Source organism: Lepisosteus oculatus, chromosome 14 (assembly GCF_040954835.1).
Source record: "Lepisosteus oculatus isolate fLepOcu1 chromosome 14, fLepOcu1.hap2, whole genome shotgun sequence".
NCBI classification, from domain to species: domain Eukaryota; kingdom Metazoa; phylum Chordata; class Actinopteri; order Semionotiformes; family Lepisosteidae; genus Lepisosteus; species Lepisosteus oculatus.
Window position 1 is genome coordinate 57,024,800 of NC_090709.1, and position 72,089 is coordinate 57,096,888.

Consider the following 72,089-nt stretch of genomic DNA (forward strand, 5'->3'; position numbering starts at 1 on the left):
GTGAATTGCACCAAAAAAAAGAAATTGTTGCTATGTAACTGGTACCGTGTCAAAATGTAATGAGATGTGATCAAATATACTGTTTTAAGTATGTATATTAATGTAAAGCTTTCTAATTTGTGATGTCCTGTATTTTTTTGTGAAAAGAAAATAAAGTTCTTAAAAATCGAATCGGTTCACAGCAAACACAGTATTTGTGGTTGTTATCTATGTTTTTGGTTGGTATTATGTTTATTTGGTTGTTTTTGTTGGTTGGTTGTTATTATGGTTATTAATAATACGATCTATAGTTGAAATCTGAGCCTAAATAAAAAGAAAAAGCAAGTGATTAGGTTTATGAGCAATCTAATTACTTATTCGTTTAAAACGCTATATAAAATAAAGTTTATTATTAATTTGCTGGACAGAGCGGTGAACATTATTATGCATAAGACAAAGATAACGATCCTGATCAGTTTAGAAATCTGTGTACGCTGTAAGTTTTTGACTTCTTAAACTTTTAAAATACACGTTTCGAATAGAAAGAAATCCTCTTCCTGGTACAGTCGCATGAAGAGAGAGGTGAAACAGCCCTACACAGCCCTGTCGCAGTACACGAATATAATCATATCGTTATTAAATTCTTTAGATACGCGATTCCATATTATATTAGCAGAAAAGCGTAAAACTACCACTTTTTCACACTCTATTTCACATGTTAGTTAAATACTTCGATGCTTAAAATGTTTAGGGAGAAATAGAATACCAGTGTGTATTTTTCCTTTAAAGTACCGATTCCTGGAATCTGACTGGCTGACACCCTTCTGAAGTGGTTCCATAAAATCTGGTATACGGAAAAGAAAGTGTTGATAAAAAAGCCTGGATTCCCATGTATCTCAGAGAGCGAGTGAACAGAAAAAGGAACAGCTGTTACACCCAGGTTTTGCGCTCTCTCTGTTGAATGAATGAAAGCATTTTATTAAAAACGCGTTTGCGTTTGTCTGGGTATTTACCTTGTAATCTGTGGTTTACATCTACTGTATTGTTTTGAGATGCCACTTTTAAAGGTGATACGTAAAATAAAGTTTTTTATTATTGTTATAGAGAAACATGATCAGATTTTCCCTGCTTCAGAAAAAAAGACGATTAAAATCTGTAATCTTTGCACTTGTACGGTATGTCATCGGAAAATACAATCAGTTTCTGCTTTGTGTAAGGTGTCAAAAAGTAATCTAAGTGGTGAGAAAGCTGTGCTCCTCAAAGGGCTTTACAGGATAAAAACAATAAGAACAATAGTGGCTGGGCAAACAATTTTTTTTATAGAAATACAAAATGAGATACTGTATAATGATGTGCATGAACAACGTTATACTGCTATTTTCCTTAGATACGCGACTAAAAAAAATTAATTTTTTGAATCCCCAGCCGAACACATTCCATAAGAATCAGCGCTTTTATATTTCGCCTTTAAACACATATATTTAAACACGCGTTTACGATTTAAATCAAAACGCGATTTAAATCAATATAAATGTTTATTTTGTAACGCATAGGTGACTATTCATTGTTATTAAAAAGACTTAAATTCGATCATGTTGTGATATTTAGAAATATAAATTTGTTTGGTGCGAGTGAGGTTTTATTTAATCTCTGACAAAGGGAAACGTTTCATTTTTTCAAAGAAATGTTTGTTAAAAAATAAAGTCATAGTTACATGGGATTCAATCACAGACCGTGTGACATGGGAGTCAGGAAACTAACCCACAGCACCACCAGTGCAGTCACATGCTGAGGGCTTAAAAAGCACTACAGAAACATTATCGACAGACAATGTACAGATTTGATAAAGTTATAAAATAATGTAATTAGGCACAGAACAAGTTTACAGCACAGTACAATAATAAATGCTGACCATGACTTTAGAAGCATAAATTACCTTACACTCAATTTAAACACAAGCTGTCTTTAGCCCTCTAAGCTGGTTCATACAGAAGTGTAGAGAACCAGGCTCAGAACACACGGCTTCATTAGCGAATACATATGCAGGACAACTAGAGAAGACGTTTTACAGAGGATGGATTTTTAGAAACATCCCATCAGTGACATCACTGAAGTCAACTTCTAGGTACTGTAACTGTCGTGTGGATAGTTTCACAAGAATCAGACAAAGGTTTAAGCATCGCTTGTTCTAGATAAAACTGCAAAAAAAAACAACAACCCATAATGTACTTCTTTGCGGCTCTCTTTGCCCAAATCATATATTCACAACGTGAAATTAGAAAATAATATTACGTAACCAAAATCTGCAATATGGAAACAGAACCTATGTAATTGTTGACAGATGATGTACTCTTAACATTTTTACAAGACGAACTACAACATTTAAAAAATGACTTGTATGTACTTGATATCTCTAATCAATCCACTGCACTGCATTAAAACAAAACGAAAACTAGAACGCCCTGGGCATACCGTTTCGCGCTTCTTATCAGTTGCTCAAAAGTAATTGGACCGTATGAAATGCATAATATAAACCTAGAAACATATACATGAGCAGTATTTACATAGTATCGGTGTCAAGACATACCTCTCAAATACTGTAAATCAAGTTAAAAATATCTCAAGACCGATTCTGGTCATAATGAAACCATGTTTCGTGTATGTTTTCTTTAAAGTACCGAGACCAGCCATATACTGTATGTTTATGTTCCAAAATTAATATCGTTTATGGCCTTCACACGCATTGCAGTATGCTCCTATTCTTTTTATGCTCAGGCACTAAGATTTCCCTTCAGTGGTAAAATTCCATATAAATATTCAATACTTAAACGGGCACAGTTAAGACATTAAATATACATATACATACTGTATACAGTACAGTTTGCATACGGTAATATGTTTATGTTCCTAAATCAATCTCTTTTATGAGCATGTGAAAGGCATGGTGAATCGATTCTCAAAAATTACTGTACTTTGCATGATTGGAAACAAATGCGTGATTGCGAAATGCTGTGGTGTTACTTTTACAAAGATGGTCAATGAAAAAAATAATGTGGACCAGGACAATACTTTGAGTTTACACTTACAGCTTGTCCAAGGTCATTCATTATTAATACTATTAGTAAAATCTTCGTTAAAGACTTTGATGGCTACAGCTCAAACATGAGAGGTTGAGCTTTATTAGCTCCACCTTGCGGAAATTCCGGATACTATTATTTTGCTAGCGGTATTTACCGGTAACTCGCGGTAGACTGCGTACAGCGTACCGGAAAATAATGCGGTATCGCCTGCACATTTTGAATGGCTGCATCTGTACTAACCAAGCCCATCCCTACTTAGCTTCCAAGATCAGACGAGATCAGGCGTGCTCAAGGACGTGTGGCTGTAAGCGAGAGCAAGGCTCACTGGCTCCCTTCTTATAGAGAGGACAGCTCCGTCACCTCTTTTACGACGCTGCTTTTTTTCCCTTGCGTTTTTCTCTTCTTCCCACGTTCTCTCTCTTCACTGCCTTCGTCCCCGCTCTATTTCACTTTAGCCTTTCACTCTTGCTTCCTTCCAATGAGGACGGAGCTGTGGGAGAAAGGGCGCTATAGAGGATCGCTATGGAGAGCTGCTGCTGTGTTTTGACATCTGAGCTCTGTGGAAAACGATCTCAATACAATTCTGAAAAACGCGACTCCCAGAACGCCAGCCGTACAAGTCTCCACAGCGGAAGCGCTGTGTCTCTTTTCAGCTGGCGATAAACCTAAAACTGTTCATGATCAGAATAAAAAACGCTCACGCTAATACACAAGCACTCCTGTCTCGCCAAAGCTGACAAATAAACAGACGGAAAAGCCGCACTGCACGTGTGAACAGGGGAATGAGCGAGCGAGCGGGGATAGGGCGCCTCCTGCGCTTAAAAGCTTACAGTACCTGGTCTTTCACTTGTATCGGCAATGCTTGTTAATAAGACAGAATTAAGTGTTGCCGTGCTTTTCCAAATGAGGCCCCATCTCTCTGTTCATCTCTGTGGTGCAGCTACAGAGAAACTACTCATGCAGGCTGATTTAAAGATGTTTTCTTTTGTTAAGGGACAGCTCCCAAATGGGGATGCACTTAGCTAAGCCTGACTATCATGATCAATGGTCATCCATTGGCGCCTATCTGTGTAGGGTGTGCCAGATGGAAATCTGGACTGCATTCCTAAGTGTCAGGAGTAAGTGACTCATATCTCACCTTGATCAACCAATCAGGGACTGGTAGGGCTGAGTAACCCACGTGGGACTCTGATGCCCATGGAACTTTCAGCCAATGAACGAGCTGAAGTTCCTCCAGGTAAAAACAGGCAACACAGAGGGCCTGAGAGACTATTCCGTGGACTTTTCTAAAGGGAATTCAAAGGAGAATTCCAGGGCAGGACAGCCCAGGAGCAAAAGGCTCCCAAGGGCAGGACATTCGCGCAGTGCGCCATCCTGAGACTCAGCCCGGACAACCACGGAACGGCCAGTGTGTCCGAGTGCCAGAACTTTCCTTTGTTCTAAGAGTCTAGAGCGGAGGTTGCCAGAGAGTAACCAGAGGATCCACCTGAGGTTAGCACCAGCAGCAAGCCTCGTGAACAGGTCGGAACTGTGGACAGCTGAATCAGCTGAATGAACCGGTCCTCTTCCTGACTTGCTGGGACCCACAGTCAATTTTTCTCCTGTGCACAAACTTTGCTTGTTAAAGCCAACACTAACTAGCCGGTCAGTGAGCATCTGCAGCACAGCACAGCCTGGCACCGAGCCAAAGAGCCCGCAGGAGATCTGAATCCCCAGAGATTGGATGAGTATTCAACTTCAATGCATTACAGCTTGAGAATTCAAATGTTATCCCAACCTGTTGATATCAACTTAATTCCTAAGAGTTATGTACTTGTTTTCAGTATCTAATGTAGAAGTTGTAACCAAGTTCACTTTATGAAATGGTCTAAATGACTGATATACTGAACTTATGTCCTCTTGATATATGTACAGATGCAGCCATTCAAAATGGGTGAGGTATTTCGCGGCATACCGCGACACGCCCACCGGGGTATCACGCAGTTCACGTGTGTCACGTGACTAACTATCCGGCGTCGCCTTGTAAAACCGCCAGGGGGAGCTTAACCTCTCATGTACAGCATTTGAGCCTTTAATTTTGAACTGTGTATTACAGCATGTTAATCATCAGTCATTAAAATGTTGGTATATTTTATGAAAGCAAGATTGCTCAGTTGGACAAAAGTACACAACCTACCTTTATCAGAAATATTTATGCATCAAAACCTTTACTGAAGATATTACTAATAGTATTAATAATGGATGACTTTGGACAAGCTGTATACTCAAAATATAATTTCTTTAGCACATTTGTACAAGCACTTGGAATCTGTCCAAGCCATACTTTGTCAGGCATTTTGTTTTACTTCAACAGGCATAAAAACTTCCTTGCTTTTAACAGGGCGTTTCATAATTTCTAACTACGAAAATGATTTAAAATGCGACACCTATCATTCAACTAGAGCTTAAAATATCACAAGGATCCTCAAGAGCACAGCAAAGAGTGTATTAAAAGACACTTGTATTTATCAATGCTTTCTTTTCCGTATACCAGATTTTATGGAACCACTTCAGAGGGGTGTTCCAGGAATCGGCACTTTAAAGAAAAAAATACACACCAGTATTCCATTTCTCCCTAAACATTGTAAGCTTCGAAGTCTTTAACTAACGTGATACCGGAGTCAACAAGCATACTTTTAGAATTTGATTAAAAGGGAATATAATATGGAATCGCGTATCTCAAGAAATTAATAACGATATAACTATATTCATGTTGCAAAAGAATTGCAACGGACAATGAGTTATTTCAAGATGAAAAAGAAAACATACACGAAACATGGTTTCATTATGACCAGAATCGGTCTTGAGATATTTTTAACTTGATTTACAGTATTTGAGAGGTATGTCTTAACACCGATACTACAGTGCTTAAGTACTGCTCACCTATATGTTTCTAGGTTTATATTATGCATTTCATACGGTCAAATTACTTTAGAGCAACTAATAAGAAGCGCGAAACGGTATGCGTTTTAGTTTCGTTTTGTGCTGGGACCCGTGGATTGATTAGAGATATCAAGTACATACAAGTCATTTTTTAAATGTTGTAGTTCGTCTTGTAAAAATGTTAAGAGTACATCATCTATCAACAATTACACAGGTTCTGTTTCCATATTGCGGATTTTGGTTGTGTGTTACTGTAGTTTCCTGACTCCCATGTCACATGGTCTGTGATTGAAACCTGTAAAACCGGTTTAATTCGTCACAGCCAGCACTCTTCAGGTGTGAGGGTCTTCTGCTCAGAATGAAACGCTAAAATGTTTGTGTATATTCTAATGGTAGTGGGGGCAGGGTGTTTGGGAACAGGTTTGGTTGAAATTGCATTGGAGATCTATGTTCTTCACACCTGAAACATTTTCTCTGAAAGCATTTTCTTTGCAGTTTAACCGATCTTGTTACAGCATGTTACAGTTTACTATTATTAACCATATTAATTTTAAGTGCTTAATGTAAAATCTTGTAAAAATATATTTTCATTGTTCAAATATACATTAAGTCTGACTATCATATAATAAGTTAAATACAAAACTAAAGAAAAAATAGGGTTAAATATAATTCATAATATTTTGCTAACAATGTTAACTGTTTATGAATAATAAAATGTATTAACTAAGGAGTAGGATGGCACAGTTGTTAGTATGTTTTTTGTTTTGTTTCTTTTTCATAAATACAACAGTAGTACCTGATGTCTCAGTGGCTTTCAAAATTAAATTATGCATGCAAACCTGTGAACTAGAAAGATAACTAAGATATCCATCCATTATATTCCATAATATCCATGAAATATATGGCGCTGAAATATGTGTGACGCAGTGGTGGCCTGACACGGTGAGGTGCCCTGGCAGCTGTATGATGCAGTGGTGGCCTGGCACGGTGAGGTGCGCTTGCAGCTATGTGACGCAGTGGTGGCCTGGCACGGTGAGGTGCGCTGGCAGCTGTGTGATGCAGTGGTGGTCGGGTATGTAGAGATGCACTGACAGCTGTGTGTTGTGACGCAGTGGTGGCCTGGCACGGTGAGGTGCGCTGGCAGCTGTGTGATGCAGTGGTGGCCTGGCACGGTGAGGTGCGCTGACAGCTGTGTGGTGTGACGCAGTGGTGGCCTGGCACGGTGAAGTGCGCTGGCAGCTGTGTGGTGTGACGCAGTGGTGGCCTGGTACGGTGAGGTGCGCTGGCAGCTGTGTGGTGTGACGCTGTGGTGGCCTGGCACGGTGAGGTGCGCTGGCAGCTGTGTGATGCAGTGGTGGCCTAGCACGGTGAGTTGCGCTGGCAGCTGTGTGGTTTGACGCAGCTGGTGGCATGGCACGGTGAGGTGCGCTGGCATCTGTGCGATGCAGTGGTGGCCTGGCACGGTGAGGTGCGCTGGCAGCTGTGTGGTGTGACGCAGTTGTGGCCTGGCACGGTGAAGTGCGCTGGCAGCTGTGTGGTGTGACGCAGTGGTGGCCTGGCACGGTGAGGTGCGCTGGCAGCTGTTTAATGCAGTGGTGGCCTGGCACGGTGAGGTACGCTGGCAGCTGTGTGGTGTGATGCAGTGGTGGCCTGGCACGGTGAAGTGCGCTGGCAGCTGTGTGGTGTGACGCAGTGGTGGCCTGGTACGGTGAAGTACGCTGGCAGCTGTGTGGTGTGACGCAGTGGTGGCCTGGTACGGTGAGGTGTGCTGGCAGCTGTGTGGCGTGATGCAGTGGTGGCCTGGCACGGCCCACAGGCACTTAAACTTAATATGGTCAGTAACAGTAAACAGTAACATGGTCAGAAGGAGCACGTACAAACGTTTCCGAAATAACCACATGTAAGACTCTGATGCTTAAAATGTTTAGGGAGAAAGTGGAATACTGGTGTGTATTTTTTCTTTAAACTACCAATACCAGCCATATTCTGTTATAGTCTGTAACGTAGGGATTTCTATATGTCTTTATTTAGTGGTTACATTAGTGACAAAGGCTAATCTTTTAGCTTCAGTAACGTGTACATATCTCCCCTTTGTATAAAACGACATGGTTGAAAACTGTTCCAGAGCCACTGTTCTTTCATCAGTGAAAAGTACATCATGAAATGCCTCTCCCTGTTCAATCCACTGGAAAAAAGAAAAGGAGCATAAAGCTTCTGATGGTCATAAACGATATTCATTTAGGAGCAGCATCAGAGGTATGTTTTTAACTGCACTGCATTGGAGAGAATACCATAGTGTGTTTGTTTTTTACTCCCTGGCGGAAACTGGCTTCCAGAAGAATCAGTATGGCTCAGAGATTAAATAAAACTTCACTCGCACCAAACAAATGTATATTTCTAAATATCACAACATGATCGAATTTAAGTCATTTTAATAACAATGAATAGTCACCTATGCGTTACAATATAAACATTTATATTGATTTAAATCGCGTTTAAATCACCTTTAATTAAAACCCATAAATAAAGCTGATACTGTTTAGACTTTTAATTATTTAAAACTGTATTAAACCAGCACGATACACAATGCGACGTAAATCGCTATCTTTGTCTTCTGTGTAATAATGTTCACCTCTCTGTCCAGCAAATTTACAATAGTAATAATAATGAACTTTATTGTATATGGCGCCTTTAAAGGTGGCTCTTCAAAGCGCTTTACAGGTTAAAAACAATACTGTTAGGCTGGGAAAACGATTTTTTTTTTAAGAAATACAAAATGAGATATAATAATATGTTCCGGCTTAGACATTAACGAAGAGCATAACGCGTGTACTGTATACACTGCAAGTACAACCCCCCTCTCTGCAGGAGTGCTGGCTGTGACGAATTGAACCGGTTTCACGGGTATTTTCAAAGTAGGAGGCGAGATTTCCAGCGAAAGACACCTCCCCCCCCTCAAAAACCCAGTAAGTACAGTACTTACTAGTTAAAGGCTAGGCTCCTCAATGAAATCGCTTTAACATGCTAATGCGTTGGTGTAACAGTCTGGGCGTGGCAAGCTTCTAATTTCAACCCGACTACGGCGAAAGGAACCCTTCTTTCATTAGAAGACAATGAACATATTTTAGCCCTGAATGAATTAATAGCAAACATGGTTTACATAAAAGACATTTTTCCAAGAAAGTTTAGCCTTTGTCACTAATGAAACCACTAAATAAAGACATAAATATAAAAATCTTAAGATTTTTAAAATACATGACTTTGCTAAAATTTATTTGAAAATAAAAACAATTACAACCGCCAGGGGAGAGAGAGAACAGGGGAGGGATGTTGGTTTTGCATAAGGGGCGGGGCCATGGAAATTAGGTCTGTTTGGGAATGTGTAGTTACATGTTCTGGCTGTTTGTGAATTATCGTTGTTGAGTATGGAGTGTTGAGGTATTGATTTTGTGTAATGCTTTATGTTGAAAATTGAGGTGGATTTTGTTTATGATAAACAGGATAAACTGGGATGGGAGGGATAAGGGGCGGGATTATGATAATTGGAGGACTTTGCGAGAGTAAAATGGTTTGATATATTTGATTTTGTATTGTGGTTGTTATCTATGTTTTTGGTTGGTATTATGTTTATATGGTTGTTTTTGTTGGTTGGTTGTTATTATGGTTATTAATAATACGATCTATAGTTGAAATCTGAGCCTAAATAAAAAGAAAAAGCAAGTGATTAGGTTTATGAGCAATCTAATTACTTATTCGTTTAAAACGCTATATAAAATAAAGTTTATTATTAATTTGCTGGACAGAGCGGTGAACATTATTATGCATAAGACAAAGATAACGATCCTGATCAGTTTAGAAATCTGTGTACGCTGTAAGGTTTTTACTTCTTAAACTTTTAAAATACACGTTTTGAATAGAAAGAAATCCTCTTCCTGGTACAGTATGTATAGCAAACCAGCACGTCTTTTTTCTCCAATCAGAGGGGTGTCAGATGGTGTCAGCCAATCACCATTCTGAAGCCCTACCATAATCTCTGGTATGGGGAGACCCCAGAATTCTGTCCCATAGTTTACACAGATGATAGATAATTTTATTGATCCCGTGAGGGAAATAAAGTAAATCATTTTCATTTTAGGAAATTATTAAATGCTCGGTTAAAAGCAAAGGAGATTGTCTGTTATGGTGGACATAAAAACAAGAGTTCGCTGGCATTATATCCTGGAAGACACAGACCGGCGCCAGACCGGTAAAATGCCTGATGAACTAGGGATTGGACAGTTTCCAAGTGCTTGTACAATCGATGGAAATGTTCAAATAAATGTGCAAAAGAAATAAACAAAATAATCATTTATTTCTTTATCATATTGGGTAGCTAATGTCCTCTCTTTGCTAGTTAGTGGCTGTGTTTCTGCGTTGGGTAGCAACGGGTGACTGTTCTCAGGCGGAAGATGTAAACAGCTTAATGTTCGTGTTAAATAATTTTTTTAAATTCAATTAAACGGGCACAGTTAAGACATTAAATATACATATACATACTGTATACAGTAGTTTGCATACGGTAATATGTTTATGTTACGCGATTAAAAAATAAATAAATAAAAATGAAATGTCCAGCACCAGCTGGATTCAAACACACAACCTGTCAGTTGGTAGTCACGCACCTAGACCAGTAGGCTACAAGACAGCTCGCATGAACAGGCAGGCGAAACAGCCCTACACAGCCCAGTCGCAGCAAACGGATGTAATCATACCGTTATTAAATTCTTGAGATACGCGATTCCATATTATATTCCCTTTTAATCAAATTCTAAAAGTATGCTTGTTGACTCCGGTATCACGTTAAAGACTTCGAAGCTTACAATGTTTAGGGAGAAATGGAATACTGGTGTGTATTTTTTTCTTTAAAGTACCAAGACCAGCTATATACTGTATGTTTATGTTCCAAAATTAATATCGTTTATGGCCTTCACACGCGTTACAGTATGCTCCTATTCTTTTTATGCTCAGCTACTAAGATTTCCCTTCAGTGGTAACATTCAATATCTACAACGGGCACAGTAAAGACGTTTACAGTAAGTCTTTCTACAACAGACCAACGGACCACGAGTGCCCCTGTCGGTCAACCAATCACGCACCGCGGTATTTTGTGTCATTGCGCGTCACGATGCACGATGCCGTAGCCAATTACCTCCGGTACGTGTCTGTACCGCGCACTTTGAATGGCTGCATCTGTAACTCTTTGTAATTGATTGTATATATACCTTTTGTATTCTGATAACCCTCTCGATAAGATCTGTTAGGTTTATATGCATATTTTATGTATTAATAAATGTATCCTCGTGTATTAGTACCCGTGTGTGTGTGCGTTGTTTGAGTTATATCCCATGGTTGGATTCTAAGGCCATCAAAAGAATCATTTTGTGATTTATGGCTACAATTAATAAATGTCCCCGTAAATGCCCAAACCCTACAAAACTGGTGCCATCAGAGAGCACAGTACATTTATTGGTGTCCCTGGACAGGCTATGGTAAGACTGAAATGAGTCAACCAAGCGGAATAATTCAATATAAAACACCACGGGTTTCATACTCGACAATACAGTGTGCTGAAAGCCGAAAGGAAAAAAGTTCCCCTTGCTCTTTAAGCAGTGCTTCATTGTTTTGTGATCTTTTGCGATCTACTGGGTTGATTGCATACTTGATCTTGTGGTTTTCTGTGGTAGAACTGTGATTTCGTACTTAAAAGTAATACTCTTTAAGTTTAACGATGGTTGCTAAAAGGTCTGAATTCGAGTCGCTATTAAGCACTCTCTCTAGCAGCGACAGGTCTGACCACGATCTCCGTCATATCTCCATCAGCGGAGAAGCTAGGAGAATAAACCTCCATTCTCTGAGAGAGCTAGCGAAGGACATGGAGAGATTCGACCCTGCACTGTCAGAGAATAATATCGAGAGTTATATTCAAGACCTCAGGTATACCCTGCAGTACCTGCCAAACGCCACAGAACAGGAGAAAGTGTTTCTGGTCAGGAAAACTAGCAGCAGAGCTGTACATGAGTGGATGGCTAGGCAGATGAAGAAAGTCTGTGATGACTTTGAAGAGCTGTGTCAAGCACTTATCCGAGAATACAGTGCGTTTATTGACCCGACTGCCGCGATAGCCGCCGCCCTTAACATTAAGCATGAGAGAGCAGAGTCCCCTCGTGAATATTACGAGAGACTTAGATGAACTTATTTTGCAGGGCAAAATGATGAGGGTTGCGAAGAGAACACACATTTCAAGGGTTTATTCATTGCGAATCTCCACCCATCAGTCAGAAAGATGATCTTAATGCATACAGATGCACAGACCATGAAAATGACTGATATTAAGAGATTCGTGCAGAAAGCCTGGGAGTATGATGTCCAAAGTCGCTCTGAGCAAAAAGCTGTTAAAGCAACTGTGTTCGCTGTCAGAGCCAGCAGGGTTAATTCCCCCCTGCTCGAAGGAGCACAGGCTCCTGAGCTGGCTAAGCCCCGTTCCAAAGCAGGCACACAGGACCGCACCCAGCGTCCTTAGTGCCATGAGAACACCGGGGGAGGGAAAGGGCTAGATAAAGCTGAACAAAAGGATTCAGTAGCCGCCCGCCTGGCCAGGCTTGAACAAGCTTTATTAGGACAGGGACAACCGCTCCCCAAGGCTGCCGGAAGCGTGAATGAGCTGATACTCTCCACTGGAGGAGGCGGAGACCCTCCCCCTCTCCCTCCCTCAGTCTATCTGATTGAGCGGAAGGGTTCCTGCCTGGATGAGGTCAGCCACTCCCAAGCAAGTGCTGACTCCACCCCTGAAGTCACAGAGCAGGCAGTAAAACACAGAGGAAAAGCAAGAAGCTTTTACCTCAAGGCTGCAATGGGAGATGTCTTACACAGGAGACATTGATTGACACTGAGGTTGAAAGGTGTTTGATGTCATACAGCAAGCTCAAACGGGTAGAAAAAGAAAAGGGCATGCGACTCAGAGAGGAACCTTTGGTGGATCACCAGAAAGGCAAGGTGTAGAAACAGGTCAAGGTTCCTAAGCCTTCTGTACAGAAGGAAAGGGGGGCCAAGAGGCAGACTGTGCTCACACAGTGCCCACCGAACACAGATGCCTATGTGGAGATTCCTTCTGTTCCCTCTGGAAAAGAAATAAAAATATTTTCTTGTTCCCCGGATATACAGGGAAGTCGTGTCCCGGCTGAGGTCACAACAGCCTCCCTGCCACAGGAGCGGTGCTCCGAGCAGCCGCCTGATCCACCAGGTAAAGCACACACCTTTAACATCCCTAAAGAGGAGCAGATCTCCCCACCTGGTGATGAAAAGGAGCTTTCCCTGTGCACCCTGGCACCCAAGAGGGGTCAGGACCACCACCCTGCAGTGGTGGAAGGGATCCAGATGGCAGGAGAGCAGGTTGGTGATGTAGCCCTCACCCTTAGCCCTGAGAGGTCCTCTATTAGTGAGGATCTGCTTGAGCAGCTGTCGCAGGGCCACCGCCAGGTGCCCCTGGTGCAACATTCACAGGTTAAACAGGAGGTCCAGCTGGACGCTGAGACTACTGCGCTGTGGACACACCTGATCCCAGATACCGATTCCCTCTGCTGTGCCCAGGGAACCTGCAGTCAGGTAACATTATTTCTCATAACTACCAGGTAGTGAGTGAGACTGACCTGATTGTTCCTGCCTCAATGGCAGGGTTACACCCAGTCAACAGGAAGGGACAGGGAATGAAAGCCGAGCCGGTTTTCTTACAGCCACCAGCTCAGTCTGTCAGTCTGAGTCTGACCAACAGTGGTTCAGCCAGACTGGAGCTGGATGGTCAAGTCACCCGCCTGCCAGTGCAGGACATCGCAAAGAGGGATGTCAGAATCCCCGCCTGCACTGACATGGGCCTGGTGGGTGATAGTGAGTTCAAAGACAGTGAACTAGCTATCCCAGTGCTGGGGCAGCTCCCTGAACCCCTAGCGAGGGAAGGGGGGAGCGAGCAGGTGTCCTACACCTACCCCCAGTGAACGACTGTAAACATGCCGATAGAGGGATTCCTCAATCAGGAGGTGTGCAGGGTGGACCTGAACAGTGAGAATGGGATAACAATCCCAGATCATTCAGGTGCTCCAGATGACCACTCAGCCGAGGGTCAGGCATGCTCCACCGCTGCACCACCCCCTACAGGGTTCCTAGAGCACAGGCATGAACAAATAAAAAAAGCAGATGCCCTGGAAACGGAGGAGCAGCATCAGCAGCTGCGTCAGATCTCCCCAGATTTCCAGGATGTTGGTGCCCAAGATGCCACAGGGCATACTGAGAAAGACACCATGTACATGCTGCGCCAGCTTAGGAAGGCAACAGTCACTCAGAAGGAGATGACTGGGATCAGCCACCCGAAAAGACTTTTGGGAGGACTGATTGCTGCCACCACTGTTGCACGTTTGCTTTCTGGTAGGTTTGTGTGCTACTGGCACTCTCACCCTGACTGCCCCAAGCAGGCAGGTGTCAGAGATGCCAGAGGGTAATGACAGACTGTATCAACAGCAGCAAAGGCTGGAAAGCTTAGGGAAAACCCTACAGGCAATTTCCTATGCAACAGGGTTAAACCTTATTCCCCAATCAGTGGACATGATTGTTGGTGTTATACAGTGGGATTATGCTTGTGTGCAACAGGCCAGAATGGTGACACAAGACCTGTTAAAGGGAGCTTAGTGCCACTGTAGCCAGTCCAACCATGGCACAATTCCCAACCCACTTGATTCCACTCTTCTCAGTAGAGGAGTATGTGACATTAACCCCATCGCTCATAGCTCACCCAGAAGGCAATCCAAGATTGAATTTGGTTCCAAATCTTGAGATGGGTATGGCTACCAAAGCTATCCATTGGCTGTGTCTAAACGATTCACCAATGAAGGGTGTAAAGCTACTAACGAGCAGAGGGAGGTTAATGAACCCCATGAAGAGCAGGTGGGAAGTAAATGGCTGGTCAGCACACCACATTTAACTGACACTATGACTTGTGACAGGCATGATACAGCTACGGCAATGCAGCTACCTAATCAAACAGTTTTCCTGCAAGTTCCCGAGGAGGCCATTGTACAGCATGGTAACTTAACACTGTACAGTCTGGAACCAGACAACATAAGACCAAACTTGAAGTCGTGGATGCCTTCAGGTGCCACACTAAGGAATTGGATAGAAATCCAAGAAACAGTAAGCCCTGAAGAGGTACAGGTAGTTGAGTTTGCTTTAATGGAACAACCCTCCAAACCACCCTAGCAGATACCCAACACAGGTGTTGTGGTTTATCGGGGGGCTGGGAACAGGAACTGGTGTTATTGTAACACTGCTGCCGGGTAGCTGGATCATGACTGACAGTGTACTCTGAATGATGTACTCTCACATCAAGATGTACTCTGGGTAGCATGAATGAGTCAAAGGTAGCATGTCAAAAGAAAGGAAGTGACTTCTCCCCAAATATCTACTACAGAGGTATTAGATATTGACAGTGAACTTCCTGATGTGTAATTCCTAGACTGAGATGATGTCTCCTACCGTGTTTATACATACTCCAGATGTTATTCATCATGTTTGTTCCCAATGCTGGTTCCGGTATGAATTCTCGAGGAGTAATGTGGACATTTAAGGTTAATATTCTAATGGCAAGGGACATCACTTAACTCTGTTTTGTTTTGAAGGCAACAACACCTCAGGACCTCGTGACCTTCAAAAAGGGGGGATATGTAGCGGCGAGGCTTATTAATAAGGCAGAATTAAGTGCTTCTGAGCTTTCCCAAATGAGGCCCCATCTCTCTCTTCATCTCTGTGGTGCAGCCACAGAGAAACTATTCATGCAGGCTGATTTAAGGTTTCCTTTGATAAGGTTTCCTAGGACAGCTCCCAAAGGGGGATGCACTTAGCTAAGCCTGGCTATATGATCAATGGTCATCCATTGGCACCTATCTGTCTAGGGTGTGCCAGATGGAAATCTGGACTGCATTCCTAAGTGTCAGGAGTAAGTGACTCATATCTCACCTTGATCAACTAATCAGGGACTGGTAGGGCCGAGTAACCCACGTGGGACTCTGATGCCCATGGAACTTTCAGCCAATCAACGAGCTGAAGTTCCTCCAGGTAAAAACAGGCAACAGGGAGATTCAGAAGGGATTCAGTGTAGAATTCTGTGGACTTTTCTAAAGGGAATTCAAAGGAGAATTCCAGGGCAGGACGGCCCAGGAGCAGAAGGCTCCCAAGGGCAGGACATTCTCGCAGCGCGCCTCCTGACCATCCTGAGACTCAGCCCGGACAACCACGGAACGGCCAGTGTGTCCGAGTGCCAGAACTTTCCTTTGTTCTAAGAGTCTAGAGCGGAGGTTGCCAGAGAGTAACCAGAGGATCCACCCGAGGTTAGCACCAGCAGCAAGCCTCGTGAACAGGTCGGAACTGTGGACAGCTGAATCACTATTCAGAACTAGCTCTTCATCAGGAACGATGAACTTCATCAGTTTTTTTTAAAAGAAACGAATGTCAAAATGTTTCCAAAACGTCCACTTGTGATACTTTAGCTGCTTAGTTACACGATCCCATATTAATATAACTATCAAGTGATGTTAAATCACTACAACATGTATTTTTTTTACAATAACAGCAAGTGGTGTTTTTACTACGTATTCTTAGAAAAGGATAAAACGTTATAACTTTTTATGAATTACAGAATATAAGCTTAATAATGTTAGAACAAGCATGTTAAAACCAGAACCCATGTAAGTTACCAAGTTAAAGACTTTGATGCATAAAATATTTATGCATAATTAAAATATTTATGATGAAGGTGGAAGGTTGTGTCCTTTTGTCCACAAGAGCAATCTTTCTTTTATAAAATATACCTACTTTTTAATGTTTAATGATTGACATTCTGTAATACACAGTTTCAAATTATTAAAAATCTAAAGAGTACGCAATTTAAATTCTTAATTGTAAGAAGACTGTAAGCAGTGACTGGGATTCGAAACCAGGCGTTTTCTGGTGACAGCTCAAATGCTGTATATGAGATGTTAAGCTTTATTAGCTCCACCTGGTGATTTTACAAGGTGCTTCTAGATACTATTATCATATTTCAATTCAAATGTGGTATGATTCGCCATGCCCACCGCGTTTTACCGCCATGTACTCCACACATTTTGAATGGCTGGATCTGTAGGTGCCATTGCTCCAGGTGAGGCGTGAACACACAACATCGCCATGACTCTGCTGTGCACGCTGACTGATTGTGCCACTGGGGCTTCGCAAGTCGCAAATCAGTCCAAAGACTTTGAACAAAGAAATGGTGAAACAGGGTTTCGTCTGTGGATCCATCTCCACATGGGGAGGGGGACAGTGAAACAGTAAGGAAAATACAAGAGAAGAAACTGAAAGAATTATAATCACTGCAAAATAGGAAGAGGTGGCTGGACATGTTAAACAGTTTGGCGGTTAATTTGTGACATTTTTGGTGACAATCAGCACACGGATTTCTCTTCATGTTCCTTAAGATGTGCAGTATATATTTTCATTGTAGATTGGTTACTTCAAAAGTCCAGTAAAGTGACAGTGGAGAGCTATCCGATACACATCTTAAAGAAGACTCCCTGTAACTCGATTAAACATTTCATTTTCAAGTCAAATCCTTTACATGAAATAGACACCAACAATAGAAGGGGATGAGAAATGTCTTTTATCAAAATAAACCTGCTATTCACAGACCTCGGCCACAACATCTCCCAGGTACTTCTGCAGAATAAGGTCAAGGTCAGCTGCAGCCTGGCGGAAGCACTTGTCCACCTCAGATAAGTCACACCTGGCCATTGTATTTTCGAAGTAGGATTTCAGTGCCTCTTTCACCTCCTCATAGTTGTCCTGCTTCATGATTCCTGTGCCCTAGGAGAACAAGAAAGGTGAATATTCATCATCATCCCTCACCGATTCTCCAAATTGCCTGACTGCAGACACCACCATGAGGAGGAGCTGGAGTGACATAACATCATCAGTAGGCAGTGAGTCAAGAGAGGGGGAGTCATCCCACTGTTATCCTTATCCATGATCAAGAGTCTCACCCCCTGCTTTATGCTGTCCCTAGTGGTGATCTGTAGACAGTGTGTCTTCCACCTCACCCACCTCCTGAGGCAATAATCTTGAATAAACAGAGGGCTGGAGGCCCAGCCCGGCTCCTGTCTCTCTCCCCTTGGGGACAGGAGATTTTCTCAGAACCATGTTGAGGTGAAATGGGAGTGGGATGACGCAGGTGTCTTGGAGAGGTGAGTCGGCCCAGCCCCTGCATACCTCAGTGTGATTCAAGCAAGGGGGAGGGGTTTAAGGGACTTACCAATCCCGCGTATGCACCCTCTGATTCAAAGTCAGGCAGGACTTCATTGTACAGCGCCAGGCAGTCCAGCTGGATAGATGATATCATGTTCTGAGCCCAGGTCCGCACCCGTATCTCCTCCTCCTGGAGCAGCCCCTTCAGCTCGACCTGCAGGCCCTCCCTGAGCCGCCACAGGGCCGCTGGGGTCAGGCCCGGGTGAGCGGGTGTACCAGGGGGTGGGTGAGGGGGTGTGTGAAGGGGCGAGCAATGGGGTATGTGGGCTGCCAAGGAGGAGGTCCATGCCCTGTCCTTCTGCAGATCCCTCTGCGGGCCCTTAGGGTAGTTCCACAGCTGGGTCTCGGTCTCCTGCCTGGTGATTGGCTGGCTGGCCTGAGGGGACAGGGGCACAGAGAGGGCATGAGGAGGACAGAGAGAAAACTGAGAGGGTCTTCTCCAGGAGGACCAAGCCTTGCCCCTGGTCTCCCAGCAATCACAGTCACCATCATTGCAGCTGAAACCAAACCTTCGACAGACGTCACAGACATATCTGGCTCACAGACTTGCAGCTCTCGGCTGCCCGGGTTGAGACGCAGGGGGAGTCTGCTCCCTCTTCCTCTGACAGTCCTATCAGATGACAGCGGCAGACCTGATCCAACCCCACCTTCCCTTTCACACACAGCCACACACAGGCATGACTGTGTCACCATCATCAACACCTCCACCATTATAATCTCCACTATCTTCGTCACCATTGTAGTGTGCTCTCTGAAGGCACCAGTTCTGTAGGGTTTGGGCATTTACAGGGACAATTATTAATTGTAGCAGTAAATCACAAAATTGATTCTTTTGATGGCTTTAGAATCCAACCATGCGATATAACTCAAACAACGCACACACACAGGTACTAATACACAAGGATACATTTATTAATACATAGAATATGCATATAAACCTAACAGATCTTATCGAGAGGGTTATCAGAATACAAAAGGTATATATTCAGTCAGTTACGAAGAGTTACATATATCAAGAGGACATACGTTCAGTATATCATTCATTTAGACCGTTTCATAAATGAACTTGGTTATAACTTCTACATTAGATACTCAAAACAAGTTCATAACTCTTAGGAATTAAATTAATATCAACTGGTTGGGATAACAATTGAATTCTTGAGCAGTAATGCAGTGAAGTTGAATACTCATCCAATCTCTGGGGATTCAGATCTCCTGCGGGCACAAAGAAACAGTTGCAGGCTGTTGCTGTCCAATCCGCGCTCTCTGGCTCGGTGCTAGGCTGTGCTGTGCGGCTTGCGACGGTGTGCTGCTGATGCTCACTGACCGGCTAGTTAGTGTTGGCTTTAACTAGCAAAGTTTGCGCACAGGAGAAAAGATGACTGTGGGTCCCAGCAAGTCAGGAAGAGGACCGGTTCGTTCCTGATGAAGAGCTAGTTCTGAATAGTGATTCAGCTGTCCACAGTTCTGTCCTGTTCACGAGGCTTGCTGCTGGTGCTAACCTCGGGTGGATCCTCTAGTTACTCTCTGGCAACCTCCGCTCTAGACTCTAAGAACAAAGGAAAGTTCTGGCACTCGGACACACTGGCCGTTCCGTGGTTGTCCGGGCTGAGTCTCAGGATGGTCAGGAGGCGCGCTGCGAGAATGTCCTGCCCTTGGGAGCCTTCTGCTCCTGGGCCGTCCTGCCCTGGAATTCTCCTTTGAATTCCCTTTAGAAAAGTCCACAGAATTCCACTGAATCTTCCAGGCTCTCTGTGTTGCCTGTTTTTACCTGGAGGAACTTCAGCTCGTTCATTGGCTGAAAGTTCCATGGGCATCAGAGTCCCACGTGGGATACTCGGCCCTACCAGTCCCTGATTGGTTGATCAAGGTGAGATATGAGTCACTTACTACTGACACTTAGGAATGCAGTCCAGATGTCCATCTGGCACTCCCTAGACAGATAGGCGCCAATGGATGACCATGGATCATGATAGCCAGGCTTAGCTAAGTGCATCCCCCTTTGGGAGCTGTCCCTTATCAAAGGAAACCTTAAATCAGCCTGCATGAATAGTTTCTCTGTGGCTGCACCACAGAGATGAACAGAGATGGGGCCTCATTTGGGAAAGCTCAGAACACTTAATTCTTTCCTATTAATAAGCCTCGCTGCTACACCATCATCTTCATCACATTTCTAATAAATGATCTCCACCATCTTCATCACCATATCCTTCTTCATCATGACAATCATCATGTCCACCATCATCATCATCAACACCTTTCCATCAACATCATCATAATAACCACCTTCATTATCTACACTACCATCTGCATCACCATCATCATCCTGAGCAGAACACATTGGTTGTCTTACACTGGAAGAATCTTTGCTCAGTGCCTCAGTATCGGTTGCCCCTCTCCGGCCTTTCAGGGTCACATCCACCTCTGTCAAGACCTGTCAGCAAGTTGACTGCTTTAGTCTCACCAGCAGAAGCCAACCAAGTTTGTGTCTCAGTACAGGTTTATTCTTAGTCTAACAGTATTAATACAGTATTCTTTACATAGAGGAGGGTGGGTGTGTGGGACAAGCTGTCTAGCCATGTTGTTGAAGCCGATAGGGTGGCTTATCTTAAGAGAGAGCTGGATGAGACCCTACAGTCAGGACAGGAGGCACTACTGTATGTAGAGGGTGGTGGGTGTGTGGAACAAGCTATCCAACCATGTTGTTGAAGCCAATACTCACGTTCCTGTGGGATCTGCCCCAGGTCTCGGTGTGACACCCTTCTCTCTGCTCGGCCATTCCTCTCTCAACTTGAGTGAGTTTCTCCAGGCGGTGCTGGGGAGGAGAAAACAGAGTTACCAGCCAGTCACACAAACACACATCATCATGGGCCAAGATGACCCTACATGACAGTGGCCTGTCATCCTCGATCCAGACGCAGTGTCCAGCCCTCAGCTATCCAGCTTCATGATCCCCAACATCCCTATTGAGGGGCCAGTTCTGCTAGACCAGGGGTCTCAAGCCCAATCACAATCCCTGGAGAGCCAGGTGCATCTCCAGGTTTTCTTTCCAAACGGGGCTAGCCAATTAAACAGTTAATCTAATTATTTTCATAAGAAGATGTGGAAATAATGTGTTTAATAATATATTTTGATGTCTCTCACGGTTGAAGACTCAAAATATTCAAGGCACAGTTGGATATTTAAGGTCTGGATAAAGGTAGAGTATTAGAATATTTTTTGTTTAATTAAAAAATTAGATCAACTTTGTAACCAAGACCTCTGGGCAGGAAACCAGATGATGCACCAGACCCTCTAGGAATGGAGTTATAGACATGCTCACCCTCTCTCACACACAACCTCACACACACTCACCCTCTCACTACTACTACTACTACTACTACTACTACTACTAATAATAATAATAATAATAATAATAATGCAGACTTGCTTTTCTTGGGGTCTTTGGTCTGGCTCCTGTGTTGGCTGAGTCTCCTGTTACCTCCTTCCTGATCTGGGGGTGTCATATACAGTTCTGTTACAGACACGGCCTGGACTAGACTCACAAGCATACACACCCACAGACAAACAGATGCACACACTGTCAGGTAGAGTCTTTCTCCTCCTCAAGAGAAGACAACAGAGCCCTGCTACTGCGATGAGCTTTAATTTCAGGAGGAGGAAGAAGAGGAAGAATCACAATATGAAGAAGACCAGCAGTGGACTCACAGCTCTCTGGGTCTGGGGCCTGACTCTCAAGCTTGTCTCCAGTCTCTGGTGGGTTTGGACATCTTCTCTGTTCACCTCTGTTGACATCTGTGGACAGGACAGTTCAGTTAGACAAACAAGTTCGACCAGACTTCACTCTCATAGTCAATCAATCAATCAATCAATCAATTTTTTTCTTATATTTTGCCTTTTAATCCAGAACATCAAAGCACTTTACAAAACATGCCTGGAAAATAGAGTATAAATGTGTAATACTGTAGTTCCTGGAGTAAGTGCTTGGATAATCCAACTACCACTGTTGTTACTTCTGCTGCTACTAATATGACCATGACTACAAATTCTAATATTAATTCTGATATTAATACTACTACTGCTGTCATTACTAGTAATAGTGATAAAAACAGAGCACTCACAGCTCTCTGGACGTTGGTCTGGAATCTAGAAAGTGGTTCCATTCTCAGGCGACTCTGGACCTCAACACCTGTTGATGGGTCACTTCTGTCAGACACACGAGTGGAGCCCAAGCCCACCTACACGCACACTCACACACACTGACAGATATACACCCACACAATCACACACATTATCACACACTGACAGACACCCACCCACACATATTCACACACAGACATTACACACACACACAGACACTCACACACACTCACAGACACACATTCTTACACTGACAGACACACACACATACACTACACACACTCACAGACACACATTCACAGACACACACACAGACACAACACACACTCACAGACACGACATACATTTATATACACAATCAGACACTCACACACATACTCACACACATTCACAGACACACACATAGACTACAAATACTTATAGACACACACCAACACACACACACAGACAAAAACACACACACTCATAACTACAAATACAGTATAACTAACACTAACACAAATGCCACTAACATTAAAACAGTAACACTATCACTAAGAATTACACTATCATTATCACTGACACAAACTACTAATACACTACTAATGCTAATAATAACAGTAATGCTATCACTAAAACTAACATGACTACTAGTGTAAATACTCTAACAGTAACTCTATAATTATAACTAATATTAACATGAATACTGGCATCAAAACTATCAGAAGCGCAATCACCATTAATACTGACATGAACACTAGCATTAATATTAAAGCTACCGATTATATTCTCACTAATATTAAATATGAATACACTCGCATTAGTATTAGTCCGTGACGTCAAAGCACTCTTTGTGACGAAGGCGAGACACCTAGCTGGGCACAGTGACGTGGCACGTGTCTCCGTGGTTACCATACTTATAATTTGTAAACAGTGGAAAAATGCATTTAAACTGTTACCTACACGAATATATCAACTTGAAATATAATTTTCAAGCTCTAGAATACAATTTCTAAACAATTATTTGAATAATCATTCTTTAATTTGGGATTGAACATTATGAACACTAAACGCACTACAGGCTGTATTGACTGTTTTCTAGATATTTAAAGAATTTAAAGAAAGAAAAGAATCAGTACTCACCAATCGGTGAAGTTAATAGATGATTCTAAGGTTTTTCAGTTGAATTAATTGGTTGTCGATACATAAGTGATCAATATCTCTCCTCTGAGCGCTCAGCGCGCCTCCCTCGGTCTCGCTCTCTGATCCCGGCGCTCTGGTTGGTGTCTGTGACGTCACAGCGCTCTTTCTGACAGAGCAGAGCGCGTCTCCGATGGAGGAGACATAACAACTGGAAATGGAGAGCGACAAACCGAGGAATACAATTTATTGAACAAAAAAAATAGTTTACTTCACAGACTAATGCGTTGTAAAGCATACTCGCGTAGAGCAGAAGAGAAAGGGCACAAGTTCCTGTAATAAGCGCTTTTAAGCGTTTTACACGAATCTCCACAGAATAGAAGCCAGGAGGATCAGACTCCTGATCCTGGAGGTTGAAGAGTATCTCCTGGTTTTATTTCCACCAGAGCTCTCAGCTCCTCAGCCGGTTTGATGATTTAATTAACTGTACAACTGTTATCAGACTCTGTTTAACTGTATATTTATAAGACTCCGTGAGAGACGTGTGGGAGACGCTGAATCCCAGGGCTGGTGTGGAATCACACACAGACAGGTCTTCTGTGTGATCTGAGTCCCACTGCTCAGAGCTACAGACTTGTCAACTGGTCACTATTGTAGACAAGACCATCAGTCTGCTGCTGCTAATAATCATATTACACTTATAAGAGTAGCAATACTGCTGTTAATTAAATCAGTAAAAATAATAATAAGAGATAAACACATATTGCTCAATTTTCAGTAAAACACTTCTGACAGAGGGATGGAGGCTGACTTACAGTAAAGACAATGAATCAGGGCAGTAATACTGAAGGGCTGGAGGTCCTGGAAAGGGTTAATAGAAACTTCTTGCTTCTGACCTGGAACAGAGCCCACAGCTGCCAGATCAGTGACCCTTGAGCCCAGTTCACAGAGAAGAGAACCCGGAGCTCTTCTCTGTCTCTAAAAGGACTGTGAGGAGGGAGAAAAGGGGGAGATGTGACCTGAGTCCAGGATGTTCTGTCTGATATTATTCATATAGCAGCACTGATTGTCTGAATGTCCACTGGTTCTGAATTGTCAGGACAAAGAGAAGGAGCTTCTGTCTGTTCAGGAGGTAGGAGTTTTGGTAAAGTACTAAGGGATCCAATGCTCTGTGTGTGAGTCTGAGCTGTGAATCTGACTGAGAGGAGATAAAGATTTTTTTTTATTCTGCCTCTGATAAGTTTTCTCCTTTGCCAAGTGGTGTTACATCCCCTTCAGATACTCTGCACAGACTGTCAGAGTGAGAGAAGAGAAGAGAGAGAGATGGACAGATAAGAGCACACACAGCGAGAGAGACAGGAAGGGGGAGAGAGAGGAGAAGGAGCAGGAAGACAGTGCAGGTGTTCAGCCACACTGTGACCACAGGAGACAGGAGGCTTTTCTCAGCTGCTGAGGAGCTTAGTGCTCCTGCCCACTCAAGCTCAGAGACTCTGGCAGAAGTCAGGTCTGAGAGCTGCTCCTCATACTGACACTGGAGCTCTGAGAGTCAGCCTCCATTCTGACAGGAATAGCCCCTCCTGTTCAGTCCTGAGAGACACACTGAGAGCTGTGAGAGCCCTGAGACATCTGTGTGGGGAGAAGATCTGTCACCCTGTAGAGCTCTGAGCATTGGGCTCCCCTGTGTGCCTCACTGTACAGCAACAGAGCTCTGACTGGACTCCCTGTGTGTCTCTGTACAGGACTAGATATCTGAACACTGGGCTCCCCCGTGTGTCTTCCTGTACAGCTCAGTTCTCAGCTGCCTCATCACACTGCACTGAGCATCACAGCACAAACCACAGACTCACTGCACAGTCTGATCTGCAGTTCCAGTAAAGCTCTGACGAAACAGGCCCATTTCCTAAAGACAGGGGAGTGAAGAGATAATGCAGTTTTAATGAAGATAATATGTCCCTCTGTACAAATATGTTGTCATGTCATTATGTGAAACTTTTTCATGCTGGCCCAGCAGGAATTGTTGCCTTAAATCACCACTGTTAGGCCGTATTAACAAGGACTGATTGTTTCTAATTAATCATTATAATCATTAATTATCATTAATCATCATCATTATTAATCATTTTGTTGTTTCTTTATGCTTTGAAACTGACTCTTGCTCTTTTGCTCCTGCAGTTATTATGGTGACAAATACTACTGCTGCTATTACTACTGCAAATACTGCTACTATTACTACACCTACTACTGCTACTACAACTATGACAGCTACTACTATCACTGCTACAGATACAACTGCAACTAGTAATATTTTACTGCTACTACTAAAGCTACTAGTACTACTGTTACTACTGCTGCAGGTACTACTGTAACTGCTACTACTGCTGCCACTGCTACTACTTCTACTACTATTAATAAGGAGGATGTGAGCTGTGTTCTTACTGTTCAGTCTGGGTGTATTAACAAGTTTTTCTTTTTGTTGTTTTTCCAACTTTGAAACTGACTCCTGCTCTTCTGCTCCTGCTGTTGCAGTTCTTATCGTGAAGCTGCAACACAGCTTTGCTATAATGTTGAACTAAAGAGTTTACAGCATAACTACTAATTCTAATATTGTTACTATTGCTCATACTTTAGTATTACTACTGTTACTACAGCTACTACTTCTACTGCCACTGATACAACTGCAACTTATAAGATTCTACTGCTACTCCAACTGCTACTACTAATGTTACTAAAGCTACTAGCAGTACTGTTACTGCTACCAATACTGCTGCCACCAACACTACTGCTACTACTACTACTATTAATAAGGAGCTCCACTGTGCTGTTAGAGAGCCTCAGTCACTCAGTTGGCTCCGCACAGAGAGATGCTGGGGTCACAGCTGGAGGGGCTGGAACATCTGTGTGGGCTTGAGCTGCACAGGGACAGACTCAGGGTCTGAGGGACTCAACTGGAAGAGCTGCTGTCCACCAGGCTCAGTACAGAGGGCACAGTCACTACTGGGCTTTTCTTTCTTTTTAATTTAAACTATTGATCTCTGATCACAGCCACAGGACAGCCAGTTTTTATTCAGTCCTTGTCTCTGTATTCCCGTGCTGACCTGAGTGACCTCACTACCCCCTTGAGGACAGGCTCTTCTCACACTGTCCTTGACCAGAACCAGAAGACACAGCTGTCTGAAGGGACAACAACCTCTTTGTGGCTCACCACAGGACACCAGTCACTGGACACTGCCTGACACAGACAGTAAGACACAGAGGACCATATTCAGGACACCAGTCACTGGACATCGCCTGACACTGTCATGCAAATTTTATTTAGCTTTTTTATTGAACATAATTGATTAACTTGATAATTATTTAAAGTTACATAACTTATCTAAATCGTCAGAGAACTGTGACATAAATTTTTATCTGATTTCTTCCTGCCCCTGCAGCACCTGCAGCCCTGCTGTCTGTATCTGTGAGTTTCCACCAGTGAGACACAGAGCTGCTTCTGTGTCTCCTCTCCTCCGCACTGCTGGGAGTGTCTTCAGGGAGAGGAAACAGTGATGTGGCTCTGATACTGTATATATGGAGAAGACTGAAAGAGCCCTGTCTGATTGGCCGTCCTGCCTGTGTGAGAAGTTCCTGCTGTCAGTCTGAAAAGGCAGTGCTGTGTGTGATTGGCGGGGTGGGGGGCTGTGCTGTTACTGGGGGTCCAGGGTGTGGAGCAGCAGCTCAGTTGCCCTGTGGGCTCAGGGTTGAAGACAGGTGTCTTAGCTGCGCTCTGTCCTGATGACAATGGAGAGCTGCCTGTCCATCTTCTCTCTCGCTGTCCTGGTGCTGCACAGCTCAGCCAGTAAGTGACCAGTCTTCTGCTTTCCAGACAGACAGACAACAAGAATTAAAGTTAAGATGGAAAAGCTGCACAACATAATTTGTAAATGAGCTCGGGATAAGAGGTTTTAATGTTTTATTTTAAATCCAGGACTGTGGGTATTCATAAGAAAACATTAAAACTATTTTGATTGGTCTGTAAGTCAGGTCAAATAATTAGTTGCTTAGAACAACTTTATATTTTTAATAGCATCACCTCTGCCAATCTACTGCTACTTATTATTATCTTCAGTTTATGTCTCCAGTATAATTATCTGTATGCAATATTCTTATTCTAAAACAGATAAGAGCGTTATTAAAGACAGGAGTATATTTTATTATTACAGGTTGTGGCTTTATTACAGATGGAACTTTTATATAAATCATTTCTTGAGAAGGTGATATTTTAGCTTGAAGAATTATTAAGGCCAGGTATAATAATAGATTTAAATGCATGTTTAAACACTAGAAAATGTCTGAGAAGGTAATGTTTTCCCACTAAATAATTATAAGAAACTGAGGTAGCATTGTAGGTAAATGAATTATTAAAGATGTGTATTTTTTTCATTATGTGATACTTTCAGTATTAAAGCTCATTAGATAGGTCAATGTTATTTGAGGTAAATCTGTGTTTAAAGTCTGGAACAGTTTTAAGCCAGTAATAATTTTAGAGAAAATTAAAAGAGACTGAGGTACTATTGGAGGTCAATATATTTAAAAAAAAAATGAATATAGGAGGTAAATATGATGTGAAACTATTTTTGACCCATAGCTGTTTCTAGATAGGAGTATATATATATTAGAGACTGTGGTAGTTTTATTACAGAAACTTATTTTTCTGTATGGTTCATGCAGGTTTGCTGTGTTTAGAAATTGAAAAGAACAGGCTGTACTGTAGAAAAAATATTTACTGCTCAGATAATAGTAAAATATGATTTTTTTTATTATTAGAAACCAGGGTAGAACAGTTACAGTTGCTTTATTGAATGAAGAGTCCCGGGGCAGCTGGAGTAAATCCCAGCAAGCAACGGACACAATGCAGGCGACACACTGGAAAGCACACCAATCCATCACAGGGCACACACACAGACACAGACATGCACACACTCCCACCAGGGTGAATTTGATAGTATCTGGGAGGAAACCAGAGAACCCAGAGAAAAAAAAAAAAGATGTGAGCTCAGGTAGAACATACAAACTCCACACAGATAGCAAAGAGGGTCTGGAACTGAACTGGAAGGCAGCAATTATATTGACTTTGCACATTTGAGTAAATTTTGACAGATAAATGAGTTGGTCTTCTACAGTTAAGATTCAGATAATAAGGACTATTTTTCTTTTTGATAATGTGGAGATTTAATAAGAATGGTTTACTGCAATCTGGTTGGTGTGCATTTGAATGCTAGTTTTTAAGCATGGATAATGAAAATCAAATAATTACTTAAATAATATTATACAAGTTACACAAATACTTTTCCTGCCTCCATCAGTTGGAGATTCATGATCAGAGCACTCAGGCTTGAGGCATCGTTTAGGATAACTTTACAATAACACAGAGGGTTAATTAATTTACTAGTTAGCAAAATATATTAAACTTATCTGGTATATTTGGAATATGATTAATCTCTGAATCAGTTGTTAAATGATTCATGTGTGAGATCTTGGCATGTAAGGGCTAGAAATTAGATGTATGAAAGAAAGGGGTACCCCTCTTTTTTGTTTGTTTAAATTTATTATTTTTTATTTTTTCTTCATAAATTATACACAACATGAAAACTCCTAAGAGGATGAGAACAAGCTTCAATGCTGTTTAATAGTTTATCCTGTAAATAGCGTTTTGCCACTGGCAGTGATAAGGAAACCGCGGTTCTGGCAAGAGTGAAAAGGCAAAGTAATTAAAGGCACCGCCAGAACATTCTGCACACTAATTCGTGTCTGGTCCCCTCATCACTTTGCAGATTGGTAAAACTCTTCAAAACCTCATAAATATAAAATAAAGTGAGCACAACGTGAATGATTGGATGTTGTGGCTAATGTATAGAGTTTTTGTATCCATCGCTGGTCAGAATGATTATGTTGTCTTGACTATTTTTCAGCTAAGCTACCAGCCATGGTCCTTATTGTCACTCCCGCCGCAGAGGAGTAAAAGCACCTATTTCCATTTAAGATGATTTTGTGTGATTTGCGTTATTTAACTGCATTCTTTGTAATGGTGCTTGTGTTGTTGAGTGGGCAGTGGTTGAGTCTGTAGTTCTGGGAATAATGTAGGAATGCTCTGTGTGTCTGTTGAGAAGACCGTCTGTCGTGGTGTTAAAAGCAGTTTTAAGCGGCTTCTGTATATGTGTATGTAGGGCCAAGGAGGCTTTTTGCAACTGTAAGACTAAATTACTCTTTAGTTTTGATTCTAACTTGTCTTAAGCTCTGTTTTTACAACGTTTTGAACAAGATTTGAACTTTAAATGTAGTGTATGGCAAAGTTGTGTAGGGCACAGTTGTGTTTGTTGATTAAGTGATGTGAGTTGGAGGGGCCCCCTGAAAGTCTATAGCCCTGAGGTCTATGATAGTATTAATGTTGCCCTGGGTAAACAGGATGTGATTATCACACACAGAAATGTGGTGTTATGTTTGAGTTGTGGAAATAACTAGAAATTGGGTTTAGCGTTTATGTAGAAACCACACGAGGTAAAGATGTGTTGTTACGAGTAAACATTGATTGGAAATATTACTTATGCCGTGCGGCTATACACTGAAGCAAGATGGTGAATTCTATTGTAAGAAACATGGTAAAGCAAATGGTGACATGAAAGGAGTTGACAATAATAGTGGAAGTGTGAATCTGAAGTGCTTCAATCTGAATGAGAACTCGATAAGGTGGGTGCTAAACTTCCTAACTAGCAGGTCTCAACAGGTCAAGTTGGGGGAAGTGCTTGTCTGACATTCGCTACACCTCAGTTGGATCACCACAGGGCTGTGTCTTGTCCCCTCTGCTGTACATTTTGTACACTAATGATTGCATAAGCAAACACACAGATAGACATCTCTTAAGTTTGCAAAGGAACAAGGAATAGGTTTATTCTATGCTGAAAAAAAGAAGAAAGAAAATACAACGTTTCGGCCGTGAAGCCTTCTTCAGGTGGCTGAACCTGAACCTGAGCAGCAATGCTCAGTGTGTTAAATGAAACTGTAGTTCAACAGTTATTGAATTGTTTAAACAGTGGAAATCTGGAAAAATTGTATATTGAAACAGTGAAAATGTCATGACTGCTAGCCAGCGGAGATCAACCCATAAGAGACTAATCAATTCAATTTCAATTCAATTCAATTCAACTTTCAATTCAACTTTATTGTCATTAGACTTACACAGGTGCATAGTATAACGAAAAGTGTTTCTCATTAGTCACTCAGGTGCAGTATATAAATAGGACAGAAGATAAGACAATAGACAGTTACACAATAGCAATAACAGTAACATGTAATAACATAACATAAATAACATGTAATCAAGTAATCAAAACTGTGCAAAATTCCGCAAACAGAGAAAATATAACAGGACAAAAACAGTGCAAGGTAATTCTTGGAACAGTGCAAAAAATAGTATGGTTAAAGTAGTATGGTTAATTAATAAATATTAAATATTATTATGCCTGTTACAGTTTTACTGGGCTATCGAGGGGACAGTACAATTTCAGCTTACATGTGTGTGTGGTGGTGTAGGAGTACAGTCGTTGTGGGTACAGGAGGACGTTAGGAGAGATCATAATAAGGTGGAAGGGAGTGGGGGCGTCACCAACTTGACAGCTCTGGGGAAGAAGCTATTTTGGAGTCTAGTTGTGTGCGACTGGAGTGACCGGAACCTTCTGCCAGATGGTAAGGGAATAAACAAGTTATGACTGGGGTGAGTGGGGTCAGACATAATTTTGGTGGCTTTTTTCAGACTCCTGGTGTTGTATATTTCCTGGATGGATGGTAAGGCACTGCCGATGATGTGTTGGGCAGTTTTGACCACCCGCTGTAGTGCCTTACGGTCGGATGCAGTGCAGTTGCCGTGCCAGACTGTGATGCAGGTGGTCAGTATGCTCTCCACCGTACATCTGTAGAAGTTGGTGAGGATCAGTGGATGTAGGTGTATTTTCTTCAGCTTTCTCAGGAAGTACAGCCGCTGTTGTGCCTTCTTGATGAGACTGGAGGTGTTCAGTGTCCATGTAAGGTCCTTAGAGATGTGAACGCCTAGGAATTTGAAGTTATTCACCATCTCCACCGCAGACCCATCTATGTAGATGAGGGAGTGAACGTTTCCTTGTCTTCTGAAGTCAACACAAGGAAACGTTCACTCCCCCATCTACATAGATGGGTCTGCGGTGGAGATGGTGAATAACTTCAAGCACCAGCAGCGGGTTACTAATAACAAGCGCCGCCGCACGTATTAATCCACCAGCACACGCTCTACCGTGCAGCACGCAGCGCTATTTAAACCATCCAGACCCGCTTCCTGCTGTTCGGTATTGAGTCTTCTCTCAGAGAGCTCTACCCTGCCTTTGTTTGTACCTCGCTTTCTATACTTCTCCCGGTTACTGAACTTCCCTTATGCCCCTCGACCTTGTACCTCGCCTACTGATTTGGATTGTACGCCTCTCTTTGCATCTCCTGGATTTCGAACTACCTTTCACCTTTCGACCACAATCTTGCCTGACGTTTCGGATTGTACTCCTGTTTCGATATCTACCTGCTCCTGCGTCTGCATAGGATCCACATGCCTCTTCTTTGGGGATTCCTTACAGAAAAACAATTATTCAAAAAAGTAATGTTGAAAAGATGGTTGAAAAAGGCAAAGCAATTAAAGGCACCTCCAGAACATTTTACACACTTATTCGTGTCTGGTCTCCTTAACACCCCAACTCAGGCGCCCCTTGTCTGAGGCTGGGGTAACATTCACATATCACTATTTTGTTTGTTAAAGACTGCGTTATAAAGAAAGAGAATATACACCTCAAGTAGGTTTCAACAAAACGTGAAGCACTGAAAGATTTGTGCTTTACACTGTAGTAAGGTTTCTAATATAAAACATATGCAAAATTATGTATAATCACATATAATCAGAACACCCTTCTTAGCCTCATCATATTACTCTATTAATAATAATAAAATGCAGGGAACACAACAGATCTGAATTTGAGTAATTTCTCTTGTTATTTGATTTTTTATTTATTTTTATCAATCCCCGCGTATACATGGATTTGCGTAAACATATTTTGTGTATAAGGCGAGTCCACTGCAGACTTTATATTTAAGCATTTAAGTAACTCTCAGCTTCAAAGTACAACACCAAGAATAAAAAGACTTAAATCAGTTCTTAAATCTCATACCTTGTACAGACCAGTATTCAGTTTCCATTCTTATTTTGCAGTTATTACATGAGGCCTGATACACAGATACAAACAAGCATCAGTGATTCAGACTTCTGACACCAGAGGCACTGAAAACTCTACTGACCACAGTTCTGAGAAAAAGAGAAATACAAGTCCCAGCCCTCTGAATTCATAGAATTACTACATGTATGCTGGTAGACTCTCCAGTATCTCACACATAGAGTCACTGTGCTGCTAAACTCTCCAGTATCTCATACTGCAGTATGAAGTATCTCTCAGTCACTATGCTGTAAGACTCTCCAATATCTCATGCAAAGTCAGGATCTGAAAAGGCAGATAGTGGGCGTCAATGTTTTACAGAAGTTGAGTTAGTATACTTAGTACGCTTTCTGTGTTGGTTTCTGCATGTAATCTGTTTCTAGTTCACCAGGGAATGGAGTAGCAATCCAGTCACACAGAAAACTAAACTATCAGAAATATTTTCAATATATATATGTACATATATAGAATTTTTCCTCCAAACATGGTAATATTATTTTCTCTGTCTCCAGGAAGTGCTGATGTCAGGCTGGTGAAGGGTGCCAGCCCCTGTGAGGGGACAGTGGAAGTGTATCATGATGGAGAGTGGGGGACAGTATCTGACCAACACTGGGATCTGGATGATGCTGCAGTGGTGTGCAGACAGCTGGGCTGTGGATCTGCGGTTTCCGCACCAGGAGGAGCTCACTTTGGACCAGGGTCTGGATCAATTCTGCTGAGCTGGGTCCTTTGCAAGGGGTCAGAGTCTGCACTGAGGGACTGTGAAAAACAAGAAATTAAACAGTATAGCCTTTCTCATGCCTTTGATGCTGGAGTGAGGTGTTCAGGTAGGAGACACTGATCTAGAGTTTATCATCATGATCCATCAGTCCATCCTCTCATTTCCACAGTTGAGAGCTGTGACAAAACTCCTCACTGTAACTACTGTATGTGTCTCTCTACCTGTGGGGAGATCAGAGGTACAAACACAGTCAAGAGACCCTTTCTGAGTGCCACGCCCTGTACACCTAGAGGGTGCTGCTCTTCTGTCTTGTTCCTAGATCCCTGTGATTATTCATGTCTTTCAGGTGTGTCTTATTGTGTAGCCTATTTACTTCCTGTGTCTGCTCTGCTCCTTGCTCAGCACTGAGGGTTTGGATGTCTTGAGACCCACCTAGCACCTGGTCCTCTCCTCTGCGGCCTGTGGGCATAGATTTCTACCAGACATCGTCTGACCTCCTGAGTTAATCCCCGTTTTTCCGCTCCGGATAGGGTCTTTTTTGCTCTCCTGCCATTTCATGGCTTGCCCTTCCAACATCCATAACACTGAGAGCAACAGCAGGACAAACCCCTCCTCTCTGCTGTCTGTCAGGAGAGAGGAGACAGTTTTACAGTCCACCTGCTAAATAGGCTGAAGCACAATATTTCACTTCATGAGACAATAAAACTTTGTGACTATTCAACCTGAACTGGACAAATCAGAATCCTGAACTCTCGATCAGTTTGTCATGGGTTTCAGAGTAGTGACTTTTGGAATTTGGTAAAAATCCAGTCTGACCACAAAACCATGTAAATTTTCCAAGCCTTCTCATTGTCTTATTTGCCAGTGTTAATGCTCCCTCTTATTACTACCATCTATCATTAAGAATGAATAATGTGAAAATAATAAATGATTATTATGTTGTTGTTGGGTCACTTTTGCATGTCACTGCTGGCAAATGGGGCTGCAACGTTTTCCTGTTGTTGTTTCGTGACATCAGTTTTAACGGGACAAGGCTGTTAGACTTGCGCCCTTGGCACCCCACATGGGAGGCAAAACCACTACCCTGAAATTCTTACATGAGGTTCCTACATGTTCTTGCAACGCTCTGTAGCCAGGAGATGACTGCTAGACCCTGGTATGTGCAGCTGGTGCTGGAAGGACATCCCTGGTCTTGTACAGTACAGAGTGTCTTTTAGTGCCAGGTCAGACAGTCCTGCTCCAGCAGTGCCAGGCTGTGACAGTCCTGGTCTTGTGCAGAGTGTCTGTCAGTGCCCAGGTCAGACAGTCCTGCTCCAGCAGTGCCAGGCTGTGACAGTCCTGGTCTTGTGCAGAGTGTCTGTCAGTGCCCAGGTCAGACAGTCCTGCTCCAGCAGTGCCAGGCTGTGACAGTACTGTTCTCTGGGCTCTATGAGTGATGTAGTTTAAATGATTCATAAATGTTCATGAGGCTTCAGTTTCTCTGATTGTTGTTGAGACTCCAGGAGCTGCTCCTGCTGGCTGTCTAGATATCAGTCCTGCTTCATTCTCTTTTAAGGCCTCAGTGCAGTGTGATTTTCTCACCGTCCTTCGGCACCTCCTCCCTGCTGTATTATTGCCCCCTTTACATTAAATTCGAAACTGAGTTTCTAATTTTTCCTTTTTTTTCCTAACGTGACCGAGCATATTAATACTTTAGATTACACACTGTTAATGTGCTCTAATACTGTTAAAATGTGTACAAATGTTTTGTTACATGTCAGGAGTGCGGTTAATAGGAGGCAGGAATCTCTGCTCTGGCAGAGTCGAGGTTCTGCGAGGGACGTCCTGGAGTACAATCTGTGAGGCCGACTTTGACATGAAGGATGCGGAGGTGGTCTGTCGTGAACTAGACTGCGGATTTCCAGCAGAGTTGCTGAGAGGGGCTCATTTCGGAGAGGGACAGGGGCTGATCAGGACAGAGGAGATCCAGTGTCGGGGAAATGAGACCAGAATCCACGACTGTCCCACCTCAACCAGGGAGCACCAGAGCTGCACTCACGGCAGTGACATCAGCCTGGTCTGTACAGGTGAGAGCAGTGCTGTCTGTACTGATTCCCAGCTGTATAAACACTTCGATATCTCACTATGAGCTGCTCTCACAGCAATGACACCATCCTGGTCTGTACAGGTGAGAGCACTGCTGTCTGTATTGATCCTCAGCAGTACAAGCACTTCAATATCTTGAAGAAAAATCAAAAGAAAAGATGTTCACAGTTGTTGTCAGACAGTCAATATTTATATATTCTTATATGTAATAATTATGGTATTAGAAGAGAGTATAGTATTAGAAGACGGAGTAAGTGTGATGTTAGAATTTCACACCCTAGCAAACTTCTTAAGCAAGATTATTTAAAAAAAATATGATGACTATTTTTAAAACACTATGTTCAGACACGATAAACTGGTGTATCAAGTTAATTTTACAAAAAAAAATATTTATGATAATCCCTCTACGGGTTTGTTTTATTTTACTGATGTGTGACTGAAAATAAACATGATTATTGATTTTTATAGATTCATCCTTGTCAGCTCTAGACGGTGGAGTCCGGCTGTCAGGAGGAGAGAGTCACTGTGATGGCAGGGTGGAGATTTACTACAACAGCACCTGGGGAAGACTCCTCCAACACTCCTGGGGCTACAGAGAGGCCTCTGTGGTCTGCAGACAGCTAGGCTGTGGCTCAGTGGTGCAAATATACAACTCCTCTGTGTATGAGACAGGCAACAGTGCTGCGTGTCTGACAGGTATTCAGTGTTCTGTAATACAAGTGTATCACTCCTCTCTGTATGGGACACGGTAACACTGCTGTGTGTTACGAATGATGTGTCCACGAGTTAGAGGAAGAATGCTGTGTGTTATTCTGAGAGTTTCGGAGGGTCGGAGAGAGGGGTAAAAGGGGAAGGAAATCGATGGCTACTTACCCTAGATGCTTGGCTGTAGTCGAAGTCAAGGGACGAAGGTTGAGTATCGAAGGCCAGAGGCTCAGTCAGAAAGAGTATTTCTCAGTAAAGAACGGCGGGGTAGGAGCTCCTAGAAAAGAGTCTAGTACCGAGCACAGACCTGAAGGTAGTGAGAGTAAGAATATCCCAGCAGCTGAGGTTGCAGTCATTAGTGTGGTGTCATTGTTGGTTAACTGATCAGCTTGGGCTTTATGGAATTACCCATAGCTGTGGCCTGATTAGCAAGAGGTCGTTTGCGAGATATAATGCAGTTGCTGGTGGACATGACACTGTGTGTCTGCCAGGTATTCAGTGCTCTGTATTACAAGTCTATAACTCCTCTCTGTATGGGACAGTGACAGTGTTGTTTATCTGACAGGTATTCAGTGCTCTGTAGTACAAGCCTATAACTCCTCTCTGTATGGGACAGTGACAGTGCTGTGTGTCTGACAGGTATTCAGTGCTCTGGGGATGAGACTCATCTGGTGAACTGCAGTTCTCCACAGACAGTCAACTGTAGTGATGGACAGGAAGTGTCCCTGCTTTGCTCAGGTAGGAGCCATTTGGTCTATTTGATCTTGTTTTATTAGTTTAACTACATATATTTTGATACCTGCTGCACTGATCTGGTAGAAGGAGACTGAAGCCAAGATATCTGAGTAAAGCAGGCTGAGCAGACAGACAAAAGTGAAAATAAACGTGGGCAGAATTAAACAATTCACATTCTCTACTGAAACACACAGGTCCTTCTGTAAAAACTTTCCTGGAGAGATTGTCTCAGGTTGACTTCTTTGACATCCTTTCCTCTCTTTAGTGAGAATCACAGTTGTCATGATCGCCAGCCGGCGGAGATCAACCCATAAGCAAACTAATCACCACCAGCATCACCAGCAGTGGGTTAATAACAGCAATCGCCACCGCACATGTTAACCAACCTGTACATGCTTTACCATGCGGCACCCAGCGCTATTTATACCATCTTAACGCGCTTCCCGCTTCTCGGTATTGAGTTATCTCCCTTAGAGCTCTACTTGGTGTACCCTAACCTTGTGACACTCTGGATTTTGGACTTCCCCTTTTGCCATTTGACTTCATACCTCATCTCACAATTTGGATTGTTTTCTCTCCCAACACCTGTGAGGACAAACAAAGTGTGTGCCAAAGCATAAGAAAATAAAGAAGCAAGAGAAAAGAACAGGAAAGAAATGCGTAGAGGCTACGTGTGAGCCTGACTGCACAGTGGAGAGGAAAAAACCCTTGGTGCCAATTCAAGGGAAAACCTCTGGTGGCCCCGGAGGAACAGACGCCCCCATTCCGGGCAAACTAACGCATCACTCCGGGATAATGAGTAGCTGAAATGCCTGAGAGAATGTAAAGGTCCACTGCAGAGGAGGATGGACAGCTGAGTGTCTTAATTGAATATCCGAGTTAGCTCGGGCAGTGTAGGTGGCAGCTTCAATTCAGATTACTGAAGGATCCACAGTGAACTGGATTGGGTTGGAAGAGCATAGAAAACAAAGTTAAAGTCTGGGATATGAGACAGGTCACAGAGTTAAACATGTGATTCTTGAAAACAGAATATGGAGAAACTGGTGAATTCTGCGGCTCTTTGAATCTACAGTAGTTAGACGCATCCTAGAAGGGGGTACGTTTCAGAGGATGTTGGAGGAGATACAGTAGGCTTCCTAGAAGATGCTATTGGAGGTCCTGTCTCTGGATTCCACGAACTGTGTGATGGAGTGCTGCAATATAAGACCGTGAGGACATTGAAAAGACTGAAGCCTGAGGTGGAACTGAATCCCAGAGGTAAGATCTTGTAGCACTTGGAAAAAAACATTGAGAATAGCGAGGTTAAAATGGAGATGAAGGCGGCTGGTGGAAGATTGTGGAACTCGGGAACTTGAAGAGGAAGAGAGCTTTAATGGACATCAGCAAGAAGAGCTTAGGTAACTGTGAACTAGAAAGAGCATTGGCTACAGCTTTGGAAAGGCCAGGGAGGTGTTCCTTGCCAGATACAAAGTATGGGTAACAGAAAACTGGGTGAGATGTTGAAGGAGGCTTGTAATTAGAACAGGAACAATGGTTAAATTAAAAATCCATTTAGACTGAAAAAATTAATTGGGCATAAACAAAGAACTTAAACAAATATCAGCAGTAGTTGTCCACTTCTGGCACCCAGAAGTGTGGAAGAACAGATGACATCCCTGAAAATAGAAAGCCAGAATAAATTTGCCCAGAGTTAAACCTGTGAAGACATTAGTCCCAGGATTTAGAGCAACAGCAAGTTCTACCTAGAAAAACACAATTGACATATTTACCTTCAAGAATCTGGCAGCGCAAATGAGGAGCAAAAAGCTTGAAATTGGGGGGAAGAAGATCTTCCTTTATTGGTAATGAAAATGGTGGATTTGTTATCAGCATGAAATAAGAATGTTATATTTCTTTTTCTTCCCCCCATCCTCTGGTGTCCCCAGACATGGGTGGCAACAATAGGGTAGAGTTCCAGAAGGGCGGATGATCATGCATGGGGAAAGAGCTCCTGGGTATGAGAGGTCGGAAATTAGAAACACCAATGAGCATTGAATATTACTATTAGACTGAGAAGAGAAGCATCAATTCAAGGACAGGTAGTGCAGAGTGGGACACCAGTTCTTGCAAAACAAAGTGTCAGTTCCAGTGGGGGAAAAATATCCACATTCTAATATCCTTCTGAGCGTCAGTTGATAACTTGGACATTGAGAGAGGCTGACAGAAGCGAGAAGTTGAGAAAATTTGCTTTGAGGTATATTGTGGATATCATAATTGCAAAGCCCCAACTAGGATAGCAAGTTGTATTTATTGATACATTTCAAAATCTGAAAAAAAAGTGGAGGGAGAGATTTAAGCATATCTAAAGCGATAAGACTTTTCTACCAGGAAATTAAAAGTAGCGATACAAAAAGGGTTGATCAAGTATGAGGAAAAGGATGCTCTAGGAGGGGCCAAAGAGAAAGCCTTTCACAGCTCAGCTTGAATCAAGACGGCAGTCATCTCAGGCTCAGCAATAGAGGGAGGAAGACTGGACAAAATGATGGAATTGAAGACAGGCACAAAAAAAAAATTCAGAGGCCATCAACAAAGTAATTAAAGAGAGGGGAGAGAATATAATGAAGGGAATGTTCCAGGGTGGGAATACAGATGGGTGTATGAACTTGGAAGAAAGTAGAGAATCATTTTGTAGCATAAAATAAAGAACCACCTTAACAAACAAGGATCAGCAGTAGTAGTCCACTCCTTGCACTTGAGGGTGTTTGTCAACCTGCCCAGTTCCTCATTATCTCCTCCCCGTGTATGTTTCACTCCCTTCTGGATTCTTCCATCTGCAAAGGGTCCTGATCTATGCTTCGTTACACCATGACTCTTAAGCAGCATAATGCGGAAGGCTGGAAAGGAGAAGAAGAAATGTCGGCAACGTGGATTAATTTGAATCCAAGGAGGTCAACGAAAGAGTGTTGAAGAATCATCAAGGTGCTGGAGGAAAGACAGGCAATTTGGGGATAGCTATGAAGTCATTATGCTGCTTGTATCTCCAGTATCTCACACACAGTCACTGTGCTAATAGACTCTCCAGTATCTCACACACATTCACTGTGCTGGTAGACTCTCCAGTATCTCACACACAATCACTGTGCTGCTAGACTCTCCAGTATCTTACACACAGTCACTGTGCTGCTAGACTCTCCAGTACCTCACACACAGTCACTGTGCTGGTAGACTCTACAGTATTTCACACACAATCACTGTGCTGCTAGACTCTCCAGTATCTCACACACAGTCTCTGTGCTGTTAGACTCTCCGGTAAGTCACACACAGTCACTGTGCTGCTAGACTCTCCAGTATCTCACACACAATCACTGTGCTGTTAGACTCTCCAGTATCTCACACACAGTCACTGTGCTGTTAGACTCTCCAGTAAGTCACACACAGTCACTGTGCTGCTAGACTCTCCAGTATTTCACACACAATCACTGTGCTGCTAGACTCTCCAGTATCTCACACACGATCACTGTGCTGCTAGACTCTCCAGTATTTCACACACAATCACTGTGCTGCTAGACTCTCCAGTATCTCACACACAGTCACTGTGCTGTTAAACTCTCCGGTAAGTCACACACAGTCACTGTGCTGCTAGACTCTCCAGTAACTCACACACAATCACTGTGCTGCTAGACTCTCCAGTATCTCACACACAATCACTGTGCTGCTAGACTATCCAGTATCTTACACACAATCACTGTGCTGCTAGACTCTCCAGTATCTCACACACGATCACTGTGCTGCTAGACTCTCCAGTATTTTACACACAATCACTGTGCTGCTCTACTCTCCAGTACCTCATACACAGTCACTGTGCTGTTAAACTCTCCGGTAAGTCACACACAGTCACTGTGCTGCTAGACTCTCCAGTAACTCACACACAATCACTGTGCTGCTAGACTCTCCAGTATCTCATACACAGTCACTGTGCTGTTAGACTCTCCAGTATCTTACACACAGTCACTGTGCTGCTAGACTCTCCAGTATCTCACACACAGTCACTGTGCTGCTCTACTCTCCAGTACCTCACACACAGTCACTGTGCTGTTAGACTCTCCGGTAAGTCACACACAGTCACTGTGCTGCTAGACTCTCCAGTATCTCACACACAATCACTGTGCTGTTAGACTCTCCAGTATCGCACACACAGTCACTGTGCTGTTAGACTCTCCAGTAAGTCACACACAGTCACTGTGCTGCTAGACTCTCCAGTATTTCACACACAATCACTGTGCTGCTAGACTCTCCAGTATCTCACACACGATCACTGTGCTGCTAGACTCTCCAGTATCTCACACACGATCACTGTGCTGCTAGACTCTCCAGTATCTCACACACAGTCACTGTGTGCTAGACTCTCCAGTATCTCACACACAGTCACTGTGCTGCTAGACTCTCCAGTATCTCACACACAGTCACTGTGCTGTTAAACTCTCCGGTAAGTCACACACAGTCACTGTGCTGCTAGACTCTCCAGTAACTCACACACAATCACTGTGCTGCTAGACTCTCCAGTATCTCACACACAATCACTGTGCTGCTAGACTATCCAGTATCTTACACACAATCACTGTGCTGCTAGACTCTCCAGTATCTCACACACGATCACTGTGCTGCTAGACTCTCCAGTATTTTACACACAATCACTGTGCTGCTCTACTCTCCAGTACCTCATACACAGTCACTGTGCTGCTAGACTCTCCAGTATCTCACACACAATCACTGTGCTGCTAGACTCTCTGGTAAGTCACACACAGTCACTGTGCTGCTCTACTCTCCAGTACCTCACACTCAGTCACTGTGCTGGTAGACTCTCTGGTAACTCACACACAGTCACTGTGCTGGTAGACTCTCCACTATCTTACACAAAGTAAGGATCTGAATGGCAGATAGTGGACTTTCTGTGTTTTATAGCAGTTGACTTAATGGACAATAGGCTTTCTGTGTTTCACTTTCTGCGTGTCCCCTGTTTCTAGTTCACAGGGAAATGGAGTATCAATCCATCAAGCACTTCAAGTAAAACTGAAGTAACTAAAATATTTTCAGTATGTATATATACATATAAAGAATTTTTCCTTCAGACATGGAAATATTATTTTCTCTGTTTCCAGGCAGTTCTGATGTGAGACTAGTGAATGGTGCCAGTCCCTGTCAGGGGACAGTGGAAGTGTATCATGATGGAGAGTGGGGGACAGTTAACGACTTAAGCTGGGATCTGGATGACGCTACGGTGGTGTGCAGACAGCTGGGCTGTGGATCTGCTTTTTCAGCACCAAATGGAGCTCACTTTGGACCAGGGTCTGGATCAGTCCTGCTGAGTTTGATGTCCTGTAGTGGGTCAGAGTCTTTTTTGAGAGGCTGTGGAAAACAAGATGTGAAACACTATAATTTAGCTCACACTAGAGATGCTGGAGTGAGATGTTCAGGTAGGTAAGACTGATGTTTCAGAAATGTTGATGGTGCTGGAGTGAGGTGTCAGACAGGAGTCTAACTCTCTCCAGTCTCCAGCACTGAGTACAATTACAACTCCTCCACTGATCTAGAGTCCATCATCAGGGTCAATCAGTCCATCCTCCCATTCCCACTGTTCTTGTCCTGCTGAGAGCTGTGATAACACTCCTCACTGTCACTTTGTGTCTCTCTACCTGTGTGGAGATCAGAGGTACAAGCACAGACAGAACACTCTAGTAGCAGTAGCAGTTGGCCCAGGGGCTGATTCTCTCTCTCTGTCTCTGTCAGCCTAGATCAGAAGAGCTCAGATTTAATTGAGAGATGAGATCTCAGCACAACATTGGATATAAATAAAAATGAACTAGTACAGTTCTGGGCTCATTAGGGTAATTCAATAATTTCAGGTTTGTTGTTTAATCAGTGCGCAGGTCAGACAGTCCTGCTCCAGCAGTGCCAGGCTCTGACAGTCCTGGTCTTGTCCAGAGTGTCTGTCAGTGCCAGGTCAGACAGTCCTGCTCCAGCAGTGCCAGGCTGTGACAGTCCTGGTCTTGTCCAGAGTGTCTGTCAGTGCCCAGGTCAGACAGTCCTGCTCCAGCAGTGCCAGGCTGTGAGAGTCCTGGTGTTGTCTAGAGTAGCTGTCAGTGCCCAGGTCAGACAGTCCTGCTCCAGCAGTGCCAGGCTGTGACAGTCCTGGTCTTGTTCAGAGTGTCTGTCAGTGCCAGGTCAGACAGTCCTGCTCCAGCAATGCCAGGCTGTGACAGTACTGTTCTCTGGGCTCTATGAGTGATGTAGTTTAAATGATTCGTAAATGTTCATGAGGCTTCAGTTTCTCTGACTGTTGTTGAGACTCCAGGAGCTGCGTCTGCTGACTGTCTAGATGTCAGTCCTCCTTTATTCTCTTTTAAGGCCTCAGTGCAGTGTGATTTTCTCACCGTCCTTCGGCACCTCCTCCCTGCTGTATTATTGCCCCCTTTACATTAAGTTCGAAACTGAGTTTCTCATTTTTCCTTTTTTTCCTAACGTGTCTGAGCATATTAATACTTCAGAAACGTTTAGATTAAATGCAAATTATAATTTTAAGATATTTTAAATTGAATATTACAATTATTTAATACAGGTAATCTAAAGAATATAATTTATCTGATTTTATTTTACTTTGACATACTGTATTATACACACTGTTAATGTGCTCTAATACTGTTAAAATGTGTACAAATGTTTTGTGACATGTCAGGAGTGCGGTTAATAGGAGGCAGGAGTCTCTGCTCTGGCAGAGTCGAGGTTCTGCGAGGGAAATCCTGGAGTACAATCTGTGAGGCCGACTTTGACATGAAGGATGCGGAGGTGGTCTGCCGCCAACTAGACTGCGGTTTTCCGGCAGAGCTGCTGAGAGGGGCTCATTTCGGAGAGGGACAGGGGCTGATCAGGACAGAGGAGATCCAGTGTCAGGGAAATGAGACCAGAATCCACGACTGTCCCACCTCAACCAGGGAGCACCAGAGCTGCACTCACAACAGTGACATCAGCCTGGTCTGTACAGGTGAGAGCACTGCTGTTTGTACTGATCCCCAGTTGTATAAACTCTTCAATATCACATTCTGAGCAGTGTGGGCTAATTAGTTTTCTTCCTCATAGCTTTCCCACTAATCCTTGAGAGCATTGTGTTTTCTGCTGTGTCATCATCTAGTTTAATTAAATATCAAAGGAAAAAATGGTCTAAAGTCCTGATTTTTTGGTTTGCATGTCCTTGCATTTTAGAAAGTATTTCATTACTTTTTAAACATTTTAATTTGCATAGGTTTAATATGCTTGTATTTTGCATTTCAGAGCACTGTATATTGAGCCCCAAAACTAATTTCTTTGGATCAGTCAGTGAGCTGCAGCAGGCAGTGGTCTTGTGGTCATGTGATTTCCACATTTCATGATTCATTTTTATTTCTCACAGTGCAATAGATAATTGGTCTTGTGTTTTGAAGTTAAATATTCAATAATTATGCGTATGTATGAGACGTTTGTTGTACAATCTACCCCCTGTAAAATCAACCTTTATAACATTTCATACTGTACAGCTCCTGACTCCCCTGCCTTTTGTATAAAGACTAGAGTAGTATTAATGCTCTTTGGCTCCTGACTCGCCTGTCCTGTCTGCAGAATACAGTGGCTACAGGCTGGTGGGCGGCCCTGACTCCTGTTCTGGCCGGGTGGAGCTGCAGTACCGCGGTGAATACAGGACAGTGTGTGACCAGTACTGGGACCTGAGAGACGCCACTGTTCTCTGCCAGCAGCTGGGCTGTGGGGAGGCTGTAGCAGTTCCAGGACAGGCCTGGTTTGGACAAGGCAGTGGATCAAGAGGGGTTGATGTGTTTGAGTGCTGGGGCAATGAGACTCATCTCTCCTGGTGTGCTGTCTCTTCATGGGGCAGAGCTGCTTGCTCTCATGGGCAGGATGCTGGAGTCATTTGTTCTAGTAAGAATCAATGCATATTCACTTTTTCAGAATTAAGAAACCTTTAAATAACAGATCAGTAGGATGTCAAATCCAAATTTCTCCCATTTGCTCGTAAAGCAACCAAATCCATTTACATGGTGTTGGTCTCCAAGCCAGCCATATCAGACCAACTGTTCAAAATGCCAGTAAAAGCAATCTAAATCACTAAATATTAATCACTTTTCAAACTTGGCTAACCTCCAAAGAGCTCCAGCACATCAGTTGCCACCTCTCACCCAGCTGTCTTTCCCACAGTCCACAGCACAACCATGATCACCTTTCTCTCTGGCCTCTGTTCCCATAATCCTCTCTCATCTCCACAGAGCTCCAGCACAACAGTGTTCCCAAGATTCATCCACGTTATCCATCCACATCTGCTTTCTATTTAGCTTCCATTACCCACATTCATGCTGTTCTATAGGACACTACTCAGCTGCTATTTCCAGGTGAAGGAGGGTGAAAAGAAAAGATGTGCACAGTTGTCATCAGCCAGTGAATATTTATATATTATTATATGTAATAATTACATTATTAGAAGAGAGAGTAAGTGTTATATTAGAATTTCACACCCTAGCAAACGTCTCAAGCAAGAATATTAAAAAAATATTATGACTATTTTTAAAACACTATGATCGGACATAATAAGCTGTGGGGTAACAAGTTAATTTTACCAAATAAAATACCTGATAACCCCACTGTGAGTTTGTTTAGCTTTACTGATCTGTGTCTGAAAATACTCATGATTATTGTTTTTTTAGATTCATCCCTGTCAGCTCTAGATGGTGGAGTCCGGCTGTCAGGAGGAGGGAGTCATTGTGATGGCCGGGTGGAGGTTCACTACAACAGGACCTGGGGGACACTCCTCCAGGACTCTTGGGGCTACAGAGAGGCCTCTGTGGTCTGCAGACAGCTGGGCTGTGGATCTGTAGTGGAAATGTATTTCCCCTCTGTGTATGGGACAGGCGACAGTGCTGTGTGTCTGACAGGTATTCAGTGCTCTGTAGTACAAGTCTATAACTCCTCTCTGTATGGGACAGTGACAGTGCACTGTGTCTGACAGGTATTCAGTGCTCTGCAGTACAAGTCTATAACTCCTCTCTGTATGGGACAGTGACAGTGCTGTGTGTCTGACAGGTATTCAGTGCTCTGCAGTACAAGTCTATAACTCCTCTCTGTATGGGACAGTGACAGTGCTGTGTGTCTGACAGGTATTCAGTGCTCTGCAGTACAAGTCTATAACTCCTTTCTGTATGGGACAGTGACAGTGCTGTGTGTCTGACAGTTATTCCGTGCTCTGCAGTACAAGTCTTTAACTCCTCTCTGTATGGGACAGTGACAGTGCTGTGTGTCTGACAGGTATTCAGTGCTCTGCAGTACAAGTCTATAACTCCTCTCTGTATGGGACAGTGACAGTGCTGTGTGTCTGACAGGTATTCCGTGCTCTGCAGTACAAGTCTATAACTCCTCTCTGTATGGGACAGTGACAGTGCTGTGTGTCTGACAGGTATTCAGTGCTCTGGGGATGAGACTCATCTTGTGAACTGCAGTTCTCCAAAGACAGTCAACTGTAGTGATGGACAGGAAGTGTCCCTGCTTTGCTCAGGTAGGAGTCATTTGGTCTACTTGATCTTTTTTTATTAGTTTAACTAAATACATATATTTTGATGCCTGCTGCACTGATCTGGTAGAAGGAGACTGAAACCAAGATGTCTGAGTAAAGCAGGCTGAGTAGACAGACAAAAGTGAAAATAAATGTGGGCAGAATTAAACAATTCACTTTCTCTACCGAGACACACAGGTCCTTCTGTAAAAACTTTCCTTGAGAGATTGTCTCAGGCTGACTTCTTTGGCATCCTTTCCTCTCTTCAGTGAGAATCACAGTTCTCACTCCAACTTCAGCTGACATATTGCCCTCTTTTTAAAAAGAATTACAAAGTAAAAAAATTCACCTCAAACCCTAAACATCTCCTATAAAGACCCTCCTTCTTTCCAAAATCCAGTCAACAAACCTATTCTACAAAATAATAAATTTAGACTATTAGGAGTCTAAATATTATTTTTCATATAATATACTGAATCACAATTAATTTAGTTTGAAATCTAAATTTAACACATATCAAGAAAACATCTGACTTGTTGTGTAATTTGGAAGGCAAATAGCACAACTCAGCACAACTTTACAATTGCTTTTACTAAAGGGTTTATAATATTATCCTACTAAATTTTCTAGGGCTTCAATTTATAATTACTTATCAGAATGACTCAGAAACAACTTCAAAACACAGTGGATAAGCAGAAAAAAATAAACACAATTTGTACGTAAGGAATGTGCAGTGTATGAACTTAGTATTAAGATCCTGGCAGGTAAAGGCTAAAAGCAAAGTATTGATATATTTAATATTTTCAGAGAAAATACTGTATAACTGTAAAACGCCTGTTAATGTGTTTTGATGTATAATGGAAGCAATATTACATATTGCACACTGAAGATGAATTACTACTGAGAATCTCTCGTATTCAAAGCACACTATTCAAACTAAGGTGACTTGTTAGTGTTTAAATCTCTAACCTGACCCAGATACTACTCATATCATAAAGCTGTTTACTCTCCAGTATCTCACACACAGTCATTATTCTGCTTGTATCTTACACACAGTTAGAGTGCTGGTAGACTCTCTAGTATCTCACATACGGTCACTGTACTGGCAGACTCTCCAGTATCTTTCACACATAGTCACTGTGCTGCTTGACTCTCCAGTATCTCACACACAGTCTGTCACGAATCGCACGCAGGCATGCAAGTGCTCCCACATTTCCACGAGCTCTACTCTCCCTAAACGCCCACGCACCAATTAACTCAGCACTACTTAAACCCACACTTGTCTTCTTTTCCTCGCTTACGATTGAGGTCTCCTCCCTGAGCTCCGTACTTGTATATTCCCAGTCCTAGTCTTGTGATTTCTACTCTCCCGGCAATTCTTCCCGGAACCTTCCTGGCTTTTGACCCTTTTGTCCTCGACTATGACTTCACCTCCTGTTTTTGTACCTTTGGTTCTCGGAACCTTCCAGGCTTTTTGACCTCCTAGCTTTTGCCCAAGACCATGTCTTCGTCCCTCATTTCAGCACTGAACCACAGATACCTGAATTGCCACGCACAGGGTCCTACCTCCCGTAGCCTGGTGTTATGTGACACAGTCACTGTGCTGCTAGACTCTCCAGAATCTCTCCCCTCCTATAGTCACTGTGCTAGTAGATTATCTACTATCTCACACATATTGTGAGTCTGAAATGATATTAGACTTTCTGTGTTCCACCTTCTGTGTGTCCCCAGTTTTTAGTTCACAGGAAGATGGACTAGCAATCCAGTCAAACAGGTTAAAGAAAATTTTAATGTCTGACATATTTTGAGTATGTGCAGTATAAATATACAAAATATCCTGTACACATGGTATTTTTCTCTCTCTCCACAGGCAGTGCTGATGTGAGGCTTGTTAATGGTGCCAGTCCCTGTGAGGGGACAGTTGAGATTCATTATAAAGGAGAGTGGGGGGCAGTTCGCAGTATTATCTGGGATCTGGATGATGCTACAGTGGTGTGCAGACAGCTAGGTTGTGGATCTGCTATTTCAGCACCAGGAGGATCTCACTTCGGACCAGGGTCTGGATCAGTCCTGCTGGGCTTGGTCTCCTGCAGAGGTTCAGAGTCTGCGCTGAGGCACTGCAGAACCACTGAAGTGAAACACTATGCCCCTTCTCATAAATCTGATGCTGGAGTGATCTGTTCAGGTAGGAGATACAGACTGTCTCCAGCACTGAGGACAATTAAAACTCCTTCACTGATCTAGAGTCTGTCATCATGATCCATCGGTCCATCCTTCCATTCTCACTGCTCCTGTCCTGCTGAGACTTGCTCACTGAGAACACTCCACACTGTCACTGTGTGCCTTTATTTATAAATCCAAACCATATAAATTATCAATCACCTCTCACTTACTTTTTCCTTTCAGTTATTCCTCCCTCTCTCTCACTGTTTACTATTAGCAAGGAATATTCTTAATAAACATAAAAATAAATCCTATAAAACACAAATCATATAGTATTTATAAATATAAGCAATACATATATGTCTTACATAAGATATAATTTACTGATAATTATATTCTATAACTACAGTATATGAAGGACAAAGTGTAAATTCAGCACATGACTCTTCAGTTTGGGAAAACTCTCCTTTCTCATACATGTGTTTGTACAGCAGGATAACTGGAAGTGTCTCTGTCTGTCATTCTGAGCCTGTAGTTCACCTTGTCTGTCCTGGACATTGGGTGTCGGTCAGTTTAAACAGCCAGAGTGTGGTCAGTGAGTCTATATTTAGTTCTCTGTCTGCCCTTACTGTTTTAATACTGGAGAGGCAAGAGTATGCTGGGGTTCTGGTGTGCTGTGGGGTGATTTGCCTTCTCTCCAGGTGTCAGTGGATCTGGTCAATATCAGGTGTGTTTTAATGGTTTTTCAGTGCCAGTGTCAGTGATCTGGTCAGTTTAAGGTGTGTTTTAATGTGTTTTCATGATATTTTGGACTCTGTGTTCTAGAGCTTGGTGCTGCAGTGTGTTGTGTGTTCAGGTGCTGTATCAGCTGGCCCAGGGACAGACTCTTGGTGATTGAGTAACTGTCAGTCTGATACAAATGAGCACAGCATTGATTTGTGCAATGAGCTCTCAATACTGAATTGTATATAAATAGAAATGAACAAGATCATGTTCTGTTGGCTCAGTCCAGTTGTTCAATTATTTTTCTATTGAAGATTTTACGTCTAACCTCTTACTTCCTCTGTCAAATTGGAAAATAGGTTGGGTTGAACGTAATGTTAATGTTAATTAATGTTTAAAGATTGGCACTTTAAGATCCTTTAAAGGCCTCTATGGAGATCCGATGTTCCTGAATTTTCTTGCAATGCACTATAGCCAGGAGCTGGCTGCTAGACCCAGGTGTGTGTAAATAGCGCTGAATTAAATTACTGTGAGTCTTTCACTGAGATCTGCTTTCATGTGAAGAAACACATTCCCGGTCATGTCCACATTGTCTGTTAATGTCCAGGTCAGACAGTCCTGCTCCAGTAGTGCCAGGCTGTGACAGTCCTGGTCTTTTCTAGAGTGTGTGTAAGGGGTCATACTGGTCAGGGACAGTGATCTCTGTTATTGTTCTGATATTCCAGCTCATCGAGGGGTCAGACTGGTTGGAGGCAGTAATCTCTGCTCTGGAAGAGTGGAAGTGCAGCACGGAGAGACCTGGGGCTCAGTGTGTGACTCTGACTTTGACTGGCAGGACGCAGAAGTTGTCTGTCGACAGCTGGGCTGTGGGATTCCCTCACAGATGCTGAAGGGGGGTCATTTCGGGAAAGGGGGGGGACAGGTCTGGACAGAGGAATTCCAGTGCCAGGGCAACGAATCTCAGGTTTTCTCCTGTCCAAAGTCATCCACAAAATCACAGAACTGCCCTCTTGAGAACAACGTGGGACTGGTATGTTTTGGTAAGAGCAGGATAATTGATTCCTTTTATTTTTTTAATGTAGTTCCTAATTGAAATAAGAGAAGTTTAGGAAAGACAGACAACACTCAACTCCTGCCAGTCACCTGCTCACTGCAACATAAATCTGAAGCATGTCCTTTCCAGTAATCTTTGCTCTATAACCCCTCCCTTGACTCAATGCCAATACAGCAGGGGCAGCAGCCCTGTGTCTTTTGATACAGTGGCTCTGAGTGTCTCATCCAGTTTTTTTTCTTGAAGTGTAAAATGAAGGCTGACTAATGGTAATTATATGTAAAATGGTTTAGATTTGTTCTTTAAAAGAAAAACAGAAATAACTTAGACCTGCTCTGTTCTGCCCTTGAATTCACACAGCTTTTTAATTAGTAAAGAGTTGAATAAGCCTCATTCATCAGTGTTAGTATAACTCTGTCTGAGTCAGTACTGTGGATTTAATCAGTGAAGAGCTCTAGAGTTCCATTCATCTGTGGTATTATGTTGAGGGTTTACTGTATACTTGAAGGCAGAGTTGTGGATAACTGCTAGATGTTGCAGGATTTTTTTGTGTCATGACACTGTGTCTGCTCTCTCTCCCTTTGTCCGGTGTGCAGGATACACAGAGTTCAGGCTGGTGAACGGCTCTGACTCCTGCTCTGGCCGAGTGGAGTTACAGTGGCTCTTCAAGGACTGGGGGACAGTGTGTGACCTGTACTGGGACCTGAGAGATGCCACTGTTCTCTGCCAGCAGCTGGGCTGTGGGGAGGCTGTAGCAGCTCCAGGACAGGCCTGGTTTGGACAGGGCAGTGGACCAGTAAGAGCTGATGTGTTTGAGTGCAGGGGGAACGAGAGCCGTCTCTCACACTGCACTGTCTCTTCATGGGGGAGAGCAGGGTGCTCTCATGGACAGGATGCAGGGGTCATCTGCTCTGGTGAGAATCATGTGTTTAAAAATCATGTGTTTACACACAGCAGCACACTGTCTTCACGATTGACCAAATAACTGCTCTGTTACATACAGCCAGATGCCCAAATGTTATTTGTTAATGCATTTCAGTGTATTTTCACTAAAAATACAGTAAAAATCACATGTATATTTGTTATTCAGATCACCGATGAAAGAATGTCCTGGAACTCAGTATACTGTAATTAAATTATATATATATATGATATTAAATGTAATTGCCTGATATCTGCAATTAATCCATTAAGTAACCCAGAGCGTACGTAAGGAGGGTACTGCACAACAGAGAAAGTGAGAATTTGTGACACACACACAACTGACACTCCACTGGTGAAAGATCAATCCTGTGGACATTAATGAGCTCCTTTCTTCTCTTTTACAGAATCCAAAAGTAGCAACGATTCACTTGGAAATGGTAAAGTGAGAATGATTTTGTCATTAGTCAGTGCTGTTTTAATTGTAGTTTCATCGCTGGTGTTAAATTGCTCCTCTCACACACAGCTCACACTCCGCTTTCTCTCTCTGTGTGTTTGATAGGTATCCCATCTTCCTCTGTTCCTTCCTCAGTAACACCAGGTATGAACTGGTCCTTGTTCTGTATCTCAAGGGCTCTCAGTGTGTGTTGGCATCTCTGTTACTCATCTCAGACTGTGGTTGTGTGAGGCAGCAGGTGTGTGTGGAGGTTTTCAACACTGTCCCACTCAATCTCTCTAACACACACAGTCAGGTTCTGTGAGACAGCAGGACGTAAAAGCTACTTGCACTGCATCTGGTGCCCCTTAGGTGATGTTCAGCAAATTATCTCCCACTAGAGGTCATAGTGATCTCTTAGATCTACTGCACTGACCTCTGACTCTCTGCTCCTAGACCAGCACTCCCTCAGGCTAGTTGGAGGAGGAAGTGACTGTGCTGGGAGGCTAGAGGTTTATCACAATGGATCCTGGGGGACAGTCTGCGATGACTCCTGGGACCTGGCAGACTCTCAGGTGGTGTGCAGGCAGCTCCAATGTGGGACGACCCTCAGTGCCCCAGTGCCGGCCTCCTTTAGCCAGGGAACTGGACCCATCTGGCTGGACGAGGTGGGCTGTCTGGGGAATGAGTCGTCTCTGTGGGAGTGTCCCTCAGCAGGGTGGGGACAGCATGACTGTGGACACAAGGAGGACGTGGGAGTGGTGTGTTCAGGTACAGGTCTCCAGTCACACCAGGACTGTGTTCATACAACAGCTTGTTCACTGCCAGGAGCAAGTACAGTATCCCCAGTTCAAGACAAGAACAGGGACAGTAATGTGAAAACAAATAGTATTGTAATTGTAATAGAGTGCTTAATAATAATTAATAATAATAATTGCTTACAGATTACAATTACATCGCGTTTTTCTGGACACTCCACTCAAAGCGCTTTACGGGTAATGGGGACTCCCCTCCACCATCACCAATGTACAGCATCTACCTGGATGATGCAAGTCTTAAAATAAAAAATAAAAGATTCTCAATTTGGATTGTAATTAACAGAAAATGTACAAACTGATGTTGGCACTAATTTAAAAAAATGTCACCATTGCATTGTTTTTTACTGAAAAACAACATTCCATTCTATTACATTAATATGATTTGGGGAAAAAAGATCATGATAATCTAATGTCACAGTAGTTAGCAGACACACTGTTTCTATCTGAGGTGATTAATCTAGAAAGTCTGTATCAGTTCAGAGCAGGGTTCTCTCAGTCTGTCCACTTGTGTGTCCCCAGAGTTCAAGGAGCTGCGACTGGCCGAGGGCTGTTCTGGTCAGTTGGAGGTTTTCTACAATGGCACCTGGGGCAACGTGTGCTCAAATAGCATGAGTGAGGACACAGTGAGTCTAATCTGTCAGGAGCTAAACTGTGGGAAGAGTGGGCATTTCATCGATTCAGCCCCCAGACGGGACTCCGCTCCTTACTGGCTTGATGAATTTAAATGCCGCCCTCACGACTCCACGCTGTGGCACTGCCCCTCCTCAGCCTGGAATCATACCCAGTGCACAGACTCTAAAGTGGCTCTGATCACCTGCTCAGGTAAGGACTCCCTCTTCCACCTGTCAGAGGGTCGTCAGGGGCTGGATGTGTGTGTGTATGAAGGAGAGGGTGAAGGGGAAGGAGATCATGACTAGACTACAGACAGCCCAGTGTTTGCTGTATTTGACCACAGTCTGTTGTGGACAGTAACATTGTGAAGGTTAGGATTATGATGGGATGGCCCAGAAGCTAATTTGACATAAATCTGCACAAAACAGGGAGGAACACATAATCACATCGACAATTGATTAGTTTCACAAAAACTGTTCCTAGTGGCTTTTATTACAATCTAAAAATGATGTTTGAGACTAACATGCTTGTCATTATTATCAAAGAAAAAAACAAATGAAATATTTTGAGTTTCAAAGGAATTTTAAATGTCTTCATTGAAGAGAATGTTCGATCATTGATGTTCGATCTGTATACAACAGGTAGCGATTGCCAAAGAGCAATAGTTGTAAAAGTGTAAAAGTGATTTCATATTGCTTATCCCTAGCAAATAATGTTCTGTATGTGTGGTGTTTATCTTGAGTTACACAATATCTGTTTAGCCTTGCCCATTACTGATTACAGTATTTACCAATTCTGAGACTGAACAATCTGCTAATTATGAAATAAGGTGAGCTGTCACTTATCAAAAGTGATGAATTTTAGTTTTATCAGATCCCTGAATAGATTTTAGTGTTTCTAATCCCTAATCCCAGAGTGTGTGAAACATTAAATCCAGCGGTTTACCAAGTGGTATGCATGCAAGTGCCTTACAAATGTATTCAGACATTCGCACAGTTTCCATATTTTGTAGCTTTACAGCTAGCAGTCACAACATTTTCAAGTTGCAATCAATATTTGTTATATACACAATCCAAAAATTAAAAATTAAAGTAAATAAATATCTAATACGAAAGAAAAAAGAAGACATAATGACTGCACGAGTACTCATACTTGCAGCTAACACATTCTGACATGATACTCATTAATGTCATAATGTCCAGTATAAAAGTTATTAATCTTAAATTAACAGGGTTTTCCTTCTTTTAGATGAAGAGAAGAAGGCTGTGTCCCGGAGTTTTAAATCCTGTTCCACAGCCTCAGGCCAGGAAACATGTTCAAGTGAGTTTACAAAATGTGTCTGTATTTTGATAAAATAAATAAATTCTTAAATTGTGTTTCACAAATAACAAATACAGTCAGTGCACTGAATTAGACAGTAGACTAGCTGTATTTGTTTTGATGTTTATTAAATGTGTCAAACCAGGAAGGAGGAACATAGACTGGCTGGTGGAGTTTGTCTCTGTGTCTGTTAATCAGTTTTATTTAGTTCCCTAGACTACTAGCACCTCAGGCTGGTTGGGTTTGTATCTCTGTGTCTGTTAATCATTTTTGTTTTCTTCTCTAGACCACTGGCCCCTCAGGCTGGTTGGAGGAGGAGGTGCCTGCTCTGGGAGGGTGGAGGTTTATCACAATGGCTCCTGGGGAACAGTCTGTGACGACTCCTGGGACCTACAGGATGCCCAGGTGGTCTGCAGACAGCTGGGCTGTGGAGATGCAGTGAGCGCAGTGGGAAACGGATCATTCAGACCAGGGAACAGCACCATCTGGCTGGACGAGGTTAACTGCAGGGGCAGTGAGCTCCACTTGTGGGACTGTTGGCACCCTCCCCTAGGACAGAGCGACTGTCTGCACAAGGAGGACTCTGGGGTCACTTGTACAGGTGAGTGGGAGCTGCTGGAGGTCCCAGGGTATTCTGGGCTGCTCTAAGTACAGGAATACAGACGTAAATAATAATGAAGAGGCAAATACAAATTCTGCCTATTAGAAAAACAATTAGTATGAGCCCTTATGGCCATTAAATACTCTATATTAGTGCAGTGTGTGTTTGTCTTGGCTCATCATCTCTCTTTCATGCTCTCTGAATCTTGACCCATCCCTTTTCTTTTTTTTCAGGTTGGGGATCTCAAAGCCATCCAGTGACAACAGGTAATGCAGTTGACAGAAGGGAATAAAAGACTTTACAGTTTGTCTAAACGATGCTGCTGGCAGATTGCATAATTTTCAGAAGAACTGCTCTCTCTATAAACTGTGGCCTCTCTGTTTAATTTTTGTCAAGAAACACAGAAGAATTGTTGTGAATCTTCTCATCAAAAACCATTTTATCTTTTATTATAGCTCTTCCTACTTCCACCAGCACATCTTCAGAGAAAACAGGTAAATACCCAGTTTCTAATCTCTGTCTAGATGAGATCAGTACTGAGATTGAAGATTAAGACACAGAATATAATTTTCTTATCTTTGTCCCTCTCCCTCAGGCAGCACCAGGACAACAGCCCAGACACAGCCGCTGGGAGGCCTCTCCGTCTCGCTCCCGGTCCTCCTGCCACTGGGGGCTCTGCTTTTTGTGGTGTTGGCCCTGTTAGTGTGGCAGCTGATCCACAACAGGAAGCTGAGGAAAGGTAGGGAGGGAACTAGTAACCTCTGGTGGTCACTACTCTCACTCTCATGAAACTGATAATAAAAATAATAATAATAATAATTGCTTACACTTATATAGCGCTTTTCTGGACACTCCACTCAAAGCGCTTTACAGGTAATGGGGACTCCCCTCCACCACCACCAATGTGCAGCATCCACCTGGATGATGCGACGGCAGCCATAGTGCGCCAGAACGCTCCCCACACACCAGCTATCAGTGGGGAGGAGAGCAGAGGGATGAAGCCAATTCATAGAGGGGAATTGTTAGGAGGCCATGATTGATAAGGGCCAATGGGAAATGTGGCCAGGATGCCGAGGTTACACCCCTACTCTTTTCGAGAAACGCCCTGGGATTTTTAATGACCACAGAGAGTCAGGACCTCAGTTTTACGTCTCATCCGAAGGACGGCGCCTGTTTACAGTATAGTGTCCCCGTCACTACACTGGGGCATTAGGACCCACATGAGCCGCAGGGTGAGCACCCCCTGCTGGCCCCACTAACACCTCTTCCAGCAGCAACCTTAGTTTTTCCCAGGAGGGAATATGATTTAAGATTAAGTGCTGCCTGAGGGAGAGGGACACAGATAAGAAAATGATCTTCTGTGTCTTAATCTTATTACTAATCTGATATGTGGAAGATCTAAGATCAAGATCTACATAAATGTGCAGATGTGTAGAATTATAATATTTATGTGCACAGATGCCCAAGAAAAGATTTAGCACAGAATTGAATACCTTATATTCCCCTCTCTGCATGTTAACCCTGAGTGTTTGTTTCCTAACACAGCCCTATCTAAGGGAGCACACACCCCCTATCATGATGCTGTCTACGAACAAATAGAGTTCAAACTGGCCAGAGAGGGAACCTACAACACTTCCAGGAGAGGTGAGTGGAGAGAGTCTTCAGATGTGATTGGTCTTCACCCTCTGAGGAGGATCTGAAGACTTACACTTGTAGAATATCTCACCACACTGGTTTCAGATAGTAGTTTTCTTTCTCAAGAGGTATGTCAACATGAGTAAACAAACTCTGTGTTACTTTTCACACTCTGGCTTCTCACACAGTAGAGGACAGTGAGGCTGCAGGTATTACTGATCTGTCCTCCTGTTCACAGGGAGATTCCTCTCCGATGAGCTGCCCTCTGGACACAATGATGTAGAGAACAGTGAGGGAGACCCAGTACCAGGTGAGGGGAGATGGAGTCAGGGGGCTCAGTGTGTGAGTGGGGCATCTGCAGTACAGAACTCACTCTCATCCCAAACCAGGCTGAAATCTAGAGAACTTGTGTAGAAAATCCTGAATCTGACAAATATAACCTCCGTTGTTTGACACCTTATTAACTCTGCTCTTCAGTGTTGCCTAATGCTGGTCTGATCTTAACAGATCAAAGAGGCTAAGACAAAACAAAACTAGACTTTATCAGTAGAGGGAGAGGATACCTTTAAGGAATAGTTAGGATGCAGCTCTAACTAGTGTTGATGCAACAGTTACCATTTCCCTCAGGAGCAGAATTCAGGATTGTTGTCCCAGTATGATGATTGGGAAACTGAAGGCGATAGAAACTGCCTTTCAGATGAGATATTAACACCAAGATCCTGACTTAATTATTAAAGATTCTCTTGATGGCTGTTTATAAGACTCACCCTAGAGTTTTGCAATAATTGTATCTCACAAAGCATTTAGAATTGCACTTTTCTATAACTACATGGAAAACATTTTACTTACTTTGCAGTTCATATGAACATCAGTGTGTTATTAATGTTAAAAGTGATTGCAACACTGTGGTGAAGTAAGTCAGAGTTCTGAAGTGTACATTTCCTGTGTCTCTGTGTGGTTCAGGAGACTCAATAACCTCTCTGAAAGAAGAGATCCCAAAGCACTATGATGATGCTGTAACTGTACCTCAGAGTCCAGACGCTTTGTCAGGTTGGTTATTTCAGCCCAGTCCCAAAGAGAAACCCTGCACCAATCCCAGTGAGTCTGATTCTCTACTCTCTCTTTTATCTCAGACTCTGAATACTGGGTTTTCAGTTACTCAGCAACAGTCACATTAAACTGACTCTATGCTCTCAGCTCTGCACTATCAGTCTGGGTCACTGTGCTGCCAGTGTCCAGCTCCTCTTCAGTATTTATAGGTTTCACATCTCACTCTGCCAAAATAAGTCAAAATATAGGAATAGTTTTATATTTATTATGGAAGTGAATAGGATTAGAGATCAGGTTCCCTGATCTCCTGTATTTAGTCTGGAATTTTAGTTCTAGTGTGATGTTCAGTTAATCGGTGTAATCTGAGGAGCTCCAGGAGTCCTGTGCTCTAGATGAGATGTGTTCTGCTGTGTGACAGTGAAGCTGTGCTCTGTGTGCTTTAGGAGAGCTGATGTCCTCTGCGAAAGAAGAGGCCCGAGGGTATTATGATGATGCTGTAACTGCACCTCAGAGCCCAGATGCTTTGTCAGGTTAGTTATTTCAGTCCAATCCTACAGAGAAATCCTGCACCAATCCCAGTGATTCTGACTCTCTTTACTCTCTCTGTGCACTGCACAGAACATCACACTGAGTCTGGATTATTCTCTGGGTTATTCTGCTGCCATTGTCCGGCTTCTCTTCAGATATTTAACAATGATTCACACCATTGCTCTCTGTTCTGATACAAGTTACTCTGTTGTCATTCACCATTTTAATTTAAACAAAATAGAGTTAATTTGAAATGTATTATATAATCATGTTCCCTGGTCTCCTGTATTTTAAATTTGATATGTAACAGTAAAACTGTCTCTGTGTGGTTCAGGAGAGCTGATGTCCTCTGTTAAAGAAGAGGCTCCAGAGCACTACGATGATGCTGTAACTGTGCCCCAGAGCCCAGACACTGTGTCAGATGAGTTATAAATAAGACTTATGAGTACGCCCTGTACCAGCCTGCACTAACCTTTGTCATTAGAAATTAGTTTCAACCTAATTTCACACCAGCAAATAAACACTAACCAGAAGAGAAGAGCTCTTTTACAGGCCAGTCTGTGTCAGAATGACAGAGCCATTACTGACCTGCTCTTCATTTCACAATGAGACTCCTCTCTGATGAGAGTCCCTTTGAATACAATGGTGTGGGGGACAGTGAGGGAGACATCACTTTAGGTAAATGGGGTTACAGCCAGTGTGGGTGAGGTAGTTCAGGGATGGGAAGATAACCCCCAGTAATCCATCTCTGTGCCACTCTCATCCAAGACAAGGGGGCTTCAGGCATTTTGCAGTAACAGTGGCTTCACTCTGCTCTGTCCCGATCAATATTAGGCAATACAGGCTGAGAGACTGCACTGCTACAAGGTTAGATCTCATAGATCAGAGTCTCATTGAAACCCACCTACTGTCACATCCAGCCAATCAGATGATTTAATTTGATCAGCAGCCAATCAATTCTGAGAGAGTGAGATCTGGGCAGAACAAAGCTTCAGAATCCCCAAGATCAGGAATTGTGTTTTCTGACTGCAGGGAGAAATAATAAATCCAGAAAATACTGTCAAAGTATTTCCTCACTGTATTTAGAGAATTAGTACTTCATGAGCATAAGTCACATTTGCACTAAATCATAAATTCTTCCTAATTTTATATGGAAAATCACTAACTTACTTCAAGGCTTTTGACTACAGTATTGTAACAACTATTCTGTTTACTCCAACCATTACTCCACTACCAGCCATTTGTATCACTGCAGATCATGTCATGCTTCTATCAATAAATTGTATATTGTTTATTTAGATTGGTTCATAAAATCAGCAAATACTCTCACAATGTACTGTTACAATCTCTGATTATTACAACAACTTAAAACATCCATTCACTATACTATTGTGACTATGGAAGTGTTTTAAAAAATCTAGATACGCCTGGCTATTGTCAACATTTCCAATTCTCAGGGCCTTCAAAGTAAGGAGATGTATGCTAAGATGTAGGGATGTGTGATTCAGTGATCAAAGCAACCATAATGTTTACCTCAGTTCACTTTAGTTGTTTCTAGAAACTTTAATTGTTCTGAGATTCCCTTGGCTAAAAACAGCCTCTCCTGGCCAGTGGGAGCATTTTTAGAACAGGGAGATAGATTGCCATTCATTTTGTAGCATCCAGGTTCACAAAGAGAGAAATGTAACTGTAGGTCATATTCTGTATTCAGCAGCTTTATCTCTTCAGCGGGGACAGGCAGAAGACATCTGATGGGCAGGGATGACTCTATATCAACTAAAATATCTGTGTCTCTCGGTCAGGTGTCACCCACACTGGCCCTGGAGTGGACAGGGTCCTGCACACACTGCCCTCTGAAGAAGGAGCCCCTGACAGTACTAACTACGATGATGTTGGGGACGAGTTTCAGGGAGAAGATGGGTGCTGTGAGACTGATAGGGCTGTCTGGGAGAAGCTCCTCCTAAAGGTCTAGACACAGAAGAGCTTCACCAACAGAGTCACACAGTCTTAGACCTGCTCTTAGCACTGAGACTGTCTGACATTGTCTGTGACCTGAGTCCACTTCACTCCACTGTTTCCACACTGACACTGTGACCTGAGTCCACTTCACTCCACTGTTTCTACACTGACACTGTCTGTGTCCTGAGTCCACTTCACTCCACTGTTTCCACACTGACACTGTCTGTGTCCTGAGTCCACTTCACTCCACTGTTTCCACACTGACACTGTGACCTGAGTCCACTTCACTCCACTGTTTCCACACCGACACTGTCTGTGTCCTGAGTCCACTTCACTCCACTGTTTCCACACTGACACTGTGACCTGAGTCCACTTCACTCCACTGTTTCCACACTGACACTGTCTGTGTCCTGAGTCCACTTCACTCCACTGTTTCCACACTGACACTGTGACCTGAGTCCACTTCACTCCACTGTTTCCACACTGACACTGTCTGTGTCCTGAGTCCACTTCACTCCACTGTTTCCACACTGACACTCTCTGTGACCTGAGTCCACTTCACTCCACTGTTTCCACACTGACACTCTCTGTGACCTGAGTCCACTTCACTCCACTGTTTCCACACTGACACTGTGACCTGAGTCCACTTCACTCCACTGTTTCCACACTGACACTGTGACCTGAGTCCACTTCACTCCACTGTTTCCACACTGACACTGTGACCTGAGTCCACTTCACTCCACTGTTTCCACACCGACACTGTCTGTGAACTGAGTCCACTTCACTCCACTGTTTCCACACTGACACTGTCTGTGTCTTGAGTCCACTTCACTCCACTGTTTCCACACTGACACTGTGACCTGAGTCCACTTCACTCCACTGTTTCCACACTGACACTGTCTGTGTCCTGAGTCCACTTCACTCCACTGTTTCCACACTGACACTCTCTGTGACCTGAGTCCACTTCACTCCACTGTTTCCACACTGACACTCTCTGTGACCTGAGTCCACTTCACTCCACTGTTTCCACACTGACACTGTGACCTGAGTCCACTTCACTCCACTGTTTCCACACTGACACTGTGACCTGAGTCCACTTCACTCCACTGTTTCCACACTGACACTGTGACCTGAGTCCACTTCACTCCACTGTTTCCACACCGACACTGTCTGTGAACTGAGTCCACTTCACTCCACTGTTTCCACACTGACACTGTCTGTGTCTTGAGTCCACTTCACTCCACTGTTTCCACACTGACACTGTGACCTGAGTCCACTTCACTCCACTGTTTCCACACTGACACTGTCTGTGTCCTGAGTCCACTTCACTCCACTGTTTCCACACTGACACTGTCTGTGTCCTGAGTCCACTTCACTCCACTGTTTCCATACAGTCCTCAGTGTCTGTGTCTACAGCTTGTGTTTTACAAAACGGAGGCTTGAACATCCCATTCTGCTCAGTCTTTCTTCTTTTTTATAATTTGATGTTTCAGAAATTAGAAAAAAAACATTAATTGATGTATAATTCTGAATGTACCACTTTTGATTGTAACTGATTTGATTGTTATTAAAATTTTGCTCTGCAATAAAGTTTTTAAAACCATTTTTGTTATCTGCATGTAATTTCTAAAGTATGATTTTGTTACGAATTCCGCACGCACTCACACGGTCACGCATTAACCCGCTCTAACAAACGCCTTCACATTCCCACACACACCCACTTAAACAGACGCTCACGCCGCAACTAATATTCCTATCGCCTTTCACTCCCGTCACTACTTTAACCCTCCTCTTTTCCCTCACCATCCCTCACTAATTCGGATTCTCTTTGGAGCTTCCTAGTGCCTGTACTCTTCTTCTTTCGGTTTGAACTCATCATTGCTTCCTGGACTCTCACTTGTTTCTGACCTCATTTGTGCCTTTGCGATGTGGATTTGTTGTCTCAATTGTAGTGTTCCAGCCTGGTTTTTGACTTTTGCCCGCCCATCTACTTTTTGAGTATAAGGACTTGCGTTGTTGTAACATTTTCAATAAGGACTTCCTGCAACAGTGTGATTATATCATCAACCTGAGCACAGGGTTTTTATTTTTTAGCATAATGATTGCTAAAAGATATTAAAAGTAGAGTCTTTGACCACTTCATCAGCACAATGATAATATCAACCACAGAGGAGGAGGAAATTTTAAATGTTTGTTATCAACTTATTTGTATAAGTTGATCCACACAAAGGACAAAAAAACACTGTAGACAAAATCAGGCACAACATGAGACAACCTGCCAGGAATTTAACAAAGGGCTACAGACCTGAGTGGTAGCAATGTTAACCACTGTGCCACCTATAAATAAACAAACTTTGCAAAACACTAGGAGATTGTGTAAAACAATATTATATAAGCTTTCACTCTGGACCTTTATGAATGCGTTTAAGCTTTTGTCTGCTGGAAATATTATGCTGGCTGCTTTGGGGAACGGAAAGAGCAATTATTAACATAATACAATATATAACATATAAACACAATGGTAATGAAATATCCTTAAATGGCATGAGTTCTAAAATACTGATAGTTATTTTGTTTGAACAAGGTGTTTTCAGTCCCGTTACTGTGTTACAGATGTTTTCAGCACCAAAACCAAACAACAGCAGTTCAGTTTCCAGTTTCCAGTAAAGAATCTCGCCGCTACATCACACAAATCTTTCCCACTTCAATCTGCATCTCTCCACTATATTCCCACCAGTGTGGAAGTTAAAGACACTATTTTTAAACGCACACACACTGACCTAACAGCACCAGTTAAGTGTCGGTTTTCTTCTTTTTTTTCTCCAGTCACTTCACGGGGAAGCAACACACAAGTGCAAGGGTTTCAATTCTTAGTAAAAAATGCTCTAAATACCTAATATGCTGCACAGTCCTCTTCCAAGATGACTTGCAAATCGGTGACTTGGACCTTTTTTGTCCATTTTTTGTGGAATTCAGATTAGAAAACAAAAAAAAAACATCTCTAAATTCAACTTTTATGCTGCACAGAGAGCACTACCAGCCCTGCTGCTGGTTAGCTCAGTTGGTTAGTGTGGTTCCACTAATGCCAGGGTTGCTGGTTTAATCCCCATAGGGCCCAGGAGATTTCCTTATCCTCTGCCGACACTGTTTGATCTTTTCGTGGTGAAATCTGATGCAAAGATGCCATATACGTGTACTTCAGACGAAACGAGGGAGTTGCAGGTTAAAAGGAAAGTGCGAGGCAGCGGACTGCCGCTATTGCGCCCAGTGGGAGAAGCGTGAGGAGGCCTCCCACAGCCACGTCCCTGAACCCAGACATTGGGCAGGTGCTGCGCTGGAAGGTGGAGCTGAAAGGACACCAAGTCCGTGAAGGCGCTCTGTCTCAGCACTGTGCGCACTGTGGGAGGCCTTGGAGGTGAGGGAGGGGGTGCTGCGCCGGGGCTGGCGGGTGCCCTCCAGCGGCGAGTTAAGGTGGCAGTTTGTGGTGCCGCGGCCAGGAACTGCGCACCCCGGTGGATTTGGCCGCTGGGAGAAGTGCTGGTACAGCCAGCAGGGACGGATAATGAGCGGGACCTGCAGCAGTGGATGCTGCAAGTACACAGCTTCGCTCGAAGCAGCCTGACTCAGGCGGGGGTACAGCAGAATCGATAATATGATCTGCACTGCAGGGGGACCCCTCTTAGACCTGGGGACCTCATCTGGGTCTACAACCCACGGTACCGCAAGGGCCTCAGCCCGAAGCTGGTTCTGGCCTGGGAGGTACCCTGGGAGGTCCTAGATGTCGTGGGGGAGGTCTGCTACTGTGTCTGGTTTGGGAAGCAGGGGAGGGTGGTGGTCCTGCACCGAGACCACCTAGCACCCTTCAGGTCTCTCGAGGGGGCGCTGGAACCTGGAACAGGAGGACGCAAAGGAGCCTGGGGAGCAGCCAGGTCCAGATTTCACCGGGCCGGGGGGGGCTGAGGGGCCGGACCACCAGACTCCACCTCAACGCAGTGGATGCACTCGCTGGGTGCCACAAAGGCTGCAGGATTGTATGCTTGATGTAGACGGGCTATAATCATTAATAAGTCGATATTACCATGAATCTTTAATAATGACTAACAGCTCCAACTTCCAAGAAAATTATTTTCACCTGTAAAATTTTATCTTCTAATGGGTGGCAGGATAATTCATTTATAGACCTGTTACATCCTCAGTTAAAATATTTCCAAAATACAAAACAGATTATTTGGAGAACTTAGAAGTAAAACAGACAGAATTCAGGCATTATTAGTTTAATGTAATGCAACAGGGTTCAGGTGGGCGCCCTTGCCACATTAGGTCGGCCCCGCACCACCAGGGGCTCAAACCCAGGACTCCCACATCGCTCAGCAGGGACCCAGACCGGTGAGCCAAAGAGAAACCTCTCTACAGCCCAGTAGCTGTAGTCCTGCTATCACAGGGAAGGGCGGCAACGTCACCGCTCTGGTAAGCCGGCTCTTACACAGTGCCTGTCGGCCATATGCGTTACATTAACATCTGATTGCGCCGCAGGGTCTCTGACATGTCACTTTTCTTAAGTCAGGTTTTTTGGTTGAAGAATAAAATAAATGCTGGATTTGTTTTGCCAATTGGCAGTATTTCTTCTGTATTGATAAGGAAGATTTGTTTTTCATCTTTGCAAGTTGTATGAATTTCTTTAAAATTAATGAGTGCTTGCGTTAATCTAAACCAAGACAACTGCCCTTAGCAATGAACTCTGTACCATGAAACACAAAGAAAGGCTAGGATAGCATTCGGACCCATGATTTCCTGTCTACACCAAGAGAAAAAAATGAGAAATGGCTTTTATCTGGCACTTTTCATGTGCAAGGAGTTCCATGTGCTTGACATCTCCCGAGGGTGACAGACCTGTGGGTTATTTGCGAAACTGCCTTTCCCTCCATTCGAACAAATGTTGTGTTAAGAAGAAATGAGTTAACAAGGTATGTGATCTAATTTACCGGAGCAAATGTGTTTTTCTATTGGCATTGTAAATTCTTGTGAATGTGTGCATAGTGCGTTAGTGGTTTCAATATAAGACTATAAAATGTCTTCTTTGTGTTATTCTGTGTTGATTTGTAAAAAGATAATAAAGTTCGGCATTCTGTTATGGCTATAACAGATAACTTTGTGCTTCGATTTTGAGAAAGAGTAACAATAAGAGACATTTTGCAAGTTACTTGAAGATCTAGATAAAAGAACATGACGGTGAATGGAGGCATAAACAGGGCTCAAACCCTCAACAGACGAGTTACGAGACAGATGCCTTACCACTTGGCCACCATGCCATCATCTCTAGCTAGCAGCCAACTATACTATGTTGAATCAACGCGAGTAATATTATTGTTGTAATAGAGGAGCTAGAGAGGCACAATCGGCAGAGCTCGCGACCCTTAAGTTCAAGATCATGGATTCAAGGGTCCTTGTGTTTGTGTCCTTTCTGATCCCTTTTAATAGGACAGCGCAGGCAGGACGTGATAGCGTACAGTGACCCCCAATGTCTTATGACTTTGCGGGATTCAGCTTTCTTTCCACTTTGAGCCTCGATTCAGATATTTTTTCTGAAATCATCGGGCGAGCAGGAGTTTGTCTAAATCGAGGGAGATCTGCTCACAAGTATTAAACACTTCAGCGTTTATTGTTCGAACACCACACTTTGTCAAAACACTTCTACTTCTTAAGCTAATAAGTAACGGTTTTTGAGCACGCATTGTAATTTTAATGCTGTTATTAAAAAAAACTTAAATTCACATAATGGAATTTGGACGGCGCAAAGTAGTCTAGCCCCTGTACAACTGTACATGCCCACTGATAAGAGCTTAAAACTACAGTAGCATGAGTAGCACTAATGGCAACAACGTGTTCAGCATTTCTCATGTCTTCTGCAGAGCCATCTTATCGGAAAGCGCTGACCGAGATAAAAGAGGACTTTTGGCTTCAGATCTGTTTTACAGACCGCTGCGTTGCTCTGTTCATGCAGACTACACGCTTTAAATTTATGTCATTTACTGTGAGCGTTGCTTTTCCAGGTTTTTCTGAAATTCCTCGCATTTGAGCCAGCACTGAAATATTTCATTCAGGTTCGCCGAATACATAATGGAAACGGTATTTCCAACGGAATGCTGTCACACATGAAACCTTTTTGTTATTTGGCTCTGCAAGTTTGAAAATGAAAATGAAATAGCAGCATCAAACCTGCTAATTCTCACAAATTGTATTGTGCTGCACCTTTCTTATGCTGCTTTTATAATTCAGGCTTCAACATTTGAATGCATACCGTACTTTTGCTACTCACATTCAAGTGTTCATGAAGCTTTTTCCTGTCCATTGTGTTCTTGCGAAACAGTTTCTCTGTTTTCCTCCTATTGTGATTGTCAGTGAGCACAACAAGAGCAGTGTCAAGACAATTAAAAAAGACAGGGTAAAACACTTGACTGTGGGGAGTGGGATTTGAACCCGCACCTCTATTTGTGGTTCACTGTGGTTCAGTGGAGTCCTAAAGCTTTAGAAATGGCTTTATAACCTTTTCCAGACTGATAAATCTCAATCACTCTGTTTCTCATTTGTTCCTGAATTTCTTTGGAAAGCATAATGTCTAGCTTTTGAGGATCTTTTGGTCTAATTCACTTTGTCAGGCAGGTCCTATTTAAGCGATTTCTTGATTGAGAACAGGTGTGGCAGAAATCAGGCCTGGGTGTGGCTAGAGAAATTGAACTTTCCAAAGATGTGATAAACCACGGTTGATTTATGTTTTAACAGGGGGGCAATCACTTTTTCACACAGGGCCATGTAGGTTTTGATTTTTTTCCCTTAATAATAAAAACCTTCATTTAAAAACTGCATTTTGTGTTTACTTGTGTTATCTTTGTCTAATATTTCAATTTGTTTGATGATCTGAAACATTTCAGTGTGACAAACATGCAAAAAAATAAGAAATCAGGAAAGGGGTGTAGAGGCAATGCTTGTTAATAAGACAGAATTAAGTGTTGCTGTGCTTTCCTAAATGAGGCCCCAACTCTCTCTTCATCTAGACTATTCATGCAGGCTTATTTAAAGATGTTTTTTTTTATAAGGGACAGCTCCCAAATGGGGATGCACTTAGCTAAGCCTGGCTATCATGATCAATGGTCATCCATTGGCGCCTATCTGTCTAGGGAGTGCCAGATGGACATCTGGACTGCCTTTACTTCCATCCATTTCTAATCTCTTTATCCAGTACAGAGGATTTGGAGCCTATCCCAGTAAGCAATGGACACAAGGCAGAATACACCCTGGACATAGTGCCAGTCCATCACAGGACAGACAGATACAAACAAATACACCAGGGCCAGTTTTCCCATTAACCAGTTAACTTACCAGTATGTTTTGGAGTGCGAGAGGGAGTCATATCACACATATGGAGAAAAACCATGTAACCCAGAGAGAACATGCAAACCCCACACACACAGGATGGCAGGAATTGAACCTAGGACCCCAGTGCTCCAAGATAGCAATGCTAACCACTTTGCCACCATTATAAATGGATGGACAGCTTAGTTATCTTTCTAGTTCACAGGTGTGCATGCATAATTTAATTTTGAAAGCCACTGAGACATCAGGTACTACTGTTGTATTTATGAAAAAGAAACAAAACAAAAAGCATACTAACAACTGTGCCATCCTACTCTTTAGTTAATACAATTTATTATTTATAAACAGTTAACATTGTTAGCAAAATATTTTGAATTATATTTAACCCTATTTTTTCTTTAGTGCAACAACTTATTACAGTGCTAAATTTAATATTGATTGCTAATAGTTTATGCTAACACCTAACGTTCTTAATTAGATGTATTTAACACAGTGAACTAAGTGTAACATACCATTCAGAAATACAATCGATAATAGTTTTGTGGTGTTTGTATGGATGAAATGTTTCTAAAATGTATAACGTAACAAAATTAAGACGATTAAAATCTGTAATCTTTCCACTTGTAATGTCATTAGACAGAACAAGAAGTTTCTGCTTTGTCTAAGGATGGTATCAAAAAGTAGTCTAAGTGGTGAGAAAGCTGTGCTTAATGATAATTAAGTGACTTAAAAGTAAAAAGAGATGCTTCATATTGCTTGATTATTTTTAAAACTAAGTTATAAATGCAGACGCGATTGCTGCCATAAGCACTCCAGGCAGGAGAACGTTCGTTTTGTACTGGTGCGCTCCACACCTCCTCCTTCTCTCGGTGCCGTGCCCCTCTCTGACGGAGCGCAGTGGGCGGTACACTATTTTCAGAGCCTCCGATTGGGAAAAAAAGACCTGCTGATCACTTTCACACAACAGGAAGAGAAAAGATAGGGATTTTTTCTCTTCGAAACGTGTGTTGTCTTTATGAAATTCGTGTATTTTAAACGTTTAATTAAGAAGTAAAAACCTTACAGCGTACACAAAGATTCTGAGCTGATCACGAGGAAGAAAAATCACCCATTTTTGGCGCATATAAAGTGGTTTTTAACTTTCGAAACCTGTTTTTATATGTTTTAAAGTCGTGCAATGTCTAAGTTAAGCAGGAACACATCATTATATCTCATTTTTTATTTATTTTTTAAAAAATTTAAAAATCTTTTGCCCAGCCTACTATAAGAACGGTGACAGTGAGCCCTGCTCTCGCTTGCTGCCACACCCCCTTGAGCTTGCTTTATTTTGTCTGATTATGGAAGCTAAGCAGGGACGGGCCTGGTTAGTACTTGGATGCGAGACTGCCTGGGCATACCAGGTGCTGTTAGCTTTTAAGCGCAGGAGGCGCCCGTTCGCTCGCTCATTCCCCTGTTCACACGTGCAGTGCGGCTTTTCTGTCTGTTTATTTGTCAGCTTTGGCGAGACACGGGTGCTTGTGTATTAGCGTGATGGTTTTTTATTCTGATCATGAACAGTTTTACAAGTCCGCAAAGGATCGAGGAAAGGTTTTGCCAGCTGAAAAGAGACACAGCGCTTTGGCTGTGGAGACTTGTTCGGCTGGCATTCTGGGAGTCACGTTTTTCAGAATTGTATTGAGATCGTTTTCCACAGAGCTCAGATGTCAAAGCACAGCAGCAGCTCTCCACAGCAATCCTCTATAGCGCCCTTTTTCCCACAGCTCCGTCCTCATTGGAAGGAAGCAAGAGTTCACTGCAACACTGCACTGCAACTTCTTCAACTAAAACACTACTACAGCTACTTCCTGGTCAAAGACACATTCGATTACTGCCGTTTTACTGGGATTTTACAACCGACTCGCTACATCCATCGCAGCACAGGACGCCGTTTTTTTCATTTGTCTGCCTGCGGAGTCTCTATCCCTGCCTTTCGGCGCACGTCTGTAAGTCCATCACGTACCGGCGCTGATCTAAAAAATCTCCTCTCACTACCGCACCTGGACCGCACTCCGCCTCCCCCTGCATCCCCGAGACTGGCCAGATCAGCGCTACTCAACACCCGCTCCGTTAACAGTGTAGCGGCGAGGCTTAATAATAAGGCAGAACTAAGTGTTTCTGAGCTTCCCCATTTCTCTGTTCATCTCTGTGGTGCAGCCACAGAGAAACCATTCATGCAAGATGTTTTCTTTTGATAAGGACAGCTCCCAAAGGGGGATGCACTTAGCCAAGCCTGGCTATCATGATCAATGGTTATCCATTGGCGCCTATCTGTCTAGGGAGTGCGAGTTGGATATCTGGACTGCATTACTAAGTGTCAGAACTAAGTGACTCATATCTCACCTTGATCAACCAATCAGGGACTGGTAGGGCCGAGTAACCCACGTGGGACTCTGATGCCCATGGAACTTTCAGCCAATCAATGAGCTGAAGTTCCTCCAGGTAAAAACAGGCAACACAATTCTAAAGGGAATTCAAAGGAGAATTCCAGGGCAGGACGGCCCAGGAGCAGAAGGCTCCAAAGGGCAGGACATTCTCGCAGCGCGCCTCCTGACCATCCTGAGACTCAGCCCGGACAACCACGGAACGGCCAGTGTGTCCGACCCCCAGAACTTTCCTTTGTTCTAAGAGTCTAGAGTGGAGGTTGCCAGAGAGTGACCAGCAGCAGGCCCCGTGAACAGGTCGGAACTGTGGACAGCTGAATCACTATTCAGAACTAGCTCTTCATCAGGAACAAACCGGTCCTCTTCCTGACTTGCTGGGACCCACAGTCATCTTTTCTCCTGTGGACAAACTTTGCTAGTTAAAGCCAACACTAACTAGCCGGTCAATGAGCATCAGCAGCGCACCGTCGCAAGCCGCACAGCACAGCCTGGCACGGAGCCAGAGAGCGCGGATTGGACAGCAACAGCCTGCAACTGTTTCTTTGTGCCCGCTGGAGATCTGAATCCCCAAAGATTGGATGAGTATTCAACTTCAATGCATTACAGCTCGAGAATTCAATTGTTATCCCAACCAGTTGATATCAATTTAATTCCTAAGAGTTATGTACTTGTTTGAGTATCTAATGTAGAAGTTGTAACCAAGTTCACTTTACGAAACGGTCTTAATGAATGATATACTGAACGTATGTCCTCTTGATATGTGTAACACTTTGTAACTGATTGAATATATATCTTTTGTATTCTGATAACCCTCACGATAAGATTGGTTAGATTTATATGCATATTCTATGTATTAATAAATGTATCCTCGTGTATTAGTACCTGTGTGTGCACGTTGTTTGAGTTATGTCGCATGGTTGGATTCTAAAGCCATCAAAAGAATCAACTTTGTGATTTACTGCTACAATTAATAATTGTCTCAGTAAATGCCCAAACCCTACAGAACTGGTGCCTTCAGAGAGCCACTATGATTACATATTTGGCGTCCCTGAACCGGTTTTCCTTACATTATTTGGCGTCCCTGGGTCGGCTTAATCTACATTATTTGGCGTCCCTGGGCCGGCTTAATCTACATTATTTGGCGTCCCTGGGTCAGTTTAATCTACAACAGCAAGGCTCTTCTTTTATGTGACATTATCAAAGAAAAACAACTGGACCTTCTGTGTTTAACCGAAACATGGCACAAACAAAATGATGGACTCCTGTTCAACCAACTAGTTCCTCCTGGATATGGTTTGTTTGACCTTCCGCGTCTTTAAGGCAGAGGCGGGGGCATCATTGTTATTTACAACCTTTTTTACAGTCTAAGTCCTGTAGCTATACCTCCTCCCTCTTCTTTTGAGTGTCTTGTTTTAAATGTTTCTATCCCCTAATCTACCATTATTGGCACAGTTTACAGACCACCCAAACCCAGTGGAGTCTTCTTAGGTGAGTTTGGTGATTTTCTCTCATTCTTATCCCTTAAATTTAAAAGGTTCCTTATTCTAGGGGACTTTAATATACACTTTGGTTCAACCTCTTCCAGTCTGGCTAAAGACTTCCTTTCTCTTTTGGGATGCTTTGACCTTACTCAGTTTGTTTGTACCCCTACACATAACAAAGGACACACCTTAGATCTAATTATTGCAAATGACTCCTTTGTCTCCCACTGCACTCCCCTTGATCTAGGCCTCTCTGACACTTAGCCATTCTCTTCAATCTGGAATTACCTGTTTCTAACACTTCCCCCTCACGCTCTGTAAATTTCCGCAACTGG

At 43.1% G+C, this 72,089-nt stretch overlaps 2 protein-coding genes and 3 long non-coding RNA genes across 8 annotated transcripts; 3 read left to right on the plus strand and 2 right to left on the minus strand.

Annotated features, from left to right (window-relative positions):
• Positions 1-17,680: 17,680 nt before the first annotated feature.
• On the minus strand, positions 17,681-21,147 carry LOC138243137 (uncharacterized). Of its 2 annotated transcripts, XM_069198644.1 has the most exons (4): positions 21,061-21,147; positions 20,692-20,772; positions 18,346-18,714; positions 17,681-17,900 (listed from the first exon to the last, which is right to left on the minus strand). In XM_069198644.1, exons 1-4 carry the CDS (start codon positions 21,115-21,117, stop codon positions 17,715-17,717), a joined length of 693 nt encoding a protein of 230 aa, XP_069054745.1. In that variant the 5' UTR covers positions 21,118-21,147; the 3' UTR covers positions 17,681-17,714. The 2 variants fall into 2 exon arrangements, with proteins under 2 accessions (XP_069054745.1, XP_069054746.1); XM_069198645.1 differs by lacking the exon at positions 20,692-20,772.
• A 621-nt stretch (positions 21,148-21,768) lies between these two features.
• Positions 21,769-23,676, minus strand: LOC138243152 (uncharacterized). 3 transcript variants are annotated; one of them, XR_011192001.1, is made up of 3 exons: positions 23,601-23,676; positions 22,460-22,527; positions 21,769-21,831 (listed from the first exon to the last, which is right to left on the minus strand). It is a non-coding gene; the product is annotated as an uncharacterized lncRNA (long non-coding RNA). The 3 variants fall into 3 exon arrangements; XR_011192000.1 differs by lacking the exon at positions 23,601-23,676 and adding an exon at positions 23,208-23,252; XR_011191999.1 differs by lacking the exon at positions 23,601-23,676 and adding an exon at positions 23,195-23,237.
• A 24,834-nt stretch (positions 23,677-48,510) lies between these two features.
• On the plus strand, positions 48,511-53,694 carry LOC138242674 (scavenger receptor cysteine-rich type 1 protein M130-like). Its single transcript, XM_069198230.1, has 6 exons — positions 48,511-48,850; positions 50,286-50,591; positions 51,199-51,342; positions 52,086-52,124; positions 52,416-52,730; positions 53,297-53,694. The coding sequence occupies exons 1-6, from the start codon at positions 48,511-48,513 to the stop codon at positions 53,692-53,694; spliced, it is 1,542 nt and encodes a 513-aa protein (XP_069054331.1).
• A 1,307-nt stretch (positions 53,695-55,001) lies between these two features.
• LOC138243157 (uncharacterized) lies at positions 55,002-56,008 on the plus strand. Its single transcript, XR_011192007.1, has 4 exons — positions 55,002-55,310; positions 55,544-55,576; positions 55,766-55,804; positions 55,906-56,008. It is a non-coding gene; the product is annotated as an uncharacterized lncRNA (long non-coding RNA).
• An 858-nt stretch (positions 56,009-56,866) lies between these two features.
• On the plus strand, positions 56,867-58,022 carry LOC138243155 (uncharacterized). The gene is made up of 3 exons (XR_011192005.1): positions 56,867-56,954; positions 57,184-57,255; positions 57,909-58,022. It is a non-coding gene; the product is annotated as an uncharacterized lncRNA (long non-coding RNA).
• Positions 58,023-72,089: the final 14,067 nt, after the last annotated feature.

Bases quoted from the DNA above. Each gene is read 5' to 3' on its own strand.
- LOC138243137 (XM_069198644.1), bottom strand. From the start codon at position 21,117: ATGGCCGAGCAGAGAGAAGGGTGTCACACCGAGACCTGGGGCAGATCC. The intron at 18,715-20,691 runs GTAAGACAACCA...CTGTCCCCTCAG, and splicing joins TGAGCAAAGATTCTTCCAGT to GCCAGCCAGCCAATCACCAG. The intron at 17,901-18,345 runs GTAAGTCCCTTA...TTGTTCTCCTAG, and splicing joins AGGGTGCATACGCGGGATTG to GGCACAGGAATCATGAAGCA.
- LOC138242674 (XM_069198230.1), top strand. From the start codon at position 48,511: ATGGTATTTTTCTCTCTCTCCACAGGCAGTGCTGATGTGAGGCTTGTT. The intron at 51,343-52,085 runs GTGGGGAGGCTG...TGTGTTTGATAG, and splicing joins TCTCTGCCAGCAGCTGGGCT to GTATCCCATCTTCCTCTGTT. The intron at 52,731-53,296 runs GTACAGGTCTCC...GTGTGTCCCCAG, and splicing joins CGTGGGAGTGGTGTGTTCAG to AGTTCAAGGAGCTGCGACTG.